This window comes from Hippoglossus stenolepis, chromosome 2 (genome assembly GCF_022539355.2).
Source record: "Hippoglossus stenolepis isolate QCI-W04-F060 chromosome 2, HSTE1.2, whole genome shotgun sequence".
NCBI classification, from domain to species: Eukaryota; Metazoa; Chordata; class Actinopteri; order Pleuronectiformes; family Pleuronectidae; genus Hippoglossus; species Hippoglossus stenolepis.
This window is the reverse complement of record NC_061484.1, coordinates 6,625,403-6,686,271: the sequence shown is the minus strand read 5'-3', so window position 1 is coordinate 6,686,271 and position 60,869 is coordinate 6,625,403. Positions and strand designations below refer to the sequence as shown.

Below are 60,869 nucleotides of genomic sequence, written 5' to 3'. Positions count from 1 at the left end.
GTCTGAATATGGCTATAATGGCACAATCCAAATAAAGCCTATACAAAAAATTGCAATTAAGATGTACATGAATTTTACATCATGAATTGTGTGTTTAACTATATTTGTATTTATTTTATTGATTATTCTGTTTTCATGGTTGGAATTTAGCTGGTCACAGGACTGCAAGTCCATTGCCCACTCCCTCCTTCCCCCTACACAGTGCAGTAATGAGACTGAAGTCACAAAAATCCCCAGCCAGCCAATCAGAAAAATCTATCCCCCAGATGCCTGGTGCTGTACACAAGTGTGACATAAGTGGGAGCTTATGAGCACAGGAAAAAAAATCAATTTCCATTATTGAGACTTTTTCTAAAGCTCACACAGCATGAGGTATATAGGCTCTCAGGAGGCCATCGCAGCATTTCATTTGTGACAATCACCCAAAAGGACCTCACAACGAGAAATGTCCTCAAAGAAAAGGTTGTTTCTCAATATCTGGTCCTCACAAGTATATCAAAACCAAAACACACACACACCGTGGGGGCTCAGCAGTGATGACATGTTCAGATTTGTCAAATGTAATGTCAGGCTTCACTACGTGCAGACAGACAACTGTTGGTGACTGGAATTGCACTACTCACTAGCACAACATGCAACCACACACAAACACACACACAAGCCTTCCATTTGCCAGCAGACAGGGAGCTGACAGATGGAAATGTTGAAGTATTGTACCAGAAATGATCGTACGCAACCAGAGTAGGGATGGGACTCTTAATACCAACGTTTCGAAGCTGTGTCAAGATTTCCAAGGCTCTTATTTTGAAACATGAGACAAGAAGGATTTGTGTTAAGCTCACGATCGTACAAATACAATATTTATGTAAAAGCTCTGCACACAAATTACAGCACAAAATCAATAAAATGTGACAGTATACGTTAGAACTGTTTGAGAACAACTCACTAATGACAAGGATTCATTCTGAAGTACTGTAGCTCTGGAGCATTAACACAGGCCAAGAGAACAGACCATTCTAAACAGGCAGGTTTAGAACAGTTTAGAACAGTCGCAGCACAAGTTCCTTTAAATCTGATTCGAGGCAATCATGAAAATATCTGACTGTACGGCTAAGAAACCCTGAAAGTTACTGCAGTGGTGTAACTTTTAATGAAACAACCTGCGTAACCTGGACAGTAAAATGTGATCGCAAAAATGCAAATCCTCTGTAATCACACATTTTCTCTTCAGCTCCAATCACTGTTATCAGCATCATTACAACAAAATGACACGTTGCTCTAGTGAGAGCACAAGGCTGACCCACTGTTATTCTGTGCTTCTCATTACAATCGTTTTGATCAGTTGCCAAGTATTCTGTCCTCATTGTCCCACAGCTGGTGTCAACAACTGTGTGTGTTTTATATCTAAATTATTTTTTAATCTCTGCTTTTCCTTTTCTGTCCTGTTTAAAAAAGGTAACAATAAACCAGAATTTTCCATTGGACCCATCTGTTTCAGACATGAAACGTGTCCTCTTCCCCCTGACTTAATCCACTGAGATGAAAGTGTGTGTGCGGGATGCTAAAACATCGTTAATCTGGTTTCAGAGTGACTGGGGCATATAATCTCATTTACTCCTTCAATCCTTTTCCTTCCTCTTCATTGGGACTTTTATCCTTATAACAGCACAGTGCAGTGCATTCAGTTATTCATAGAGCATAATCTTGACTCTTAAAAGGATTGATTTGGGAGGAATGAGGTTAATTAAGGAGGTTAGGGGACAGTAGATGCTGCTGTTACAAGAGTTGCAGAAAAATCATGCATGTGTGAAGTTGTTTGCCCTTCATTGTGTACGCACTAGTTGGAGCAGATTGCACAAAATTCAAAGTGAAATTAAATGAACTGGATGACCGGGCTTTGCAACTGAAATAAGGACATTTTAGAGCATGAATTTACTTTCATGCTGAAGCAAGTTAAAACTGTTTTCATTCCATTATGAAATCTGTGTGAAGATTAATAAATCGAATTGTTTCACCTGATCTGACACGTCCGGATGAAGTGTACGTAAAAGCCCCCTGCGGAGCCCAACAACTCATCACCATTTACAGCTTTAGGGAGGTGGTTGTACACCATGCACTTCTCATCAGTTGTAGTGATGGATGTTCTGGTGGATGTATCATTTACATCACCGCTTGCTCATTCAATAATTTACATTCCCCTCTTTTTTTCGAACTGGGCTGCTCCCTCCAGGTTGGTGTTAAAAAATAATGTTTATATAAGCCCACCCCTGCTTGCTATGTGACAGAGGCAAAGATGGAGTGGGTCTGCACCCTGCCCCACTGCTGCAGGAGGGTGTATTTAATGTGTTTGAAGGGCCATAATTTATCTGTTAGCACTGCGTGCCCTAAGTGACACAAATATGCCGCTGATGGGTGAAGGGGCTGTGGCGCCAGCATTTCATCATTTGATGATCATCACTCCTTCTGTCTCAACTCATTCCTCTTAGCTAGCTAATGTAGTGGAAAAAAACTGGAGGTGTGGTGGAAAACTATTTTGTAGTTGAAAAGTAACTTTTTGCAGACCTGTCTGAGACTTTTATGACCTGAACTGTTTGTGACCTGAAACCTTTATGACCTTTCTATTACTTATCGACTGTCCAAGAACTAAATTTCTGTCAGCTTTATCTTCAAATGAAACGTATGCAAATCAATTTCTCAAACTGCGCCTACAGAACCAGTCTGAACTGGCTCAGACAGACAGCCTTAGTTCTCCTATATAAGATCCTTGCATTTGACTGTTCTCCATCTTCACTCTGAGATCCCTGTGACTCTCTGTGTTGATCCTTTCTACAGAAAGCCCCTATTCAAATACACAAATACATTCTGTGTTCCAGCCTCTTGTATTTTCAGATTTCCATCACACAAATTTTTTTTCCTTTGAACATTGTCAACATTTACTGTATGTGTGTCTCTGTGTGTGTGTCTATCTATCTCTGTTCATCGATCTACTGTATCTGTCTTTTCTCTCCCTGTGCCTGTGTGTGTTCTGTAAATTTAAATTCATCCGATGACTTACCGCAGAGTGTAAATGGAGCTCTCCAATGTATATGGTGATTAAACTGAATGTCTCATCCTCAGACATCTGGATATACAGCACTGCTCTCACCAAGTGTCAGCAGGATAAGAATTTATTGCTGCATACAACTGATACTCAAGTGTTGGAAGGAAGAGTGTATCAATATGGGGATAACTCAACAAGATGTTTATTACACTGTAGAGGAAAATTAAGGAAGAGAACTTTCAGCGCAAGTCATGTCTGTGAAAATCTCCATCATCATTTCAGAAAGATGCAACATTAGCTTCACATTAACTAACTAAATTAAAGGTTGTATATAGCAGTGAATGTTCGTTTTTGTCCTTGAATTTCAATTTAATCATCCAACTGGCACAGGAGAGCAGAGGCTTTTGATATCCAGTAATCGCTGGGTCGTTTGGAGGGAAGCATTACCGTCACCACAAAATTAGTAGAGTGACCTGCAAGAAGACAGAAAATTAAGGGTGAGGAACAAATCTTAAACAAAATAACATTTCAAATCTATTACATTGATTTGTTTTCAAAGACCTTCTCTGTACACACACCCAAAAAAGTCCCAACAATACTCCGAGGGCCTGATCTACTAAGATCCCAAATAAAGAGTGAAAAGCGAGCACCGTTAGTAGATCAGTTTGCATGTTTTAAGCGGGTGAAATCAAGTTTGCACACATTTTTAAACCTTTAGTAGATCAGGCCCCAACACATCTATACTCTCAAAAAAGAAACAAGTCACTGTTTGCTCAGTCAATATGAAACATTTCAGATAAATGATCTTAAATTGTAAAACTTCCAAATCTAGACAAAACCAGTATGTTTAGATGGTGAATGTACCGGTGGTGGACAGTGTCCCGGCTCTGGCGGAGGTCTTGTACAGAGGAGCTTGGTACAGGTCAGGATCAGGCTCGTAGTTCTGCTGTGGCTCGAAGTGCACCACCGGCAGCACGCCGTTCATCACTCGAGGCAACGCATCCTCTATCACCATGTTGTCATCGTCCCAGCGGCTGGAATCCATGTACATGCCGTGCACGAGCACACCATTCTCTGGCTCTGGTAACTGTTGTGTCCACAAATGAGATGAAGCAGTGGTGAGTCAAAGGATCGTAAGAGAAAGGACAACACATACTGAATCATTGGGTAAAGACAATGAACCTTTGTGGGTATACATGAGTCAACCAGTTTTATTTCACAGTGTGATGAGGCAAAAACGATGAGAGGAAAAAAAATCTGTGTGAAATACTTGATCACGGATTATGAACAAGAGGAATTGTAAATTCTGCAGTGAGAATTCAGCTGAACTGTTTGATTACAAATACACCAGGAAATAATTTTGCAATGACACACCAATTTTGTGTTTACTTAATGTCAGCCTGCATTGTTTATATTACTTCTCCTGCTGTTTTCCATAAGAATTGTGGTAGGTATGTAGCTATGAACTGTCTAATGTCTTGAGGTTCCATTCCAGTGGACAAAAAAAGATTTTCTAATTTATATTGTTGAAACAACTGATACCAACAACAGCTTAAGGTGAGAGATGAGCATCTTAAAGCATCACATTGTAAAAATCAACCTCTCTCTCTTCACGTACCTCCTCATCCATAGCCAGGCGAGCATTGCTGGGTAGAGTTTCCAGAGCCTCGCAGACTTCTGCCTGGTCCCTGTACACTGGCACCATGTTAAAGCAGAAGCTGAGCTCATCAATGGGCAACTTGTAGAACCTTGCATGATTCTGCAGAACCCCTAGAGTGCAGATGGCAGAGGAGGACAAAAGCAACGGATCTTTTCACATTCTTTAGGAATAATCTTACAAATTAAAAACAGTGGCAACAAAGGACAAGCAGTTCAGAGCTAATCACAATTTTCTCATGTATAATTGAGAGAACGGTTACCATAATTCCAGTATATATCATGTGAGTTTTGTATTGTGCTTTAGCTCTTGTGAATTCAAAACATGGACGATATTTTGGTGCTGCAGTGTTTTACCAGTGAGAAAGCCTTGAGGGAAGAAGAATCCTGAGATCCAGAAAGATTTGGGCTGACCATGTGTGATCCATGCCTAGCGGGGGAGGAGACAAGAGAAAAAGACAGTGAGAAATGTAAAGGTATGTTTCTTTAAATAGCTAAACTCTTTTAATTTGTTAGTTTGGGTGTTAAACAAGCCATGGTGCATTACAGCCAGCACCGTCACTGACGGGACCTGAAAGTGACTCAGACTTGTGCTGGCAGAGTGAGACACATTGTCTCTTCTGAGGTAGTGAACATGTGCAGTCTGACTCAGTGGCTACGCATCGTCACCTCATAAACTAATTCGACGCTCCCCCTGTTAGTCCCCTTTGTGTGTCTGTGTGTGAGAGAGAGTGAGTTTTAGTGATTTTGCAACACAGATGTTCCAAACCAGTCTTACGGAAGAACAGTTTAAGTCAGGGTAGATGAACAAAACGCTGAAAGAGGGAAGTAAGGGAGGGAGAAGGAAAAAGAGACTGGGTGCATGTTGATGTATTATTAGTGTTTTAAAAAAAGTTAGTTAAAACATTTTAACTGACATACACATAATCCAACACACACAAAAATAATATTTACCCCCATGTTTTACTCATCTCTGATGAAGTTATTTTAATAAATTTTAATTATTTGAAACTACCTATTTGGCCAACACAGTGTGAGCAAGTGGATTATCCACCCAGACCCTGACACAAAGAAACAAGTGAATAACCTGGATGAAGGAAGTCCTGAGGGCCAGGTCCCTGACCCAGGACGCCAGGGTTTTGAGAGAAGGGTAGGAAGAGTCCGCCCAGTGGCTGGGGACCTGGTTGCTCAGGAAGCTTGTGTAGATACGATCCATTTCTTCTGACATCACCACCAGACCTGCTATGGCCTTCTGCAGCGTGACAAGAGACACCTGGGCAACACAAGCAGAATCACACATGAGAATAATGCAGTGGAAAGAGCGAAACAGCGATGTTTGTTTTAGATAAATAAAACATAATTTTTATTGGTTCAAAAGTAACTAATACCAACAGCTGCCAGGGTATAAGCTTTGATCAAAGCTGTTTCCAGGCAGCACGGCTATAATTCAATGATCCATACAATTCAAACGTGTCTGTGTCATGTGTGTCACCCTGAGCAGTCTCAGCAGGCGGTTGAATCGGTCTACTTCCTGCCCCAACACAGTTGTGAGGGAGTTAAGGCGGCCATTTTCGTCTCGTACAAACAGAGCTTCCACTGCTTCATCCATGTCCAGTTTCTCTGCACACACACACACACAGAGGATGGAAAACGCAGCATAAGAGATTAAGGTTATGATGATACACATTCTCAACAATGACCAAAATGCACATGGGTGTTTATTTGTGTGTTTGTGTGTTTTTACCAGGAAGCTTGGCCAGTATAGCTTCAGCCAGCTCACAGACTATCTCATCACTACTTTTGGCTCCATGCAGAGATGACGAGCGAGGATTAACATCCAGTATGGTGTTGATTAGACCCATGGTTTCTTTGCGCTGCAGGGACAAAGACACAGACAAACACATTTACACACACATATTATGGAATTGTTTTTTTTTTTACATTGTACCGTTTCACTCTCATTGTCTCCAAACAGAAATGCTTCTATTACTGGCAGTAAACTGTGCGAGGAGCTCCAGATTCAATCATAAATACGAGACGATTTACTCATTATTTCTACAAAACACACAAACAAATGATAAAAACCAAAGTAGATTAGTTTACAATATGATTCTGGAATGACCGTCACACCACCAGTAAGTTTAGTACTGTTCCTCACCTGGAAGGCCAAGTTGGCGTTCATATGCATTCCAAAGACTTCAGGATCATCCAGGATGGGAAGACCCTCAATATACTTCTTATAGTGCTCCAGTCCCTCTGTCTCTGGGGCGTAGTAAATACCTTAACACACAGAAATCCAAAGGTAAAAAGTAAAGTATGTGATCACTAAAACACATGGACTCACACACATTGTATTGAATTCCATTATATTGTATAAAATATGTACATATTGCGTAAAGCTTGGCATTGGAAACTACCTGAGGTTGAGTAGGTGTAGCCATGTTCCACAGTTTGAGGGGAAAAGAAGCCTCGCAGGACGGTCCTGAGGCAGCGCTGGTCCCAGGCATCAGTCACTCTGCCCCCGTACGTGATCTCACCTGCGGACACAGACACAAACGCCACATGACGTCAACAAGCCGCATCATCTTTGCTGTGTAACTTTAAGAGGTAAACAAAGACTGTGCCTAGAGACGGTCCCTTGGCCCATCTTTGTTTGTTCTTTTCATAAGCAGCTCATTCTTATGTTGTGTTCCCCTTTGTGTGGCAGGTATCTAGAAGGCGGAGTCCTGTTGATGGCCTTGGCAAGTCATTTTGTTTTGATGCATCCAACATCTTTCTCATTCTACACACACTCTCACCACTGACTTTACTGATGAACACATCCCTTAGTAGAGTATCTTCAGTTCATGCTAATGTTAATTATTTTATGTTATTTTTAAATAAACAACTCCCCATCTTCCTTCATCCTGTTTCCCACACCACACAATTCATTATTTAAAAATCAATTCAGATTCAGCGACACTTGGTCGAAAGCAAACATTTGGAAGAAGACATGAAATGTTTATGAAATCTGAATATGGATAAATGACTTGTAAGTTCACAATGTCAGGAGGCAGCAAACCTGAAAATAAAATCTAAAAAAGAATGAAGACTAAAGTGGTAACATTTGCAGTCTCACTGAATTAAGTAATTGATCTGTGACCCTTACAAATATGGTGGTAACAGTAATATCTGCCTTTAGACTGTGGAGTCTTTATCTTGTGTTTGACTTTTCCTCAAATTCCAAGTGTATATTAGCTACATTTGGTATATTATAGGTATTTTTTCTTTTTTGTATTTGCCTTCATTCTTTCTGTACTGATTTTTTGTCTTTATTCATACCCTGTTCTTATTTTAACCGACAGTATGTTTCCGAGAGATAAACAAGCTTTGGTAAAAAACTGTCATCCCCAGGGCAATGGCAAATATTATTGCTGTGCTTTATATTCTATTGACTCTCATTAAAATATTATTAACAATATTGAATATTGTAACATAACAATTTTGTTTTAGACTTAATTTGAAATGATATGATGTGACTTAGCATAATTAACTACTCAATGGTTCACAAAGCAAAAGCTGCTTTCAGACATGCACTGATATCCAGAGAATCTCCACAAGGACTGTATGTGACAACGCAAATGGCCGAGTGAGATACTCTGGACTTTCTTAATATTATTATAACTTCACAAAATGTCTGAATGAGCCGATATAAGAAAACAGTTGGAGATAATAATAATATTTCAAATAATTATATTTCAAATATCTCAGGATGAAAAAGCGGTGCCATTCACATAGAACACACAGACGAAGATGTCAAGAGAGCTTTTGGTGATAAGAGCCGACGTCCGTGTTGATGTGCTGTAAACAAAATCCCATGACCTTAAATAATGCGTTTACGTCTGCCTCTGCTCGATGCACCACCCAACAACCGAACGCTCTGGATATTTCTGTGTCTGAGTGGAGAATGTCCTGCTGCCTTTTTCATATGTGAAAGATTAACTCCAGAAAAAGTCTGGACCCAAATGTGCAGACATTCTCAGGAGTTCATGTGTGACAAATTTTTTTTATGTTGACTTTTTTATGTAAACAAGACACAGTTTATATTATGTTTGGGGAGTAAAATAGTCACATAGTCCAGAGGGCTCTACAGCGGTACTGGACAGACCACAAGGGAAATATTAGGCTGACAAACCAGACTAGGGTGGTTAAAGGACAGTTGTAACACTAAAATAACAGTGTGACTGCAGTCACACATTGTCATGGACCAACGGCTGGTTTAACATTTCAGATGTGTTGCCTCCAGCTCCCTGGCACATTCCTGTCATAATGTCCGGCACATTCATGTAAACACGAGTGTACGTATTAGGTAATGACACGAAGAAAGAGATGAGGAAATGAACTGAGATAATACAAACACATAGCATATATTACTAAAGAGGGCAGATCATTTTTTTTAATTGTATTTAACATTTAAGAATTCAACCCCTAAAATCTGCATTTATGTAAGATAAAAGGGAAAGGGAAGTGAATACTCTTAGAAAACTGCAGGTGAAAATATGGCAGAGCCTTTTTTTGACACCAGAAGAGAGGAAACTGCTCCTTCTAAAAAGAGGAAGGGCAATATCATGCTTGGTTTGTGCCCAAATACAGTACTTCCCCTGGTAGAGTGCGTGTAGCTCACCAGGACTGTTCCAATTAAGGATTAAACTAATAACACAGTGGTGTGATAACAACAATCAGAGCTATCAATTTAATATGGCACATTGTCATTTAGAGGTGTAATTGAAAACCAGATCATTGGGAAACAAATTAACTTTAGAGATATGATGAGTATTGATAATGAAAGGAGGCCCTCATCTTCTTCATAATAACTTTGAACACAGCGTTCGTCTCTGGTATTTGCAGATCGTGTGGTCTCTCTTGCAAATGCTGGTGGTCACTAACATCAACATCAACTGGTGGTAGGCATTTTAATTAGTCCTATGGGACAGCTTTTGACTTTGCTGCCTGTGACAGTAGGTGTTTGGTTTAAAAAGGCATAGGGGTAATGATGTCTGATCTACTGAGCGGGCCACATGGCTTTCATAGTACTGCCATACAAGCCAGTAGCCAGTCAGATTTACCTTTAGCCTCAGCGTGCCCTCAAATTTGGCCTGTATCATTGATTACACTTGATGATGCTATGGTGCACAACTGAAGTTATGTCCCTAACATCCGCTGGTGGCCACTAACACCTGCTAACATCTACTGGCAGTTGGTAACTTACTTTGTGCAGAACACCTTCAAACATACAAGGGATGTTAACCATCTTGTCCTATTTTCTAAATAATACTACCTATTAGCCCCCCATCTTTGTTTTTGGGTTAATGGTTTGTAATAGTTGTTGTGTTCTCGTTTACACAGATATTTTGTAAAACAAGGGTTCGGAGAATTTTTCTTTAATGGAGGGGGAAAATATCCCTTCGAAAAATATCGTCTGTAGTGTCGACAAGGCCTATAAGCACTGAATTAAATCACTTCTTTATGAAGGCTATGTTTAGTTTTATTGAAACTCTTTTAGAAAGAGGTTAATCTAACTATTTTGGATTTTGGGTGGACACCTCCAGGTACCTTGACAAAATATTCCGTATTACATGACGTCAGTAGCACAACGGTTCAATTTCTTTATCTGCTGTGTGTTTTGGGAACATCTGTTATTTTCATTTTATTTCCACAAAGCCACAGTTGAGAGGAACAGGGCAGCCAAAGTCCACAGCTGCAGAACGGAGTGAAATCGTGTTAGAGAACTGTCCTGCTATGTGAAATCAGCAAATATTTGGCTTTACCCCGTTTCACTTGGTGCTGAATATGTGTGTGTTGTTGATAAAACCACAGTGTGCTGTTTGTGCAACACACTGGCAAACATGGTGATAAAAAGAGACATTCACACTTCCTGTCCTGGTTAACGCCAAACCATCTCAAGTTTCATGTACTGTTTTGCATATTGCACTTTGTGATGTTGTATTTCCAAGGCACGCACGCACGCACGCACGCACACACACACACACACACACACACACACACACACACACACACACACACACACACACACACACACACACACACACACACACACACCTGAGCGTAAGCTTTCTTACCGGTGATGTAGATGAGAGCATCCCATGGGATGGTGCCATCTTTGCAGTAGAGGTTGAGGTTGAGAAGAGCACACTCCCTGTCGCTGTCATTAAACTCATAGCGGATGTTCCAGCCCAGAGGGCCAAACTTCTTTCTCTCCTAAGACACACAGACGAGACACATGAACAAGCAGAAACAATGCAAACAAATAAAACAATGTGGAACAAGAAAGTGAAATATATCTATGCGCACAAAGCAGAAATGATCAAGTATGGGCTAGGCTGTTTGTGACCTGGATGATTGCATGGAAAAAGCAGATCCCAAAGACAATCTTCCTCCACTGTCGTCCCAGAACGTGGTCCTCAAAGGAATTGCTGGAGATCTCTGTGAAGGCCCGTCGCATGTTGGCTCGCAGGCCTTTGGGAGGCTCATTGGTCACCTGGAAACAAGAAAACACAAACACACAGGGTTAATGATGCTATTGAAAGGTGAGTCCTGCTCAGACTGACAAAAATCCTGGGATAAGGCTTTTCCTACATGATGTCTGTATCGTTTTCCCACATAGAAACATGTGTATTATTCTCAAGTGTTTTCTTGCCAAATCTGAACTCTGGAAAGTCAACTGTCATGTTAAGTCGAACAAAACCTGATCCCTGCGGATCTGCAAACACAAGTCAAATCACACTCTACATCAATTATATTATAATGTGCTAATTAGTGAGAGCTCTGTTCAGCAATAAATGAATATTTCATTGATATTATCAACGGTTACATGACTCATATGCTGTGTCCCAATTCAGGGGCCCCCTCCTTTAGAGAATGCATTTGAATACTGATTATGTCACAGTGGAGCAACTAGGCTGTCCTATTTGAAGGTTCCTCCAAATGCGGCCGACAAAGGTGTCCTTTCGTCTCTGAGCAACAAAGGTTTCAACGGTTGGGTCCTTCACAGGTCAATCTGTCCCAGGATTCATTACACTTAGGTGAAGAATTGCTTTTTAAAGAGATAAGGCCAGTAAAGAGACCAAAACATCAGATTTTTGTACTTTTAAGAGTAAGTATCAGGATTCATCTCCAAACATCTAATGGTACACATCTTAACAAACCAAAGGGCATTACAAATTTTTTGTCCCGTTCAATGCAGATCGGTTGCCAGGCGGCGGGGGTAAGGGCCATAAAAGTTGGTGACGCAAATCATGGAAATACTCCCTAGACCATATCGTCTCATTTCAGTTTGACCTTCGTGGTCTCCGTGTCCCACAAAGGAAAGCGTGTGGACCTTGTCGGTACTGATGACATCAGTTGTCAAATTTATAACAGCTTCACTCGACAGTTGTGTGATGGCCATGAAGCTGCTTTTATTTTTGTCGCCAGTAAAAGTCATGTACTATATAACAGAGTTGGATAATGCAAGGTGTACAAAGGATTTGATTCATCCACAGATTATTGTAATACATCTTCCACAGTCATCATTGCTCATTCTAACTGTGGACAAAGAGCATAGATGTTTAGGTACTGCAATACAACAGTGCTGATGTACTAACGTTTAGAGTATTCCTGTATATGAAGTAATACATATCATTAAATCTTTAAATGTAATTACAGCAGCACTGTGTGTGGATTGCTAAAGGAAATATAGGATTTTAGGAGCTGATGCTTCCATGAGAATGATTTGTGATTGTATTTCTTAGACAAAATACAGTGTAAGAATCTGCAGTTTGTCACGGATGATGTACAATTTACACAGAATCACATCCCCACCTTAACCATTTAAGTCACTGTTTCGAGTACAGTACTGAAGAGATGCATGCTACAAGAAAAAATATCAAAAACCAAATAATTTAAAGATAACTAAATTACATTTGGGGTCAAGAGGTTTTAATTTACAGAACGCATGTAATTGATGAATGCAATGAATAAACCTAAAGTAAAAAGCACTTGTTGACGGCTGAATTGGTGTTTGTACTATCACTGTGATATGTTAGCCCTAGCCCTCTTTAGGATAAATTCTGCCTTTTGTTCAACTAATTACAAAGCACGCAAAATGTCACATAAAGCACCAATGTAAGGAATGTAAACTGCATCAATGTTACCTTTGTATTTGCCTTCCACTATCAGTCTCCCTCATCCACCGAGACATTATTTTGTCTTTCTAATTATTGAGCTTTCTTTGACCTATTATCTTTAGAATAGTGTTGAGCTATTAAAAGCCTATTGTATGTGTGCAAAATCAACTTAAAGGTTCCCACATGACTGTTATAGTCACTGTGAATATGTATAATATATATGCATGTGAATAACCCTTGATGACGATAATAAAAAAGAGTCACATACAACAGAAGACTGGACTGCCCATCGAGATCTCACATCAGAAGTGAATCATTCAGGAATTATAGACACATCGAGACAACAGCAGCACTTTACTTCTAATGGTGCTGCGCCACCACTATTTGTTGCTGCATTGACTAATGAGTTTTTGTGCAGCTTTAATGTGCTGTTAAAGATACTACATCAGCAGAGAGGTTCTACATAGCTTTTGTGTGTGTGTGTGTGTGTGTGTGTGTGTGTGTGTGTGTGTGTGTGTGTGTGTGTGTGTGTGTGTGTGTGTGTGTGTGTGTGTGTGTGTGTGTGTGTGTGTGTGTGAGAGTGTTTTTACCTTGACGGAGTTCTGAAGCACGGTAACAGGAAACACTTTGGTGGGCATGGAACTGAGAAACAAACGGAAATCCTCGTGTATCACCGTATCTGCACAGGAACAGACAGGAATATTATTCAGAGCCAGACATGATGGTTCTCTCTAAAAGCAGACATTTAAGTAATTTTTCCTTGATACAAATGCTGTGAAAAACCATAGATAACAACCATAGAAACACCGGTTATTGAGTCATTTGTGCCCCCTCAATTTTATCATATTTTTTCCCTGTCGAAGGGAGCTGGGCTCTCAGCCACCAAACATTATTGTCGCGCAGGACAAATTACAGAGGTAAACTAGGCTCGGATTTGGCAAATCCTAAAATGACATTCAAAAGCACACAACTCTCTCCGATTGCTTCTTTTTTATACCTTGCAAAGTTGCACATGCCTCACATCCGACAGTTATTTGTCAACCTGTCAAGCATGGAACTTAACTGGAGCCAACGGCTTTTCTTGTAAATTGATAATCTCAAAACTCAAATGCACATCATGAACAGTCAACTATAATGGCATATTTTAGGGCAGTATTTAATAATATCAAATATAAGTCATAAATATTACTTTGTATAGGGTATCACTGGTGTGATCATGATTTAGCTTCATTAACATGTATCCTTTAAATTGCTACTTGGATCTTGTAACCCAACTATTTTGGGGCTCCGGGGTAATTTAGTTTCTCGTTTCATTTCATATTTAAAAATTCAGGATTAGAACTGTGTTTACCCCTGCTTAATGACATATTTTCAGAGATTAATCTTAATTTGCCAGCTTCCATGTGCATGGAAGTTGCAAAACTACAATGGATTGATCTTTTAAGCCATTCTTTTCAGGGGCAACAGTACGAAATATAATGAATAATGAGACATTTTTGAAACTGTCACGATGGTCAGCCCTTATGTGTTCATGCATGCATGTAAGTGTTTCTATGCTAATGTTACCACACCGGGCTCAGTGAAGGTCTTGATGAGCTCCTCCATGGCTAACAACCAGGACACAGCCAGATGGCAGTTCTGCAGAAAGACCCACTTGCCACTTTTCAGGGCCTCATGGATCATCTTCTCAGCTATAGGCCCCTGGCCCTGACCCAATGAGATGGATTCAACTCTGATGGACAGGGAAATAACAGCAATTACCGATACAGAACTAATACATGTGATCATGTTAATGATTATTAGGGCTTGGAAAAGACATACCATCACGATACTTAGCCGACCATTTTGATTAACATTTTAAGTATCTGATTAAAAATATTGCGATTTAATGTTAACATTTATTGCGCTAACTAATACCAAAAAAAAAAAATGTAGTCAGATCTTCAAAAACAATTAGTCTGATACAGAAGTCTTCCACCTGTTAATTAAATAAAGTTAATTATGAAAAAGTTAAATCAAGTTCTGTTATAATAAATTTAATCCAAGTGGAACTCTTTTATTTTCGAGCACCAGGCTCATCTCGTAAGCTTCCACACAGTAGCTGGCAGTCAGCTGTTGACAGTTATCAGAGTGTTGCACCATAACATAAGTCAGGAATTGGTGTGGCGTTCAAAAAAAGAAAAGAAGAGGATTGTGATCCTTGAATCATTTTTTGTCCTACCCCTCATCATTGTGTGTTATGATGATCAGTTTAAATAATCTTTTACACCTTTACTTTTAATAAATCAAGTGTGCTTTAGTCAAGTTAAAAGTGTGAGAGACAAATCTGTTCTAATTAAGCTAATTTGATTTGGCTCTTAATACAATATTACTTCTGTACAGACAACATCCTTTAAAATGTATCCATAGTTCCACTTCAGCTACCTTCCATTTATAACAATTTGTTTTACCTGTCGAGACATCCTCTCTCTTTTGCAAAACGTTGGAAGGCGCCCATAGGGTCAGATCCTGTGCTAAGAATGAAGACCAGTGGGGTGGAGGAGGACAAGTCGTTGTAAAGATTAGCCAGGTCAAGTGGAGGGTTTTCCACAAACTGCTTCCCCAGGCTGACAATCACAAACTCTGTTGCAGCGAACACCACCTGGGAAAAAGAGAAAGGAAGAATTGTGTGATAAAGAGAGTGTGACATAAGAAATGGTAAAAAAGAAAGCATCGCTGTCCGACATCAATCAAGTGAAAAAGGATTAGAGATAAAAAAAAAAGCAAATCTGAGACAGTTTACTCCAGGGGAGTGGCGAACACTGACATTATGGGGACATAAATAGAAATCAAACGTAATAGATAAACAAGTTGTTTTTATCAAAAAGTGGGCAGAACCTGACTGCAGACACCGGAAGGCTTCATTTCCAGATCCAGTTTCTGACATGTCTAGTTTTCTGTGTGAGAACAAAACCCTGGAGAATGTTTTGGCAGCGTCTTGCTAAGGGCTGTAGACCAGCATTATTGGAAATTTGTGCAATTAGCAAAATCTTTGCTGAGTTTAAAAATAAAAGTAACATTGAAAAAAAAACCTTGATGAATACTGTGTCTTTCTATCGGCTCACCTCCTCTTCCATGAGGCTCTTGATAAGGATCAGCTTCTGGAAGGCTCCCAACCTCTCGTTCCAGTAACCTCTGATGCCTCCCTCCTTCTTCACCTCTTTGGACTCCCCAAGCGGAGGCAACTCTGACACGTAGTCTCCCCAGGTCTTTGGATTAATAGATGCTTCAAAACGTCCTAAAAGGGAGGCGACTTCCATTTAATGCCACACAAATCTTTATGGGTGAATTTTGTAGACCTTAATAGTAGTGTACGAACAGATTTGTACACTTTCTGATGACGGAATGGTAGAAGAAGAATAAGAAGAGTGAAGCTGTATCTGCGTCAATCAATCTTGTTCTTGTATTTAGCATAAACCCCATGCAGTACATATATTGTGTTGCATTACCCATCTGGATGTGGATATGGGTTCGGGTGATTTCCTTGGAGATGTCCTTGAAGCAAGGCAGTGTGTCGTCCAGCTCGCAACATGTCTGCCAGTCAAAATCAGTAAGCCATGGCACATCTGGCCGCTCCGCATCGTCCTGTAAGATGGGGAAATATAAAAGGACCCAATTACAACAATAAAGGAGGGAGATGGGGACAAGTTGGAGGACAGACCTTGAGGAGAGAGGCAGTCAAGAAGAATTAAGGGACATCAATACAATTGTAAAGAGAATAAGATCGAAAAAGGTAGACATATGAGAGGTGGTGGCATGGACATGCAAAAACTAATTTGAAAAGCACTAAAAACTCGCAATAGAAGTTTATGCGATGGATGTCATGAAGCTGTGATGCAAAAGACAGGAGACAGAAACACAGAGGTGAAGGAAAAAGAAGGAAGGACGGCCTCAGCATGAGGATAATGGCGGCTGACAGGCAGCACCTCCAGCCTAAGTAATGCCATATAAATGAGACAAAATGGTGGGTGAAAAAAAGCAACACACCCCTGGATGGCATTGACTGATCTGTCCTGTGGTCTCAAAACCATCTGAACCAAAAATAAATCTCAAAGGTCTTTTTATTCATAGCTCCTCTAACATTTCCCCTTATGTATTGCCCAAACCGATGGGGCCTTGGCGGCACACTCTGCCCCATTGGGGGTTGAAAGAGAGATGTAGTATAGAGAGAGAGACGGAAAAGAGAGACAGAAGGCAAATACACAAACCGGCTTCCAAAAGTATTCAAATTCCTTTGCTGTATGTGTGTTTTGTTTAGTTTTTTGAGAACTTTTTGCAAATTTAATTTGTGAATCTTTCCTTTATGAAATTTATTACAAAACCAAAAATGACATAATTTGAGTATTAAGACCCTTTGCTGCGGCTCTCAGATGCAACTAACATGTCCTTCAGGGTGGTCCCTTTGAGCTGAGTGCCTGTACGGCTCATAAGTGCGAACGAAACAAACACATAGCTGGATGTAGAATGTTGCATTTTCAAAAAGAAACATTCAGAGGTTCTGTCTGCCAAGTTTGTGAGATTAGTCATGAAAAAGACCAGTCTCCAGCACTATTAAAGCTGAAAACAGGCAGCTGAACTAGGTGAGCTGCAAAGACAACTGCCCTTCGATACAATTAACGCTCTTCTGTGGAGAATGTGTGTCCAGAAAGCAGCTTTCACAAGACCACATTCTGACGGACACAATGTTATGTCGGCAAGTTTTGTGGTGAGGAGCTAACAAGCTGAGAAACTGAAACTTCATTAAGAAGGAGAATCTCTGAAGGAGCCTTTGTTGCTCCCGGGGAGCTGCTAGAACCAGACGAAGAGTCAGTTTGTTTTCGAGAATAGCTGCAGAGTGGATTACTGATATGGCACAAGGTATTGCAAAAAACACTTTGGGACAAGACAAGACATTTTCAGCTTTTCTTTCTGGCCCATAATGAAACAACTGACTTAACAAATACTGACATTTTAGTGCCTGGGATTACTGCCACGTTTGATGCGAGGGAGGAATTGTTGCTTTTGAATGCCATGCTCGCTGTGATAAGTGCAACTGGAAAGGGGTAAACGCTGCATTTTCCTACTCTGCAAGAACAAATTGCTATGACATCTGAATATGCTTGTGAGCTCATGCGACTCCTTCAGACATTTGGTGAAAGGTTTCAGGACATGAAAAGTAAACTAAAGCAACAAAAAGGAGCTGAACATTCATTTTTATGAATTGTATGTACATCCTAAGGATTTTCTCCGTCTGAAGAGACATGCGCTGATGTGGAATTCTGCATTGAGCAGAATTATTAATTTTTTTCTCCAAAAATAACTGTTGCAAAGACTTTGTTCTACTCAAGACTGACTTTCCAAAATCTTGAAAACAAGCTGCAGTGCCATCATCCCTACCATTCAAGATCTGACGCCTCACCACAGACAAGCAGTTCCAGCTACAAATAAAGGGGTTAGTGTAATACATGAGTTCAATAATTTAGTATGGCCCTGAAAGGATGTTGTCAAAATTAAAATTGCCCAAGTACCCAACGATCATTCTAACAGAGCTTCAGAAGTCCTGCGGGAACGACCACCATCTCAGAAGCACTCTGTCAATCAGGCCCTTTTGTATGAGTGGCTAGAATGAAGCCACTTCAAAGTAAAAGGCGTTGAGCAGCCTGCTTCCAAACAGCATGCAAAGGACCCTGAAAGGTTGAGGAAAAAACTCTGGGGTCTGATGAGAGAAAAACTGAATGTTTTGAGCAGAACTCTGAACAGCAGGCACTGCTCACATGGTGAAGCATGATGGTGGTAGCAGTATGCAGTGGTGGGGCTTCTCACTGGCAGGGACAGGGACACCACAGAGAACTGAAGGAAGCATGAACCTGCTCCAAAGTGAAAGTAACCTGAGCCCGGCTGTGAGGCACCACATTTCAGCATGACAATGAACAGAAGCACGCAGCTAAGACAATGCTGTGTGTGGCTTCACTGACTGTCCTCGAGTCGCCCGGCTAAACACAGATATTCTCCATTTCTTATCTGTCATAAACAGACATTTTTATTTTGTCAACCTCTCCACAAAAAGACTTATATGTTCTTTTGTCTCTCTCCTACTGCCTGTGTTTTTCATCAGTCTCTAGTTCCTCAGCAATGAGCAAAGAGAGGGCTACAGCCTAACTGTGACAAAGGACTTTTTTCCCCCAACACAATCCTGACATGTGAGGGGGAGAGAATGAAGACATTGCCTACAGGCCAACCTGGGGGATTTCGGAAGGGAAAAATAAATTGTCACCTTGTTTATTTCCAGCTTAAAGGATCCAGACAAAAAACTGTGACAAATTTCACTATTTCATCTAATTATTTTAATAACTGGGAGCCAAAAAATATGTTTTTTTTCCATTTGGAACTCATGACAGTTAAATATGGGTCGTTATCTCTCTGCTCCTGCCGGCAATTAAGCCTCATGCCTTATGATTCGTTCTGGCGTCAGTGGTCAAATCTCCTTATTACAAGTCGGCCATTCTGGTACTGAATATTCAAACTCTGTCCCTGTCGTTCAAACCGCAGCTAAGTTTATCAGATATCACTTAGTAAAACCTGATGGATTTCCTATTATAAATTAGCAACAATACAGGCTAGAGTTATAATAATACTAAGATAATATTAACTATCATATTATCGTAATAAAATTTACTTCCCTTTGGTGTACTGGCACAATGTTTATCTAACAGCAGAAGGTGGGAAAATGTGGCAGCAAATTGGATTTTATGCTGCGTTCATCTGAGACAAGAATTGTCGCTGACACCACTTTGTCACTTGTAGCAGAAACTGGTAACTGTTATGATTTTAACTTCAACAGACTTCTTTTTCCAAACATGAAAATACTCCAGAGACTTAAGTTGATGTGATGCTTATTACTATTTCTGAATAGATGTATGTGATTAATAACTTCATCCACAACATCACAGTATAAACAAAGTGATTGATAAATTATCATGGATTATTTATCCATGAACACTACTCATTTCTCCTGTTAACATTCAACAGATGTTAACAATCTGTCAGCCTGAACCTTTTGATTTCACACCTCACCTTTTCCAAGGAAGCAGCTCCTCTTAGGAAGTGTTGCCATTCCCCATCAGAAATCTCCCCGCTCTCCCTCATGATCTCTACACACAGCATGAAGCTGTAGATGAGCTTGTGCTGCTCGAAGAGGCCACGGGACACATTGATGTAGGAGTTTAGCAAGATCTGGTCCAGCAGGATCTGCAGACGCTTCTCTAACTCACTGCTTTTCTTTGACGTCTCAATTGTGGAGTTAAATAGCTGGGAATAAAAAAAATAAAAGGTAAGTGAATGGGACAGCGAGGTATGCAGCATGAAGTCAATAATCATGTTACATGGATATTTGAAGCACCTTCATTGTGAACCTGAACAAAGCTTAAAAATGACTTACATGTACTGTATATTTGACTGTGGGTTGTGAAATAAACATTACAATACCTGTTTGAAGTACTTGAGCGAGAACTGGTACATTGGGTCTATCTCAGAGAGACTGGCCACGACAAAGTACAGGACGGAGCCTCTGGTGGCCACAGGTCGGTAGCGCTCCCTTTCCGAGTTGATCATCAACTCAGTAGCTTCTGCCTCCTCCAGACGGTGCTTTATGGCCTCAGATGTCACCTGATGTAGAGCGGAGACAGGGAGGAAAATACCATACACTTTGCTCTTTTTTTCTTTTTGGGTGGGTTGATAATCACAATGTTTCCACCCTGCTGACTTGAATGTCTCCGTGAGGTCTGCAATCTCAGGTTTATTGTCCATCTTGAGCTAATTAAACTTGCCTCACTTTTAACGCAGGCATGATCACCTGATTATGATTGGACCAAAATAGTCATGTCACAAATGCGGTTTGTTGTAATGTGTAATATTTACCAAAAGGCACCACTTGCTTTTACTTTTGATTGAATACTATATTTTGGGGATTTACATGTGAGTTTTGTTAGATTGTTAAAGTAATGAGAGCTCAATCGGCTGCATCTGCAGCAATGGTACGATACAAGGTGGTGGATGTCTGTAGGCTCATTTCAATCTCATTTAACAAGGAAAATTGCTAACAAGGTAGAAATCATAATTGTAGATGATGACAGATTAAGTCATATGAATCATCATCAATCGTAATAAATTCATTATTACTAACAGACCAAGACGGGCGTCCAAGTTTCCTTTGCCTACTTCCAGATTTACCTTTGACTCCTGCAGAGTCTCAACAAGCTCCTCATTATCCAGTATGTTCCCCTCTGAGGTGAAGAGAAGCTTCAGGATGCGGTCTTCGATGTCTTTCAGCTGATTGCGGTCAGCGTTGATTTGCACAATCAGCTCGTTCCTCTGTTCCTCAAGATGTGGACTTTCCAGTCGTACCACATCACTGAGGAGAGGAAGAGGGGTTGGGAAGAGAAAATGTGGGGGGGAGGGAGAAAATAAATTTAATATAAATATCAGTTTACATGATTTAAGTACATTTGCAGGGTGCAAATATACCCTCACTGAGGTTTATATAGTATTAATATAGTGATGGTTTGGATGTGATGCAATATCTGTTTTCCACGTGTGTCTTTGTACCTGAGCAGCTGGTCTTCCAAGCCAGACTTGGTCACAGTGAAGTTGATGATTGTAACTTTGATACACACCTGAAATGTAACAGAAATCCGCAGAGATATTAGTTCAACACTAAACAAGATGCCTTTACAGTTTGAATGGCAATCATTCATTTATACAGCTACAAATCAGCATCTGCAATAAACACTTAATCGTTCTCAAACACCTTTAACTACCATGTGGGATTTAAATGCCATGTCACTTTGAACACTTTGTGCATTTGACAGTTGATATTCAACATAAAGGCTTGACAGATAAATGCTAAATGCATTTATGTTGTCTGTTGTTGCTTTCATGCACCTCTGGTTTGAATTAACATTGAAGCATAAGCTCATATTCGCAGGGTGCTGCCCTCCTGGGCTGTGTAGAATACAAGGTAACAACACAGTGGGAAATCTAGGTGGGGACTACATTCTTTGACAATGTCTGATGCTATTCAGTGAGACAAACATATAAGTGTACTCGCCAACACCGTGCTACCCTGGCAGAGGGGTATTAATGTTCTTGTGTGCATGTGTACTTTTTCTCAAAGCTCCATAGTGACCAGATATTGATTGATCAATTTTCTTATACCAGATGAACCCAATCTGCAGATGTAAAGGAGATTGTTTGCTGTTCTTACCTCTGGTAGGTAGTGCGGGTTGGACATCTTGGTGGTCATATAGAACCTGAAGTTTTTGTCATAGTCAATATCTGAGTCTCCAAGTCGGATCAATGTCCGTCCACCAGCCACGAATGTTTGCTTCAGCAGGATGGGCTCCAGAGCTGGATCCACTGTTTCCTTTATCTACCATAGTACAGGAATACAATGATATACACAACTATTAACTCATAAAGGTCATTTGAACTACAGCTAAATCAATAAACCTGTAATTTACCATAAAAAACACTTTTTTATGATTAAGCATATTTATCCATGGCTTGGATAGAGTGTTCCTACCTCCTCTAATAGTACAGGCATGCCCATGCGAATGGCGTTCTCCAAGGTACGTAGAAAGTTTGGGTCCGTTAACTTGATCACCTGTAGACCATGCTTGGCTTCCTTGGAGCGGATCCATCTGTTGGCCTGAGTTTGAAAGAAATAACCTTTATCTAATGTGATGAAATCATTTCCTCTCTGTATATTTTGTGCATTATATATATGAAAGGGAACAATGAAGAGAGTAACTGGGATTAAAGAGAAAAACTAGAACACGGCAGGAGAAAACATACAGTTGTCAGGACAAAGAGTCCTAAAATATGAAGCTGTGACAATATTCCTATCCTGTACATGTTTGTGGGTCTGAATGAGCTCAGCTGGTTGGAGTCATGTAATGTGGGGAAGCTGCACATTGTGTGTGTGTTTCCTGGGGACAGTGGCCTGTCTGTGTCTTGGTCTGATCGTGTCTGACAGGAAGGCCTATTTTGAGAGGTTTCTGCTCTTCACACTGACACAGCAACTTTATAACAGTGTGCTTAAATCTAATTGTTTTTAAATGTTTAAAAATGCCCCTAAAATGACACAATAGGTAAATTAACATTTGAAATGTTAAAAAAAATGAAGTCATTAACAACCAATCACTCTTGGTCCTAGTTTCCCTCTCACCTGATCCTGAGGGTCGATCATAAGAGGCCAGCGGCGGCCCTCGGTCACCAAGATCCCGTTCTCTGTTGAGACGGTGTCCCGAGGTAGGCCTTCTGTGTTCCACTGGCGGATGACAAACGGGTCGCCCAAGATGTTGATCAGGCTGAAGTTGGAACTGATAGGGATGTTCAGCTTCTGGCACTGTTTTATCCACTGCTCAATTAGCTGGGGAAAGGGAGCACATGCATGTATTCTTAAGTTGCTATTATTTATTTTTGTCATGCTTGAAATGTGATCACTTTAGTTCTGTGTTTTAATATCTTACATACAAGTTCAGTGCACAGTCAATGCTGTAATGAGAATTGCATCTCACAAAAAGAACATTCAAGAGGCATGAGCCCAGTTTGATCTTCCTGGGGTAAACTGTATTTAGTGAGGTGTGGGATTGGATCCACTACTCTGTACCACGGTAGCCCTAAAAGCTCTCAGCCAACGGTACCTACCAGCTGTCTGTAGTGAGAAGTGAATGCTCCATAGTACGCGACACAGGCAGCTGCGATGAAGACGTTTCCCACGACGTTGATGATCTCTTGCTCAAACAGAGTGACACTTTCATCCCAGCGCACCTGCTCATCACCCAGAGCTGAAGTTAGCTTCCCTGCCCTCGTCAACCGAGCCTGTGTCAGAGCCATGTTGTTCACTTTGTGGAAGGGGTCACAGAGACAGAAAGACTCATTACAAATAGGTTAATGCTGCCAGCCTTTGTTTTTCAATTTCACAGGTAATAAAACCCCCTTGGACAAAGACAGAGATAGTTGTCTTCCTGGTGATATCCTCCATCTTAAGAGATTTCCCCACAACAAGGATCATTTTTTTTTTATTTAAATCAGATTTTAAAGTAGAAACACATAAAGGGTGCAGCACTAACCCAGTTCCTCCTTCTCGTTCACGCTGCTGTCAAACTGCTCCTGTAGGACCTTGATCTGCTTCTCCACCTCCTGAAGCTTTTCTTGCTTCTCCATCAGGGTCGCCATGGTCATATCCAGCTCTTTCTAAATGGGTTTGGATAGAGAGAGAAGAAGATGGAGGGAAAAACCATGAATCACACATTTGGACAATTTTCTTTCTTTTTTCTCTTCTTTTTTTCTTTATCTTTGCAGGATAAGAGACAAGACATTGACAGAACAACACAAGGAGGTCAAGCACATTAAATACAGGCCAGTTACCAGAATGGAATTGGAATGTCAAAGTAGAGTGTGTGTTTGTGTTGTTTTCTATGACAGAAAAAGTGACGGAGAGCATAAGGAGGGAGGCAGAATACATAATGTAAAAACAATAAGAATAAAAATATTCTTATTGTTCCATAACTTGTGAGCAGAGTCCTTCTGGCAGAACCAACTGTGTTATTATATTTATTTATTTTGTTAATCTTGTTTTGCGTCATTTTCCCTTTGGACTATTTTTCATTCCCATCGTTGAGTCTAACGTATGTGGGCCAATCTTGGGTGGGACTTACAGAACACAAAATGGATTGGTCTGCAGTGGGTGAATGCCTTGATTGTAATATATTACACAAAGAGATAAGCAGCAGTGACATTTTGTATATATACATATATGTGTGTGTGTGGTATGTGATATTACAGATTATGATACTGCACTCTTACTGACCTGAGCCATGGCCAGTTTTTCTCTCTTGGGGCCGACTTCTTTCAGCACTCTGCTGTAAAGGTTCATGGCTCTGACCCACATGCACATGGATTTGCAGGCCCTGGACACCTTCTCCACCTAACAGCAGCAAAACAATCAGGACTCACACCAAGCAACATAAACTGAAACAAACTGTATCATGTTTAATAATTTAAAGCCAGTTTATGAAATCACAACACTTGCATAAAGCTAATATCAGATTGTGGAACTCCAATTTCCTCCAAATCCTTCTATCAGTATTTTTTGAAAAGAAATCCAAACAGACCTTCTCAGGTACGAAATCAGCGTTGTTGATGTATTTTTGCAGTTTCTGCAGGATCTGAGGCTTGATATTGTCCTTGTCATAGTCGGCGAGACGTTTGAGGAAATTGGGATCTCCCAGGACTTGCTTGGCACTGAGCCAGTCTGGTCTGTAAGGCAAAGGGCATGAAAGTGAGGTGGAGTGAAAAAAGGAAATTGAGGTAATACCGTACTACATATGGGAACAAAATGATAAATTAAATGCAGAAAACAACACAAGTCATGATTTCGCAAAGATTAAGATACCTGTAATGTTTACAAATCACATGACACACTTCAACAGTAAGACAAATACATATCTAAGAACATAGAGTAACAAAAGACAAGAAAAGATTCTTATTATTGTAACTGTTCATATTATCAGCAGTCAGTGAAATATCTACACAGCATCAGTGTGATGTGAGAGAACAGGTGGTGAACGTGTAAAGTAGATGGGAGATTGGACATGGTTGGATTTAGTGCAACATATTAATGACTGAGGACACGTTAGGGTTGACACAGGGACAAGTTCCCAGACAGTCCTGTAGTCACCCTGAATGCTGACTAAAAAGATATGGGATTAAAACATAGGCCCAAATCTCACACAGTTTGCAGAAACACTACAAAACAACAACAATGATGATGATTCTTTTTGAAAAGACTGAAATATGTTGATAATTATTCAGAACATTTCAGCGTAATCATTATCAACCTCCTGCATCAAAGATGTAATAATGTAGCAGGGATTATTGGGATTATGATGATGAGAGATCATGGTAAATGAATTGAGAGAAGGATTCCTGGTAAGTATCCCACATAAAAAAGACACTATCTGCAGATGACCATTAACCATTGGTGTTAAATTAAGTGTTAATTACTTTTGCTGAACAAATGGAACACATCATATTTAGACTATATATTATATTTCATTAAAACCTTAAATGTCTGGTTTGTTCTCCTGCTCCTCTAAATTCCTCAGGATTATTTCCTTCTGAATAGAATAAAATAGGATGTCACATAACTAGGTGAGGTTTTAGAGAAGGGAACTTCTGGTATAAGAAAGGCGGAGATATACGACTCTTATCAAAAGTCTTTGATGAAGAAAGGTTTTGTGTTTTTAGAGACAGAGAGAGGCAAACTGACTTGGAGTTGAGCAGGATGCAGACAGCCTCCATGACAGTCATGACAAGGTCTGGGGGTTTGGAGAAAACTTTGATCTCAGAGATGTCAGCCTTGTCGAGGGAATTCAGAGCCTGAGTGGCGCCCTCCAGGGCTGGCAGCGCTTCATCCACGTCCCTCTGGGCATCATCGGCTATGGCCTGCGTGTCTTCAGCTTTGACCTTGGCTAAAGCCTCATCTTCTGTCACTACTTTACGCACCTGTGGTGAAGATAGTTTTTGTATTATACACATCATGCTTTGTCAGCATATTATAGCATCTTAAATTTCAAATATTAAAAATAATACAGCCTTATTTTTGTCTCTCTGACAAACACAGACCTCGTCAGCGCTCTCCTGGTCAACAGCCAGTCTCTCCATGAGGGCATCAACATCAATGGACTTTTGTTTCAGGATCGGCTCCAGAGCCGAAAGTTCCACTTTCATTTCGTCCACCAGCTCATTGGTCTCCAGCAGTTTGGTCAGACCGTTCTTCACCCGATCCCTGGCCTATTCCCAAACAGCCCCAAAAATATATTACTTACTTACTTTATTATGATTATGGCCACAGAGAAGATTACTGATAATAAATTCCAACAACAACTGAATCTTATCACTGAAAATTACTCATGCATTTAAATGGTTAAACATACGAGCACTAGCTGCTGTCTCTTCTCATTGAGCATGCCCAGGTAGAGGTTGATGAGCTCCAGGTAGGAAGTGGGTGTGGTGTAGTATCTGCGTCTCAGCTCGGAGTAGAAGCGCTCAGCCATGTCTGTGACACTAACATGGATCTCCACACACATGGCTGAAAAACTCTGCTTCAGCTCATCACTGCCAAAGTCCACCTCTTTGAAGAAGGCCTGAGAGACAGAGAGCAGCGCCTCACGAGGCCACTGAGCACAAGATGGTACAAGAGGAACGAGAACAAGGAGAGATGAGGTTTGCAGCAAGAGCATGAAATGTGGCATTTGCTTTATCTCTTATTTGAACAGTGACTTCACAGAGCAGCAATAAAAGACATTAAAAATGCAATAATAGAGAAATTCAATAAGATGTGAATTACAAGCTTCTGCAGCAGAGTTAAAATAAAATTACTCTAGATATGTTAAAGTAGGGCATAAATATAACTACGTGAGTCAAAAGTGATAAATTACTGTACGATCCCAAAAGAGGTGACGAGAATAGTAGATAAGGGAGATGATAGAAAAATGCAAGACAGTAAATGGACTGTATTAATATTGTTCTTTTCCAGTCTTATCAACAACTCAAACTTTGTACTTTACAGTACAAGTCGCATTCACCCATTCACATTCATACAGCGCTTGACAGCGCCTGTGTCTGCTATATGCAGCACTTTTCTATCACACACCATTCACAGACAGTCGGCACAGCCGTCAGAGGCAATTTGGGGTTTGGTGTCTTGCCCAAGGGCACTTTGGAAGACTGAAATTGCCAGGGATCGAACAACCGACCTTCTGGCGATTGGAGGAGGAGATAATACGTATATTTTGTCATTAGATAATTCTAATTGAGTCAAAATTAATCTTTGCATTCAGGTATAAGGAAATTCCCTCACGGTATTCCTGAGATATCATATTCTCAGGAGCGGGACTGACGGACGGAAGGTATAAAATGAATAGGGTGGAAAGTAATGCCAGTGCAGAGGAAATTATATTATATCCAGGACCAGCTGCACAGTGGGAATGTTACACAGACTGAAAGAAGAAGGGTGTTATAGACTGGTTCAAGACCAGGAAAGTAATTTTTCCTACCATTCACATGGGTGATTTGTGCTTGTGCGTGTTTATGATGGTGCCTAAATTCTATTTCTTTTGATCCATAATATTTAGATAACACTCGCCGTAGTTTCACAACAAAATCAGAGTAGAATACATGAACAGACACGGACAGAAAAATAAAAGCTGTCTTTGCATACCTGCACAAACCAGTCAATAGTGCAGCAGTTCACCAGTGAAGGAAACATGCGACAGCGGGACCTGAAGGAATCGCCCACGGGACTCATGCACAGCACAATGTGCAGCTTCTCCCGCACACGAGAGATGAAATACTGGAACACCTGAGGGAATGATCACACACACATGCAGAGAAGATTCTATAATTTTGAGTTTTGGTCTCGGCAGGCAGAAAACATTAAAGGCTCATGTTTTCTTACAGCTCACCTGAGAGCCCTCGCTCTGAGTCTATAGCTCTGTTAAAAGCACAGTGCATGTGTGTTGTTTCTTTGAGCAACTGACAGTGGACAGTGTTTGTTTTACTTCTCATTTTGTTGCTACCTGTGTGTGAGTGTATGTGTGTATGTGTGTGTTTGCATGTGTTGAACATGCAAGAGGTCTCAATGGCAGACATCAATTTCGACGACTGTCCAATTCAATCATTTACTAAGCTCTGAATTAATCTATTTGTTTGCACATCTTGCAATTTCATACTGAACAATAGCTTTTAGAGCCTGAATGACATGTGCTTCCTACAGTACTGTGCGTGTTTATGCATACCTCATCCCTGTTCTCCTCATTAACTCCAGCATCTTTGGCTTTCGGGCGGGTGGCAGCCAGCACTTGTTCCAGCTCATCTTTCTCAAACAAGTTGGGCACCTCGCCCGAGTTCAGCATGTTGTTGATATCCTCCAAAAACTCCTCTACCACAATCTACAATAGGTAAGAGAAAGTGGACAGCAGTGGTTGTATTGAGATTTACAAAAGAACAAATAGATAAACGTGCCCTCTATAAACATCAACCTTCCCTCCATACCTGAGTGTCTGTAAATAGGAACACCATATCTTTGCCCTCCACACCGGCCATTTTGCAGAGCCTCCTCAAGTCTTCATGGAAGCTGTCATAGTTGTAGCCTCGACTCAACTCAATTTGAAAGCAGCTGTACCCACATATATGGGCCGCTAACCGAGTGAGTGACTGCTTGCCTGTACCTCCCACTCCTACGAGCAGAGCATTGCCTCTCTCCTGGCGAATCATACGGGCAATCCTAGAGGATGAGAGGCCAAATAACAAAAAACACTCTTATAACACTGGTTATAAATATATATATATATATTTATATATATATATAAATCACTGGGGTTCCACGCCATGTGAAACATGTATTCTTGTCTTTAAGCAAAAGACAGTATTACTCTGCTCAAATGCTAGTTAACTACGATTATTATTCATTTGTATGGAGTTACTTTCCTTGATAAAACACTATTCATAATCATAATGCAGAAAGTTGGTGTGAATAAATTAATTAAAGCCAGTCGGCGATGTGTTATTGTTTTGTTTTTTTTTACCAAGGGAGATGGTGTGTGTGGGTGTGTGTATGTGTTAAAAAAATAACGCAGCAATGGATGGACAGATTTTCGCCAAATTTTGCATACAAATTATTTGGGTATCTCCATATGAGTATTTTGGAGCTGATCCGTCGGTTGTGGGGGTTTGGATGTAAAAACCCTTGCAGTAAAGAACGCTTGTTGCGCTTGTGTCTACCTACTTAATGATGAATCCTGTCTGCCTGCTGAGGGCAGTGAAATGTTTTTGGATATCTTTTCTCTGGATATCTTTAGGGCTCTCACCTGCACTCACAAATTCTCTTTCTGCATACGCAGTTCTCTCTCTCTTAGGGTGTGGTGGGAATGGCCAAATTGGCAGGTTATTACGTTTTTTTTGGTCATTTTGGTTTAATGGAGTTTGCATCTCCCCTCATCCCCCCTCATCCCCCCAAAATCACCTATTGATGAAAGCTCATTTAAACATTTAGGAGGCTACTTATCATCATCAGCGTGTGGGGCATTTTATACAGTGGAGATAAAAACTATCAAAATACAAGTATCCTACATGTTAAATTCTTGGCCCAGGTTTTTCCAGATATCATCCAGTGGCAGTAACGTCTTTGGTTTAACTTTCATCTCACAGTTTGTAAAATTCATCAACCAACTAAGTCACTTTGCAAAACAATTTGGAACTTAATGGTTTGTTCGCAAGCATCTACACACCTGGAGACATGCTCGATGGCATCCTGGAAGAAAACCAGCTTGGTCTCCTTGGAGAAGGTCATGTTGTAATCATCGAGGTAGTCCTTGAGGACAGTCTGGATCTTATTCATGTCCGTCAGATCCTCATACAGACGGTCCTCTTTTTCTGCACCCACCTAAGATGGATTTTGAGAAAGAAGGCAGAAGGAATAAATAAAGGTCTTGAGGTATTTCAGTGTAAACACAGAAATCAAATGTTCTCTGAACCTATCATGTGAATATTATGAGAAGATCTGACCTTGATGAAGTCTCCGAATATGATGGGCTGAGTCACAAAGTACGAGGGCTCCAAACTGATACTGAAATATTTGACTGGCAGAATGAGAGACAGGGTCAAAAAAGAGGGATAATCTTCAATCAGTAATGATGCAAAAAAAGGTGGACTGGACCTAGAGTGACATTTATCAGTTCAACATGTGCAGGACACAGATTGTGTATGTTTAGCGAGGGTTCTTACTGGCCATCTCAGAGACGATGGTGTTGAAATAGGTCTTATCTTGGTTGTTAATGAGTCGATCGTGGAACACCCGCTGACACTCGTGGCAGAAAAGACGGAAGATCTGGTTGTTATCTCTCACTTGACTCGGCTCACACTGCAATATGCCTGAGGAGGAAGAGAGAGAAATAAGTGTTTTATTTTGAATTCAAATAAATAAAAATACTACTTAAGCACAAAAGAATGGAAAGAAGAGCTCAAGAGATAAAAAAAAAACACAGAAGGAAAAACAGAAGCAGAGAAACGTGGGATATTGCTGAAACTGTGAAAAAAAACCATAGAGCCACAAGATGCATAAAATAACAAAGGAAAGAAAACATAGTGATGATGCAACATTAGATGTGTGGGAACATCAGTGTTTCTGAAAAAGCAAGTTTTTGCTCTGCACAATTTTTAGATAATAGTTAGGAACACATATGAATGCAAATGTGGTGTGATATGAACAATATGATAAGATGGAAAGACTGGGCGCTGGTTGATTAACCCTTACCAACAGCACTGTGTGTATTGCTAAGGGGCACTGTGTGTTTGAGAAATGCACTCTGTGTTAAACAAGCAGTGTGCAGAAAACAGTGGTAGAAGACACTTCAGTTCATCTCCGTGCTCTGATGATGCCTGCTGGCTAAAAGAAGTGAGGGGGAGAGGGAAAATAGGCAGAAGGGGTGATGGGGTAGATAATGTGAGAGCATGAGGCTGAGACAGAGCTTATAAATATAACAAATGTGGCATAAAGAGATAAATTGGAGCTGTGTTGCATGCTGTGGAGGTACAAAGATTCAAACTCTTTCAGCAAATCCAGAACTGAGTGTGTGTTGTTGTGCAAGACCCTAGTTTACACCCAAAATCTCAACTTTTCAAAATAAAAGCTCTGTTATTCAGCTCAACATGAAGCATCACAGCAACAGAACATTGTGCTTTTACTTTGGAGATGACTTGCTCGAGAGAAAGCGATTCTATGAATGTTGCAGTCGTGACAGAGATCAGCACCGGCAACACTCGTGAATGTCTGAGTCACTCTGATATGGTGAAATAAAAATATTGACTTTATCAAAATGATCAGACGGCCATTTTGACCTGCGGCATTACCCAGTTACCAACCACTGCTGTAGTTTATCCCAGGACGTAGAAGAAGACATGTTTAACTAGGACCACATACTGACTGTCACACCCCGCCCCCACTGACTTCTGTAGAGCACTGGTCGCCTGTTTATTTAATTCATTAAATCTTTTAAAGGTACCGCGTGTTAAAATGGGACCAAACCCAGCCCCGCACTTCCTCTGGCTATTTACAATACACATTCCCAGTGTGAATCGGATAAGATGATTGGTTCCCAAGATATGAGTTCCACATACAGAGAGACATTTGTGGAATTTCTATATAGATGTAGGTTTTCTTTTATCTGTCTCAAATTAACATTTACCTCTTCATCCAACAACAACTCAACAGATTGTAAATATCTATGACTGTTCTGTGTGACGTCCTGCGTGTGTCCATTGACTTCCATGTGAGCCAATGCCACTAACAGTAGGCCTGCGCTCATCTCACCTTGCACACACTTGGAGAGGTCTCTGAGATTGAAGACATAGTGGGACTTGGCTGGTGTCGGGAGCAGATCCACACTTAAACGGTTGTAAATCTCCAACGCTGCATCTACTATCTGCCCAGCACAGTCCTTCACCGCTTGGGCAAACTCGGTGAGGAAACCGCTCAGGATGGCCTGCAGGGAGGTTCAGAGGAGTTTGTAACAGGCATGAAAGATGGAGTAAAATGTGATTAAAGAAAACTGAAAGAAATGAGTGAAAGGGAGAATGTCTGTTAAATGTGTATCCTGACTTTGAAGATCTGCTTGAGGCTGTGCTCTGAGGGTGTGGGCAAACACAGGATAGTGAAATGGCGGATGAATCTGGGGGTCACGGGGTTGCGGCCCCCTCCTGGAGGAGCACAGGCCGCTGCAATGGTCATCTCCTGAAGGGAAAGGGCCGAGGGAGAGTAGAAGGGCAGGATATTAAAAAGGAGATTGAGTGAAAGTGAAAGTGAAAGCACATCACGCTCCAGCTGTATTTGTCTTTGGCTGCACAGATTTTGGTTTTTAATCCAGACTTGACATCAAATCCTCACATTGATATATGGTATGTCAATAAAGCATGTGAGTGTGAGGTAAAGGTGAACCGAAAAACAAGTATACTAAATAAATGAGTAAGTTGGTTGCTTTGATTTTGTTTCCAGGTGAAAGTCACAAACACTCCTCCTCCCTGAAAAATCTCATAACCATGAATGTGGTTGTATGTGACGTTTTCTGTTTGTGGTGCAATGTATCATCGCACGGGATTAATCACATACATACAGGTATGGTTTCTCCTGAAGCTATAGCTTGCGTTTAACCCATCACAAGGACACACACGCACACATTCATATTCATATTCACACACTCCACATTATAAGACATCATATCAGTCGCATGTACAATAGTTCCTGTGTCTATGTGTAGTTGTATAGAAAGTCAATTATTGCAAAGCAAACTTTCTATTATTGCAGAATCTGGGTCCACAGCTACAAACACACAGGCCCACAAGATGAATGGGTTTCCCACAGAAATGGACAGTCTTCATTAAAACTACAACTAGAAGACAAATTAAGTTGGTGCTGACTTTGTAAAAACAAAAACTAAGGAACTACAGTGCATTTACACTTTTTCCCTGAACAGAAAACCAATCTTAAACAAATCCTAAAGATTAAAAAAGGCACTCCATTGTTTAGAAAAAACACACAGTTGTGTGCAGTTTTTCACTGAGGTAGATTAGAACATCAATATCAATTTTAGCTCTATGAGTGAGCCCCAGCGTCTGGATTGACACATTTAGAAACAGACAGTGAAGGTTACAAGAAATTAGCAAACAGATTTCTGGTCCTATAGTCTGGTCCTATGACAGCTGGATCCTGGCATGCAGCACCTCTGAAGTTCTGTCAATTTTGTTGATTAACAGCTAATTTTTAGCAAGCAAGACTACTTAATAAAATGTTGGAATGTTCCTTTATATATAAACGGCCTCTTATAGACATCTTTTCTAAATTCCTACTGATGGCAGCTTTGACTAGTCTGACTATTCATAAAAGCGACAAAAGCATCTACAGAAAACTGAACCAGCTCAATGCACATGAATACCTGTGCACAGCGGCACTACTTCAGGATCACATTAGACCTGGAGTATCTGACCCGAGTGCCTTGCCTTCCCTTCCCACCCCCCTGCTAGCCTGCGCACACTAATCAGAAAGTTATCAGGACCCGTCTAGTACTTGAAGTTTACTTTGTGTTTGTTTGATTTGCTGTAGAATTTGAGGCACACATTTCCCACGAACACCTCCCACATATTATCACACAACGCGGTGTTCCTTTTATCTTCATTGTTGCAGAAGACACAACACTCCATTTATCCAGTGACACATACATGTTAATTCGCAAGGTTATTATAAAGATCAGCTCTACATCTAAAAATATCAGAGGAGCAGAAATTAGTAGAAATTTGTTTCAAAGTAGTGGCGCTGCCAAGGGGGATCCAGATGGGGACACCGTAATTCAGAAAAGGCTATAATGAGAGTTCTTTAAGGCTTAGGTGCAGCAAACAAGCTTAAACTGAATGACTGTTCAACCGATATGGAGTGGGGCCAGGGCTGTCCTGCCACCACTGCTAAAATAAATTCCTAGAGGAAACACACAGCAAATTTATAGTTTCATAGAAAATGTGCTTCTTTTATGTATCTCATATTAATTTGTACCTGGATCTCCTTCCAGAAGAACTTGGTTCTGTCATAGAAGCCAGAAAAGTCTTGGAACTGACGCAGGAGCTCTATAGGCGGCTGAGAGCCGTAACTGTCCAGCTTTGGCATATTCAGGTCATCCACAAAGACCACTAACTTCTTGTTGCCAGGAGCTCCTACAGGGATGGAGACGGGCGAGGAGACAGGCAGAAAGGGGTTAACAGAGACAACTACAGGGACAACTGTAAGAACTGATGAATGGATGGCTACTGTATATGAACAAAGGAACTTCGGCGTGACTGGTTACATATATTCACATGCTTCATCATACATTACAGCATGTGAATGAACTATTGGGTGGTAATGCAGCTGAGAGCCAAACATTTTGCAATTGGTATAGATGTAAACATTTACTTTTTATGTCAAGTGAGAAAAGCAGCCTGTTGAAATATTTAACAGGTGACAATTTGCTGTCACATGTTGTGATCATCATTTCAGGTGAGAGCACAACGGTCACGGCAGGATCAGAAAACATGCACTACGCCAGTGTGTATACTGTGTACGACATGCCAGTGTGTATACTGTGTACGACATGCCAGTGTGTATACTGTGTACGACATGCCAGTGTGTATACTGTGTACGACATGCCAGTGTGTATACTGTGTACGACATGCCAGAGTGTATACTGTGTACGACGTGTGAGTATAATGACTTAAATATCTGATTTGAGACAGAGACATTTTGTTTAGGGGAACCTCCAAGATGTCCTACCCATTATGTTTTTCCTCTTTTTCTCCAGTTTGGACTCAATGATCTCCTGCGTGCAAGCGGAGGAGGTCTGAGCGGAGAAGCTGATGAAGACAGGAAGGTATCCGGACTTTTCTTGCATACTGTTGAGGAGGCCGCGAGCCACCACGGACTGAAACAAATAGACACACACAAGTTCTTTAATAACATTGCCACCAAATTGCTTTTGATCTTAGCTTTTGCGGTCTACACTGTCTTCAATTTTAACACCAAAAGATTCACTTTCAAAATAAAACAAAAATATCAAAGCAGTCAAATATCACTGGGGTGTCTAAATTGTATTTACTTTTCCAACAAACATACTACATTGATTGTATTAAAGTTTATCTGAATGGCTGCAGTTAATATCTGTCTACTTTTATGATTTAAGTGTGTATGGGATTTTAATAAGCATGGTGTTTCATTTCCTTCCTCAAAATCTCAACCAAGGATTTATTTCAGGTGGGTGGAGACGATTTATTATTCAATATTTCCATTAGGAATTTTTCTCTTTCCCAATTGACTCTTTATTGTTAATTTCAACCCTGCCGCCTATAATGATCTTTCTCTATGCAACCAAGATGTCCCTTTAGTATCTTTGAAAGGACATACGTGGGCAAATTATTATCACCATTGCCTTGTAGCCAAATAATCTTGTTAAATTATTTGCATCAATTATATCACTCAGTTTCTATCTAAAGATATGTACACCACACTGTTGTGACTGTCCAGGAATCCTCACCTTCCCCACTCCAGTGCTGCCAGTGAAGAGCACAGAACGTCGCACAGACAGCAGTTTCTCCATTAGGTATCCGTAGCGGACAGTGTCTGTGGTGGGAACCAGCATCTCGAAAAAGGGCTGCTCCTTGTTGTATTCGAACACAGGGATTATCGTCTCCCATGACTCCAAGCGCTTGTTGTCAAAGTTCATGTACACGCTCCACAGGGTACCTTTCTTCGGGAGCTACACAGCACATATGAATGCACATTAATTAAAACACATACAAACACTTTAGGTAGTGTCAACATTAGACTGTATGCAAGTTGTTCTTTAAAAATCCTTGGACATCCAGAATAGAAGAAAACACATTTTCCTTTGTTTTCCTTTGATATGCAGTGCGTTGGAAGATTGTCTGTGACACAAGACGTTAAATATGAACGGTTTCCCAGTGTGTGTGTGTGTGTGTGTGTGTGTGTGTGTGTGTGTGTGTGTGTGTGTGTGTGTGTGTGTGTGTGCACATGCATGCGTGCCTGAGTAGATTGTATCCCCTCAAGCTTCACAGCTGTGATCCGGATGCATTGGGCTTTATCTTATGGTAAAGGCACAAAACTGTACACATAAACCATTTTCTGACGTTGCAAACAGCGACATCAGCCCCTTACGCACAGGCAGATAAATAGATTTTGAAGTATGTGAAATGTTCCAGATGATATTCTGCCTTCATGAACAAGGGTTCATGAAGGCAGAATGGTTGTTTACTTCACTTCAAACAATTAGATTTCCATATCCTGTTGGGCTGAAGGACTCATAATATCAGTCTCCAGTTTCCTCTTGTTTCGTTTACATTCCTGCACCTCATTCTTTACACATTTAAAATTACTTCTTCAATTCTTACAACCCATGATTCATAATTCTCTTGAGTTGGAAAGGTAGAATAATAATACTTTATGGACTGTTATAAGCTTGAATCAACGCCCATCCTTTTATGTGATTTATCTTTGCCATGTGGTCTTTGTAATCCACTGAAGTTATTACTAAAATGTACAATATGGATGCTCTTTCTTAATGTCTTCATTCACACGAGTGAATGACACGATCAAGAAGAATTCCCTTTCAGATTGGCTGTGCTCCAGCTAGATACAGCCAGTGTCAAAAGCACTTTGGTGTAATATATAATAGGAGCTAACCTTCGGGCCTTTTTACATATTTCATGCATATACCAGCAAACTCAGTGAAAAATGGATGTGACTCTCAGAAATGGGAATGAGGGATAAAATATAAAATTGTGACATTCTGGGCCTGATCTACTAAGATCCCAAATAAAAAGTGCGAGATTGCGTGAATCTTTCAAACGTATTAAATATAGATACAGTCAAAACCACCGCAATTATTTTCAGGCTTTGTAAATCACAGTGCGTGTGCTAAATTAAAGTATTTGCATCTACTCCTCCCAATATTTTGCGCACTCGGGTAGAAACACCCAATATTGCATATTCATTAAGGCAAGCGTACTTAATTGAAAGCGCGTGCTATTCTTCACGCAATCCTCAGTGCGCACAGTAAGTACATCAGCTTACAGGTTTTTTTGCGGGTGAAATCAAGTTTGCACACGTTTTTACACGCGCAACCCAGTAGATCAGGCCCTCTGTGCATTTATATGTGTAATGAAAGTGTGTGGTGTCTGCAAATGATCCAATATGTGCAAAGAAAGCTTGCCATTCAGTTAATGTGTAACTGTGGGTGTGTGCAATAAATTACCTTTGCTATGCTGTTGTCTGCAAACTGCTCTCTGACAAAGGTGTCCAACGAGTCCCAGTGAGAACCGTTCAGGTTGCCACCGACTGACCACAGGTAGCAAAATATGAAGGTCTGACATAATACGTTCTTCAAGGTCTTGGAATCCTAACACCATCATAAACACAAAAGAGAAGAAGGAAGAAGCTCACTCATTAAGTTATGACATTAGAAAAATAAAGTATCCACAACCTACAGTGTGCTTTTGGATGATGTAAATGTTTCTGTGGGATCCAATTATCTGCAGGGTATTAGACCCTGTTCAGACCTGGTATTAGCATCTGTCCTGAGTGATTAAATCACAAGTGGTCAGCATTGCAATAAGTACAAATGAGTCCTAAATGCATCCGATCACTCAGAGCAGATTCAAAGGTGGTCTTGCATGTCTGTGGCTAAATTATTTTTGCTGTATGACCGCAAATGCTTCCTGGGCCACATACTGTACGAAAGAGCACTAACATCCTCACACCCACTACAGCTTAAACATATCTTTATGCTTCTCAGTGACCATACATTGATTTTTCTTTGCACAGATGAACTACGATCTCTATTAATAGACCTGTGTGGCATCAACTCAAGTGGAAATTACCATATTGAGGTCGGGCCTTCCTTTGCCCAGCAGCAGAGTGTCGAGCAGGAAGCACAGAGTGGTGACTTTACTGATGTCCACCTGGCGAATCACCTCAGTGCAATGCTTCAGAACAAACCGGAGACCACTCTCAACATACTGCTCAAAGAGCTCCAGCAGGTATTCGCGCACTGCGTCCGGCAACTGAAGCAAGGAGTGATGGAAGAAAAGAGATGACTTTGAGCAAAGGAAAGAGGAAACCTTTATCTACACAACCAATAAAAAAAACTTGGACAGGAACACAAGAGTTTGGTTTAAAGAACTGTTGTGGGGAGAGGAAAACTGAGAATACACTAAATCTGGGGTAATGCTCTTCCCGGGAGAGACAGACTCCCCTAGTTAAATTTGCTAAGTGGAAATCAATACATAATTGATTAAAAATGCTAATGATCAAACTCTAATGAACCTAAATGTTTTTAAAGTGTAATCAAAAGTATCCCCGACAAAGCAATAATTACCTTTCCCCAACAAATGCAAAGGAAATTACACAAAAACTAAGACAACTTGAACTGAAAAAAGAAAGTTCCTTCCCAAAAACAAAATGGTGCTGGTTAAAAACGTATGGAGTAATGGAGAGGGTACATTAGTCAATTGTATGAGAGAGAAAATAGGAGACAGCAGAAACAAGGAGGACAGCTAAGGCAACAGACAACTTAAAGATAGATAGACACTGAGACAGGGAGTGACACACGATGAGTGAGAGAGAGAGAAAGTTAAAAGTTGACAGGAGAGATGACCCACTCTCACTGACCCTGAAAGACTCAGGGCTAATGTTGCATGCTATAAACTTTAATGTGATGTGCCGTCATTAAAGTTAATGCTGATGTTAAGGTTCTACTGCTTGTACTGTTGGAAAAAAAGGGACTTAACCATTTCACATAGCAGCGCACACAGAGAGTCAGGAACAGTCAGCCACAGTTTAACAGAAAGAGAACACAAGAGCAATGATGTGGACGGACGAAACATTCGTAGTTAGTGATATAAAGTGTGTTTATGTGTGTTTGATGCCCACAACCTGGACTGTGATAAAGAGTGAAGAACTGTGCCCTGAGAAACAAGTCTATTAACACTACCCGATAAACACGTGATGCTAACTTTAGATTTCAAGCACAAATCCTCTATTACAACGAGCCTGCTTTTAGCCAACTCTGTAAACAGTTTACTTTAAAAAAAACCTTGAGAAATATCAGAGATATATTATATACAACCTTGGCTCCAAGTCCACTGATCCATGTCTGGACATAGGGCATCCACTTGAGCTCATCAGGATCAATATATACCATCCCACAGCGACTGACTGTGGCTGGAGACGCCACCGCTAAGTCCTGGACCTGAAAAACAAATCATCACATACATCACTTTTATGGACATACCAGGTAATACAGGTACAAGGAAATGGAAACTACTACTTCTGGAATTATGTATTTATTTGGGTATATACACTGTGAATAGGAATTTGAAATCTTGCTTGTGCATTGACCACACAAACACACAATGATCTAACCTCGAACAGCATATGTATGGATTCGCTCAGTTTGATTCTCTCGCTGTTGGCCAAACACAGCATCTTGTTGTCGTCCAGCACTGTGTTCATGTTCTCGATCCACAGGGCGTCGACTGGCCCGTCGCAGATCACCCACTTGTGCTCATCGCTGTAGTCGTTGACTGCGTTGCGGACACTCAGCGCCATCAGTCCGTCACGCCACTCCAGTGTCAAGGTGTTCACCTGAGGAGTAGACGTACATAATTAATGTATGTAGAGAGAGGTGAAGAAGCTGTTGTGTTATATATCATCTCATATCTTGAGTACCTCTCCATAGAGCTCTCCCATAGTGACAGATTTAGGGTTGAGGACATAGGTCTTGACAGGCTGATAGAAAGGGTTGTTTTCCTTGTGCACTGTGCGATGGAGGGTCTCCAGTGTGTCAGCCAGGATGGTGTAGACGGTGGTCTTACCTCCACCAGTTGGCCCGACCAACATCACACCATGACGCACTATCATGGTCTCATAGAGTTGAATCACCTGGTCACAAGAACAAATAGAAAAAAGATGAAAAATCTGACGTGTGAAAGATGTTTTACACAACACATCCAGGGTATCTGACAAACTATCCAAATATTGTTAGGTTATTAAAAGGAAACATAGCCATACAAACAAAATTCCATTCACATCTTTTGTGTTGCTGTGGTGGCAGTAATCAGACAGATATCAAAACCGTGTCAAGTAAAAGTAAAATATCAATATCTGCATGGATAGAAGTCTACAGAGACCGCAAGTTAGTGAAAAACATTTGTATAATGTGGGTGTATGAACCTTTTAAATGATGAGGCTGAAAATATTGTATATTTTCTATATTTTCTTATTGTCAAAAAAATCCAATGAAAACAACAATGAATTTGATGTGAACATGTTTGTTTACCTACAGCTGTTAGAAGCACATCATTGAGTGTGTCACACATTTCTTTATTATAATAATATATGGACCACAAAAATGTGACATTTCTTCAGTTATGTGTATGTGACTAATTGAACAGTTCTGTTTTTCTTATTTGTAGGTCTATTTATTTATTTTATCTTTATTTTAACAACACTGGCAACATTGATAATTAAACATTGATAATTAAAATATATTTCTTTGCTTACTTTTATTGAATAAGATTGGACTTTCAAACACTTATATATTTGAGTTGCTGTTTTGCATGTTCTATGGTGCAATATATACTGTCTTTGCAAAGTTTTTGGACATTTCTTCGGAGAAAGAAATGTATTAGTAGGTATATTTAGGGGACTAATGTTATGTTATTATTGAATATATTGAATTTAAGGGGACTGTTGGGCCTTGGCAGAAGTTTGCACTATACCGACTGCCATTCTAATCTTTTCATGGGATTTATTGACACCAAGTAAATGAGAAATAACTCCAGTCTTCATTCAAAGTGTTGAACAAAATTAAACAAATCATTAAAAAAAAAAAAAGGTGAAAATAATAATAATTGCTTTTCCATTTGTACTCTACCTTATTGGTCATGCTAGCGAGTGGCTGCAGGTTTCGCTTAACCAGAGACTCCAGGATGGTGGAATGCAGAACACCATAGTCATGCTCAGGGATGCTCACACCAGGAAACAGGTCTGACAGGATACCACTGCAGGGGTGTGTAGGGTGGCATAATACACATGCACAATAAGAATAAATGTTTTCACATGTAACAACAAAAAGAACAAAAAGCCTGGAATTTTTTTTTTTGTATTTGTGCATTTGGATAGTTAGAAGGAAGAATTCAGGGTTACCCAAAGAGCACAGTATCATCAGTGAGGAATTTTGGAAGGTTGGCGTCCCTCAGGGCTCTGATGAGAACCACATCTTCACTCAGGTGGGGGTTTTCTCTCTTTAGAGATAGAACACACACACACACACACACACACACACACACACACACACACACACACACACACACACACACACACACACACACACACACACACACACACACACACACACACACACACACACACATAGTTACTTACAGCTTTTATGTTGGTCTTACGGAAAAAACAAAAGCATATTTGTGTCATGCATGTTTGCGAATAATAATTTACAATTTAAAAAACTATGCTGGAAATTTTAGTAACATCAGTGTGCTTTTTGTCCTTATGCTTGTTTTATATGGGTCATTTGTCTGTTTAGTTATTCATTTATTTATTCTTTGTATATATACCTCATTCCTCAGTTTACTTGGTCATACAGCAGGATATTCCCCAGTTCTCACTTTACATATCGTTCAGTGCAGCATTATTATTAATGACATTAAAAAACAGGTAAAAAAGGACTGGACGTAAGAGGTGGCCACACAACCAGCTCTCCAAGTAGTTAGTGCATTTCAATGAATTAAACAATTAATATACGGCAACATTATTGTTAAAATGGGCAAATTAATTAGTGTCAAATAAACTAATGACAAATTCCAACGTAATAAAGATAAGAAGTGGTCATCGTGAGCTGGATTTTGAATACAGCAGCAAGCAGGCTCCACTCAGTTATAATAAAGAGGGAACCAAACCATCAGAGACATTAAGGCAGGTGATAATGAATGTGTGTTTAGTATGGAACTAGCAGACTCAGAGGAGTAATATCGAGGCAAAGACACACAATGTATCACAAGCCAATTACAACAGTTCCCTGAGCTTCAGCTAACAACCACCAGGCAAAAGTCTGACTTTCACTACGTACGGTCAGGAGCATTCATTTAAATCTACTTATGCGCCCACGCACACCAGGAACCACTGTGCTTATGCTGTCTCCAAATTCATCTACTTAATCTTGCTCCTCATCTCTTCATGTGTCTCATCTCTTCGTGATGTGGATTTGACAAAGTGAGGGAATTTCACTCAGATGACACGTGGGGAAATTTGTACTCAAGTGAGAAAGATACTTTTTTCTTTTATCCAATGTAGTAACATCAAAAAAATAATAGGATCATCTGAAAAGTCATATGTTTCTAATATTTGCTCTGTGCCATCATTATCAAGCTTTTACTTTTACATTCAACTGAATATTTCCTGCATCGATGACACCAAACATTGCCGTCTTAATCACTGAGGGTAAACCTTTTCCATGTAACACTGCATCTTTCACAGCAAAACATTGATGCTAAATATAGAGAATGTGTTGTGTGCATCTGTGGTCCTGTTGGGACTTTCCTGAAAAGGTGAGTGCCTGCATGTCCCTACAACTGAATGCACATGTGTGTCAGTGAATGCATGAGTGTGATGCACTGACCCCGCCATGACCAGGACAGACTTGACTGCTCTCATGCCAAAGTCGTAGTGGTCCTGCTGAGACAGCTGCTCAGAGCACAGCTTGTACATCTGGGTCATCTTCCTAGCGAGGGTCTTACTGGATTCAAATCCCTCAGAGTACAAAATAACCTGGAGGGGGGGTCAAAAGCGAGGGAATACAAACTGTTGCATAGAGAGGAAAATACGGCAAGCAAGCATATGTGACAATGCAAGTGCAGGGAGTCTCTTACCTCAGCAATAAGTGCGTAGTTTGGCACCATCATGGCTATGGGTCTGAAGAGAGCTTTAAGGTTGTCAGGGAGCTCCGTTCTTCCAGCGTAGCCTGGGTTCATGGTGATGAACGCGGCGCATGTGTTCACAAGTTTGATCTCGCGGCCCTCAAATCGGAATCTTGGCAGCTGAATAACATGCAGAGTTGGGTGAGATGACTTTAATGTCTTAAATATTTGCAAAGGGAAGTATGTGTGGCAGTGACCTGTATGTTACCTGTGCTACTCTACTTTGCTATCCAAGCTATGGAAAATACAGTAGATGACTGGCTACATTTTCAAATGGGCTCAAATGGGCTTCTGCTAGGCAAAGTGAATGACACGTTTTGTTTTTTATTTAAAAGATGTCCTCCACACATCAGTATAGAAGTGATAGGAGCCCATCATCACATTAAACCAGTGGAATCAGGTGTCAAAGGGTCGACTGACTGGAGATCAGTGAGGCTTAAAGCTTAGTGTTACTTTACCCGTTAGGACGGCAGAGCAACGTCCTTAATTCTTCTCTGTGTATGGTTTGTAAATTGTCTCATAAGCGATGCCTTGTAAACACTGTTAAGGGTCTGTTATGATGGTGTGTTTATGAGGGGATACCTTAGCAGCTTTAGCATTTCGTATGGTTATGAGCTGCTGAGCGATCACAGACAACACTTCGATGTCGATTCGGTTAAATTCGTCGAAACAGCACCAGGCTCCTGACTGAGCGAGTCCACTGAAGAAGCGGCCCATCATCTGGAAGACACAATTACGATTGGTTAAAAAGTGACAGCAATTTGAATTCCAATGCAATTCCTGAATAAAAAAACATCCTGAATGTGTCTTATGCTTTTAATATTAGTATCAGTTCATTCCATTATACCTGCATTACATTGTGTTACCTGCACCGTGTCTGTGAGTAACATGAAAAGCACTTCACTGCACAAAAGCGCTGGTTCAAAGGTTCTAACATCTCATGGACAGTGGTATTATATGTTACAATTAAATGCTGCTCACGCTGACACTGGAGCCAGACCCGAACAAAGCATTAACACATAAAACCAGAGAAGACTGTGTTGCTAAACCCTTTAAATCAAAGCCCCATCCAGCTCTGATATACTTCAGGTGTCTTCTGGCAACAACTAACTACGGCAGACAGAAGAGAATTGCTTTCCAGCTGTCGTGTCACTGGGTCCTTTCAGCTGAACTGGTTCTAGCCTTATTGCACTGCAAGGACACAGCACTATTTATCATTACAAATTCTCAAGGTCAAAGGACCAATCTGAAGTTTTGGGGATTGTAAAATACAGACATACTGATTTTAGTTAAATGTCAGCTGATCATAATAAATAGAAGGTGAAGGAAGTGCACAAACAGACAAAGTGAATCACACACGTATCATAAGAGATGAGAGCTATCTCAGGAGAAATATAAGGATCCAATCCTGTGTTGTTAATATTAAAGTTTCAATTCGTTTAGATATGATTCATACTTCTACTGAAATGTTTATACAATAAATACAGACAAAACATTTAAGGATGTGACCAGCCATATGACACTTGACATTAGCGTCAACCAACACACATTTAACGTATGTTCTTAAAATTAATAAATTACAGTAAAATGACCTAAAGAGAATAAAGGGAGAGGATTAAATCTGGATTAAGATTATGCTTCAACAGCACACAAGTATGTCTGATCAGTGATTTCACACACAAAGGATAGAAGTCTTGACTGCTTTAGCAATAGTGCCATCTAAAGGCTTAACATAGTCGGTACAGTCGAAGTGGGCGAGAGCCTTCTCAAGCAATTTCAAACAGAGCAAACAAGTGTAGTGGCAAAAAGCTGCAGTAAACCAAAGACTGCTGAACATGTGGAGTAGGTAAAGAGTTGAGGGGAACAAATGATTGAATACTGAGCAGGAAAATAATCTAAGAGAGCATACAAGAAACACAAAGACCTTATAGTCAAGCCCATCAGAGCAGTTGAAGACAACACACTGTATGGCCAGTGCCTTGGCCAGGTCCTTGGTGGTCTCTGTTTTGCCTGTCCCTGCTGGCCCGGCTGGAGCACCTCCTAAATCCAACTGGAGAGCCCCCATCAGACAAAGGTAGCAACGGTCCTGAACAGTAGAGAGGTACGGAAGAGAGGGGGATTTTGGGATGTGACAACACAACTGAAGAATTAAACAAGACAACATATACTCAGATGGTCTTCTCTGTTTCTGTTCTATACTCGCACAATTGACAAACACGTCTGTGGCTTCATGTGAAATCTAAATTGACTCACACAGTGTTTATTAGATTCAGAGTGGAAGCTTGTCTAACTGATTATAAAATGTGTCTTTCCAGTTTGCTTGCATAGCTTTAATGTGATATATTGTGTTACCGTGAGTGGTGTGATGACCAGCCGTGGACAGGCTCCCAGGTATTCGTAGCCATAAAGGTACGTGGACAGAGCCATTTTGGCTACACAGTTGTCCACATCCAGGTCCCAGTAGTATCGTAGCTGTCTCTGCCATTCAAAGTTAGACCTGGTGTCCACCTGAAACAGAAAGCTGAAGTTACTGTAAGGTGGTGAGTTGTAGAAATCTCACGCAGAGATCTGAGTCAGCTCCTGCTCCTATAAAACCAAGTCAAGAACAGACAAGGACAAAATATCTGCTTGATGGTGTTTGTGTGGATTTCCACAACTGCACTAATACTTCACAACTGTACCTTATGCAGGACCAGATCTGTGACAATGTCTCTAGCATGGACATCGATGGTGATGAGGGCAGTGATGATATTTCGGTGCAAAGTAGGGAGCTGTTGTCGTACCAACGCCGCCAGGGAAATTAGCCTCTGGAATACAAGCAAACGTTGCACACAATCACATAAGATCTTTGAGGTAAAAAGTAAAAAATAGTTGGGCATGAATAAAGTGTAGATTTATTTTGTCACACCAAATCTGAAACCAAATAATAAGGACTAAAAGCAAGCTGAAGAGTTATTAGTGGTTATTAGGGTTACGTCAATGTTGGTGAGCTCAAATTCCTGTAGGGCAGCAAAGTGGTCGTGATCTCCCTCCAGGCAGCCATCCATATCCCTGCACCACATCAACTGTGAGATGGTCAGCACCACCTGGTGGACACAAACATATACACACAAACTAATATTAAATGCCTCCATTAAAAGACAATAAATGAGATAGTTATGGCTCCGGTGAGTGAATAATCATAGAATCAAAACACTTCTAAATGTAAGGGAAAAAATATACAAACTAATACAAAATATATTAATATAAAATGATACAGAGGATTAAAAGTAAAAGTGTCATTTACTGGCAATAATATGTAATGATGTTTTGACATTTCCACATGTTAAGAGATGTTGTACTACACACAATAGCACATAAGGCTGAGATGGAAAGATTGAAAAGGACCAGCTCTTACGTGTGTGTTTTTGTGTGTGTGTGTGTGTGTGTGTGTGTTGTGTGTGTTGTACCTGCGATGGATGTCCAGCCACCACCCACTCCTCCCTAGACTTCGTCTGGTAGTCTGCAATGGCGGCCTTGCTGAGGTTACGCAGTGAGGAGAACATCGCCTCTTCCACCTTGCAAAGCCACTCCTCCACATTGCCTTGTGCCTTCAGACCTTTAGTCAGACCCACCTACACGTACACACATAGGAGGACGATTACAGTAATGGCCATGACTACATGTGTTTTGTCCTTTTTTTAATTGAGGGTTCACTGTTAATCAGTTCTCACAGCAATTATTTGCCCTTTGAATCTGCCTCTGTGTATGGAAGGTGCTTTATAAATAACATTGCCTTGTCTTGCCTTGAATTTGTGATCATTGGACAGCTGCGGTCAGTTAGCTGCGATTAAACTTTCTGGCAAACCAAAATATTCAGTGTTTTCTAAAATGAAAACCCCACATTATTTAATCTGTATAATTTTAAATCAGAATTTGGCATGTCCATTTTTTTCTTGAATTACTGCTCGTACAGGTTTTACAGGCTCGTACAAAATGTAAGAATCTACTTTATTCTAGCTCTCCTTCAGGGTTGTTAAGTGGCTGACAAGGTTAAATTGTGTGGTAGTTTTGTATGGAGAGAAATGGAGTGCAAGAGAGTATTTTTTCCTTCAAACGTACTCTCTCTTATTCTCAGCGAGGACAAGAGAACAGTGGGAATTAAATACAATCGGTGAGTGTGACGAGAAAAAATGTGTTAAGGTTACTCGAACAGACCTTCTCTCCTTCAGGAGAGATCATATACAGGATCACTTTGCTGTATATGGTCTCCTGTTCTCCAGCATCCGGTGCTGCTCCTTTAGCATCAGGGTCTTTAGGCAGCAAAGCAAACTCCAGACGGGTAATGGCATCAAAACACTTCCTAAGGTGTGGCTGCACAGCCTGAGGATTTCTTGTCTGGGCCAAGATCTTTAGCAGCTCATCATTAGATAAGAAGCAGAACCTGCAGGGGACAGATAAAGACAGATTATCAGAGCAGGCAACACTACACACACAGGGCCATAGTAGTTAGCACTCAGTGCTCAGTGGGAGGAGATGTTCAGTAAAAACGGTCAAGGGGGGAAATGCAAAGCAACATGGTATGTAAATTATATTCTTACATTTCAAATGTAAGATGTAAAGTGTGACAATCAACAAAGCATGTGCGTACCTGGGAAAGATGACTCTCTTTGACTCAAGGTAGTCTTCCAGACACTTCTGTATCTCATCTAGGAGAGCATTGTTGTGTTGAAAGGTCTCCAGCAGATCTGTATAGGATAAAATGACTTGTTTGTATGTTGTGTGACAATGTGTTTACCTGAGTGAGTGCATGTGTGATTGTGAGTATCTGTTATGTCCACGTAAGGTATTTTTCCACTCACGCTGCCCCATCACCTACCAGGCTGTATGGCTGCTCTCAGTGCATTGGGCATCTTTTTGACCCTCCCCATGATCTCCTTCCAGGTCTTGTCCACCTTAAGAAACATCTTGGATTCCGCAGGCAGCTGCCTCTTGATATCTGGAGCTAAGAAAATACTCTCCAGGTAGAGCCAGTTCCTTTGGCATGTTAGCCACTCATCCTGTAACAATCAGCAGAGGGGCCATTGGGAAAATGTGAGCCCAGGGAGAATTAAAGAGGCAAACAAGATTAATAATGTAATTAAACCACAGTCTTAAATGTGACACTGTTACTCAGTCTTTACATGACCTGAAATAAAGGAATCAATAAACATTAACAAAGAACAATTACTTTTGCAGCCAGTAGGGAGAGCTACTGTGCTACATTTAAAGCTATGTCAGAACAATCACTTGCAGCCAGATGTAAGATCACTCTATGCAATGGTATCAACAGTGCAGTGGTATGGGATCTGTTCTAAGCCGTCACCAGTGTTTGGTTGAGGAGAGTCAGCTGCTCCAGCAGTTTGTCCACCCTGACCTTGATGGGCGCTACGTAGCGAGAAGATGCTACCGTGCCCACATTAATAAGGCTGTCGTCCAGGAGTACCTACACAGCAAACAAACGTGGTGAACACAAATAAACACACAATCTGATGTACTGTAAGAGTGTGCATGTTTGTGCTGCATGTTGCTACCTGGATATCATCTGTGCCTCCTAAGATAAACATGTCTTGGGCTTCGCCATGAGATAGAACAGTGAACTCTGTGGTCCTCCACATGTCCTCCACCTGCAAGGCCCATCCAAAGGGCAGAGGTTAAACAACATGGACTCCCTGTATTGGATTCTACAAGTAACCTTTATGCATGTGTGTGTCTCATGTGTATCCTCGAACAGACGTGATTTCCATAGTGGCGACCCAGTGACACTGGACTCATGGTGAGAGGGGATTTGTCACAAGGGAAAAGTCTGGACTCCAGCAACCATAGAACTGAATATCCATGTCTACTGTTTTCATGTTTAATTCCCATTACACACAGTGGCGTACACATTACTCATCACTGTATATTTGTATATATAATAGAATTTAAATACTGCAAAGTTACATTGAAAACTGACTATGAAGCTAGTGGGAAAGAAAGGGCTATAGTTGAGGGCAGATCACAAGAATCGATTTGAGTTGTCTATGATTAATGCCAGCCGTCACTACATAAATCAAGCCGTGTCGCAAACGTGTATAAAAAGTAGGTGCGACATCCACAGAAATCTATGTATTTGCAGAGGTCATCGTTGAATCATCATGGGAGTCATCAAATTGGCATGTGTGGGCATAAAGATTACCAGCTCATATTCAAATAACAGGTCTTGGAGGTAACTTCTGCTGCAGTGTCTTAAAACTAAATGGGTATATAATATATTCATAGGAAGTCGACACACCTTTGTAATAATGGTCTCCACCGATGCCTCTCCTGAAGCCTGTCCTGACATCTGAAAGTCAAGGGCTGTGTTAGTCTTGTTTATCAACGTTTAAGTATAAAGGTATTCAGTAAAACTGGCTTGTGTATTGAAGGTGAGTAGCATCATGGCAGAGTGAATCTCCATTTGCACGGTACCTCTTGTATCTCTGTGCCATAGGAGAATATGTTGAGCTCCTCCAAAGCGGCCACAGGGAGCTCTGCCACATTCAGGGAGGTGTCCATAATAGACTCCAGTTTGGTCCAGTGTTCTGGCTTCATACATGGGTTACGCAGATCAGTGATCACAGGCAGCTGATGAAAAACACAGGGGGATAATTTCAGATAGAGTCAAAGCAGTCGTGTAGAACGGTCTGGCTAGATCACAACTACTTGCTCTCAGTCAATATTTCAACGTGTTGTCATGTTGTCATTGATGTCAGCCACTACGAAGCACTTTGTCCAACGCACCCTTTGCTTCATAACTTCCACCTTGTCCTTCAGACTCAGCACTACGTTGTTGCGTGGCAGACCCTTCTCCAGCTGGATGACGTATTTGCCGTATTTGGTTATCTGGGAGTTGAACTGCTCTAAGTCCAGTTGCTCAAGTGTGCCCTATTGAGGAAAAAACATGAAGGAACAGCTGAGCTTTAAAGAGAGAAAAAGATGCATACATGTGTCTAATATACCATATGCCTGTCCAGGCTAACACATGCAATTCAGTCTTTTTACGTGCACCTCACCTGCTGCCACACATCCTGGAGAGAGTCCCATTCCTCGAGAGAGTCCCACAGCAGCTGCTTCAGCCTTAAATCTGCAGTTAGCTCCTCCAAGGTGTCAAACTTGGTCACCTCCATCTGCATGTAGAGAAGGAAAACTGGTTTGGATTAGTGGGCTCGTTATTTGGAAATTCTGTAACACATATATTTTGTGACTTGCTGTGTTTAAAGGAGAATGATTTTACAGATTGAATCTGAAGAATTATAGCACCTTGAATTTCTTCTGGTAGGATGTGTAGGTAGAAGCCTGGGCCTGCATCTCATCCATAGAAAGATGGATCTTTCCCAGCAGCAGATGCACTCTGGAGGAATCTGCATTGATGTCCAAGATTTGTGGATCCTGCACATGAGAAAGCACACAGCAAACAATTAAAGATGGAGTGATAAGTTAGCCATAAGTGAGAAGAAAAAACGCCGTATAGTCCCAAACTTTGTGTTTGTAAGTGTGTAAATAGGTAACAAAGGTTGTCCATGTACCTGTGACTTCAGCTTGGTTTCCATGACCTCCCGGTTCAGCTGCTTTATGGCCTTGCATAGAGAAGTGCACAACTTGTCCATGCTGGCATCCCTATCTAGCACTGCCTCATCAATGAGCATGCGCAGAAAGTTAATAGAAGATGGCAAGGTGGCGAAAACAATCATGTCCTCGGGTGGCGTGGGAACCGAGTACATGTTAATCAGATTGTACATCTTACACACAGTCTCCTGCTCCTCGTCTAGCTCTGTAATCTGGTAAGAGGAAGGAAAGGAAAGGGGAAGAGTCAAATAGAAAAAGTAGAGGAGGTGGTTGGGAAAATTGACAGAAATGTGCAATATGAACAAAAGATTTTTTACAATTTGATGTATGTACAGTATGACTGTTATTGGCCACGGAAAGTTTACAGTCACAAGGTGGGGCCATTTGTGCAGAGCAATGTTGAAAGAAAATACGATTATCAAACATGATATTTAAGTCTTACCCTCTCCTGTATCTCATCCAGGAATATGAGTGAGCTGGCTAACTCAGCGGTATTAGTGGGACTAAACTCGAGTTTAAACTGGGCGTCAAATGCCTCACTGATGATGGCATCTAGTTTCCTCTTAGCCAGCTTGGTGAGCATCTCATTGAAGACCTGGAGGATGGATTCAGAACGAAGCAATTGTTCATATGTGTATTTATCATTTTTTCTGTAGTGTTTATTGAATATTTGATAGTACTTATTCCATTAGATCACTGGACCTCACTTTTACATATACATTTCAGTGATGTTTAATTAACACTGAAAGGCCTCACTGCCCTTTTGTTTGAATCACTTGTTCGTCATGATCAAATAATTAAACTCACTGACAATACGTCTCAATAAAATAGGACTATACGTGTCTGTGCAGCGTCTGTGTGCATCTGTATACTCGTCCTCACCTCCAGACAGCGCAGGGGGGAAGACACAAGCTTCTGTTTGAGCTTTGTTTTGTCCACCAGCAGTAAACCCAGAGGTTTCTTCTGCTGGATGTCTTCGGTCTCTCTACACTCACTGTGGTATAACTTCAGTGCGTTTTCAAAGAAGGACAAACCTGTGAAATTAAGACAACAGTCATCAGTCTAACAAAGCCACACGTGTTACTCTGCTTGCTCTGCCCATTAACTACAAGTCATGTGTGTTCACTCAATGTTTGTCTTGCAGGTTTTCCCTTTTTTGTCTCCCATTATGTTTCCCCAACTCCAAGACCTTTTTATCTGTCTAACCTGCTGTGCAGCAATGCTGTAGATGTCTCTTACCCCCTTTGTCAAACCCCCAACCATTGTAATAATACAAATTTTAGTGATTATATATGATTCCATATAGACATATGCATATACCTAGAGCTACACTTGTAAGCACAACTAAAAGATGTAATTTATGGTCCACAACCAAAGTGAATTATCTATGTTATAGTGATAAAGTAAGGATTGATTTTGTGACTGCTGCTTGTGAATGCATACCTTCCCACAAAAGTTGAATTAACCAACAAAGAGATTTTTTTTAAAACAGGCTGCTCTCAGTTGCATTACATGGTTATAATGAAATATCATCATATTTCTGACAAAAAGAAAATTCTTCTGCGAGCTGGTTTCATTTCGACAAATCTACAGTGGGTAACTTGTTAAGTGGTTGCAAGTGTCCAAAATATGCTTTTGCTCGCCAGTAACAAAGGCATATTTCATGCTAAGGAACAAAGAAAAACACAGCACTGTTCTCAACTGAAGTGCTCTTTGTGTTGTGAGTGGGAGATGTGTTACAAAAATAATGTCTATGTTGATGTATGCTGTGCATCACCCTGTTCCTGTTGCTGTATCGCATCCAGATCCAGACTCTCGTTCTCCTTATAGAACAGTCGGAAACGCTCAAACTCTTGCGAGTACACTTTTGCTGCATCAAAGGCAGCCTGCAGTGATTCCTAAGAGAAAGAAAACAAACAAATAAGGTCCACACACAAACAGTACTGTATAGACAAAGTACAATGTGCATTGATGGAGCACAAGGAAAAGGGAAAGTTTACCATGATTTTTCGGATGATGCTTTGAAGGTAGCTGTCAGTTTCCATGATGAATTCCAAACTGGGGCCATCTTCATATTTGTTTTCCAGTATCTGTAAGTTAACAAACACACAGACACAGAGATGAGATTACACACTAATTACTATGGGTTTCTTCCTCTTTATTCAAGAGCATGGTCTTTCAGTTTAAGAGCAGGACTTATTGATTTCAGGCTCAGATTTTGTGATGCTTTCAATCCAAATCCTTTGGACTGTGGACAAATTAAATTGTCCCACCCCTTGTTGTGGTTACTTTTGCTGATGGTACTGTTCCCCAAAAATACGGGGGGGCAGGGCAGCGTCTATTTTGTTGTTATAGTTGTTAGCAACAATGTTCCCATAACATAATAGATTTTGCTGCTCCATGTTGACCAGGGATCTACTGGACTCAAGCACACCGACACTAGCCAGTGCAATAATAAAGCCATGGAGGGCAGGAGTGCATGGACCTGATGGAAGTAACCAGCTCTACAGGACTTTTAGAGAAGTAAAAGTATTACATCCAAAATGAGGGTGGGACCATTTCATTTGTCAACATTACACTTGGCAGATGGAGCGCAGGAAATCTGAGTGCAAGCTCAAAATTTGAGCACAAGCAGAGCAAATCTTAGCCAAAGCAGGAGCTACTTAAATGTGAGCACAGGATTTTGAGTGAAAGCATAATAAAATGCGATTGTGAAATCCATAAGACCACACTTTTGTAGAAAGATGGAAAAAAATATGAATGAATGTGTAAAATCATTGAAAAACACTGAAACACTGAAATATTTTCATATATAAACATTAAAATACAAACTTAGTTATGCTTACCTCAAACTCTCCAGGCTGTGTCACTGAATCAAAATCAGGATCTGCTGCAAATGTATTAACTGACAGCACTGTCTTCTGAAACTCCCCAATGACCTCTGCAATAGTCTCCTGTGAAATAAAAGAACAGGGAACAACACATTCACAATCTGTTTGGGAGTAGCCGTATATGGGAGTTCATCAATAAATGAAAGTATAATTGTTCATGATAATTTGGGAAACACACCTGAAAGTTCTCTTCACTGGGTTTGAAGGTCAAAGCGTTTGTGTCCAACATCAACTCAGAGATGAACAAAGGTTGGACATGAGGGGTTTCTGACTCAGCAGACTATTAAAGACACACACACACACACACACACACACACACACACACACACACACACACACACACACACACACACACACACACACACACACACACACACACACACACACACACACACACACACACACATCAAGACCAAACTGAGAAATGCTCTGTGTCTGCTTAAAGTGATGGTTTAACTGGTGAAAATACTGAAACAGCACCCTACCTTCCCATCCATCTCTTGATCCACAGGGTCAGTGGTGGTCTCAGAGTGCTGACTCGAGTTCTGAATGATGGCGTTGCCGGGTGTTAGATCTACCTGCTCCTGGAGCACAGCCAGAAGTTTGGCCACTGCATTCACCACCAAGGAGTGCAAGGTCTTGACGACCAAATAGTCAACAAGACGGATGAAGCTGAGTATGTGAGAGAGAGCTGTTATTCCAAACAGCTGTTTAATTCAAGTGCCTCAATCTGTCAGGTTAGTTAAGAAGAATGGTAAGTGGAATTTGGTCGTCATTAATTCCATGAAACCTGTTTTCCACCAACAACATGTCAAAACATCTTTCATCATTTTGAAAAAGGAGAAGGGGGTATGCCTTGTACATAAATAGAGAAAGAGAGTAAACAGTGTAAAAGGGAAGTAAATTCATTAAATAACGCACCAGACAAGGCGGCCGGAGAGAAACGTCTTGTTGATTCCCATAAGCAGTTTCTTGTCTATTTGATCATTTGTGTCAAAAAGAGAATTGTATCAAACATTCAATACTGAAGTAAGTCTATGTACATTGAATCACGTTCATATGTGTACACTGTATACACGCACTTGGGTCATCGGAATTGGATTGAGGTTCCAACGAGCAGTTGAGACAGGCACTAAGTGTCACCTCCTTAACCAGGACTTCAAACTTCGCCAAGTCATTCAAAATCTGACGGGAAGAAATAAATGAAGTCAACGAGTTTCTGAGGACACATGCAAACAAAATGCACTTATATATGACAAATATTTAAGCCAAGTGCTGTATGAATGTAGTATTGCACCTTTTGCAGTTGTTCGAGCTGCGTGTCCTGGAACTCCTGCAGTGTGTAAGTGTGTTTTTTCTCCATGTGGCACAAGCTTGTGTCGCTGATTTGGTAACACATTTTCCTGATGTCTATCAGTGCAGGACTTAAAGACTGTAAGAGATATACACATGTTAACAGGTTAAACATCATATCCACACTTCTTATGTTCATTCCAAGATAGTTTCTCGAAGTGACCATATTTATAGTGAATGAATGAATGATTTGAAAGTGTACCTATGCATTTAGACAAGAAAAAAACAACAAAAAATTACAATTTAAAAGAATAGTTCACCCATTAATAACCCATTGATAATTCACTCATTATCTACTCACCCCTATACCAATGGAGGGGTTGGTGAAGTGTTTGAGTGCACGAAACACTGCTGGAGTTTCAGGGGTAAACAGTGTAGCAGCCAGATAGCAGCCGAATCCAATACAACTGAAGATATTAGGGGCTTATCTTCAGACGTAAACAAATCAGTAACATGCCTCCATACTGCCCCTGTGTTGTCATCCAAGTATCTACAAGCCCCGGCAATCATATTCGACTCAAAACAAGGTCATTTCCATCGTGTTTTAAAGCCTAAATGTCCACCAGAAGTGGCTAAGCTAGCAGACGTTAGCAGTTCTGATGCACCTCGCCGCAAGATATCAGCGGACATTTAGGCTTTGTAACACGATGTTGACGTTGTTTCGAGTCGAATATGAATTTCGGGGCTTGTGGACACTTGGATGACACCACACGAGCAGTATGGAGGAAGATAAATCCCTAATATCTTCAGTTGTGTTAGATTCAGCTGCTACACTGTTTACCCCTGAAACTCCAGCAGTGTTTTGTGGACTCAAACACTCCACACTAATTTTATCATGCTGATTTTCCCTAACCTGAGACAACTTTTGGATACTGATGGTTAATAATACATTTTTTGATTTACATAATTGGGACAGTTTTGAAGTCAACCAGATCCTTAAATTTTAGGGTTTTAAGTTGATACAGCGTGAGTTTGTTGTTTCTCTATATCCAGTACATGGTGTTCCTTATTCAAGATCATTAAGACAGTTTTTGACCAAATGTAGACCTTGGTTTATGCATCCAGTGACATACCGGATTGACAAAGAACAGGCGGTTTTGCAGGGACTCCCGGGCCAAATGAAACTTCTTGGCGCGGACTTTTGAGCGCCAGACATAGAAAGGTTTCCATTTTTCGAAGAGGGCAAAGAAACGGATGGAGCTCATCTTGCAGTGGTAGTTGTACTCCTCTTCCCAGCGGTCGACGGTCACATGTTCATACTCATCTCCGTGCACGACTACCACACCATCTTCATCCATCATCAAGAAGTCATCTTTGCTGTACTCATAAAGTTTGACTTCGCCAGGAACCACATGTTTACCAGCCTTAATGGAAAAGGGTCGTTTGGGGAGACTGGGTGTTGATGCCACATCCTGTGACGCCTGAGAAGGAGCAGTTGAGAGGCACAAGGAAAGATGAATTCAGCTCATTTTAGGGAAATTATCTCCACATTCTTTATGCCTTTAACAAAATTCAACCATTTTCATGAAAAGCTTGATTTTCTGAAAAACATTTTGATTAATTACACATTAAAGCTTGATTACAAATTACATTACAAAAAATGCTATCGTTTAACAGGTTTTAGCGCTGATTTTGATTTATGAAATAAATTCAGAGCAGATATACTTTTCAGGGACATGTGCATCCTATACTATTGGCATTTTTAAGCAATGCTGATTTTCTTCTTGTGCCTGCATGCCACTGACCTTTGAAGTGGACGGCAGAGGAGGTAGGTGGACAGGCGACTGTCTCTGGGGCCTTTGTGGCTGCCCTATTTGTTTAGGTGAAGGTGCCCAGCCCGGAAAATGCATCCGCTTTAGGTTGTCTAAGTGTTTGCGACTGGGTTTTATTCGTTTCACACGTCTCTTCAGCACAGCCTACATTGAGGAGAGGAAACTGACATTAACAAAAGATTCATACCTGTATACTTTAAAATCTGAGTCTGAGACAAGGTTAATATATGTTAATAATATGGGAGGTACCAAATTTTGAGTGGATGATATCTCATTGAGTTACATCTTTGTTTGACAAGTCATACCTCTGGGTCTTTAATATGGAGTGGGGGCTTTGGGAAGACGGAGGAGCGGCTCAGTTCAGGGAGCTTGTGAGACGGCCCAGGGACGTCTGTGTCAAAAGGAATTTAAGTACATTAACACTTAATTTAAAGAGTTGACTTACCAAGAGTTTTTGATTATATACTATTTGTGTCATGTAAGACTTGATTAGCACATTGCCATAAAAGCAAAAAGGCTCTGTATTAGCAGGACCTACCACTGGACATATTTCCCTTGCTTGGACTTTGCAGGGAGTCTCTGGGAGAAGAAGAGGCCATGGTCGTCACAAGCTGTGGGACAGAGACAGAGGAGCAGTACACCACAGTGGAAATGACATGTTAATGTAGTTAATTAATGTTACTGAATATTCCCGTTATGTTGTTATGTTTTCGTTAACTACGTATGTTGTCTATTTTGTGATTTTTTTTCCACAAGATTATTTCATTTTATCTTTTAAAAATGTCCTTTAAAAAAGATCTTGGGTCTGAGACTAAGCTAAAGTGCAACAGTGGTAACATCAGAGTAAAGTCATTGGGTTTTAGCAAAAAGACAAAAGTACCGAACTAAAGTTGAGTTGTACTATTTTAAAGTCATACCCCTGGGTCTTTAACATGGAGTGGGGACCTTGGGAAGACAGTGGAGCCACTCAGTTTAGGGAGCTTGTGAGGCCGCTCAGGGTCTGTGTGTCAAACGGAATTTAAGTTCATTAATACATAATAATTATACATTTAAATTGTTTTCCACACATTGATGCAAACAATACATGCAGGTATTTGTGTTACCTAGCTTAACGTTAGCTAAGTTAACTGTCTAACGTTATTTTTAAACGGTGAAAGCAGCAAACTTCAGTAAGGGCAAACTCAAATCGTGGCAGCGGCAACAGAAACGCCACTGATATGTAAAGGCAGTTGCCTTTGATACCACACTGTGCTACGCTGCTTTAGCTGCCTTTGATGCAACACTGTTGAGAGGCAGCTGGAGGCACTGTTTGGAGGCTCCAGACAGTCTGTGGCTGTTTGTGATTTTATTCAATGAGATATATACTGGATTATGAAAGTTTATTAGATAGTTTGATAGCTCTCGGGGGGTTGGACTCAAAATTAATCAAGAAGAGTTCCACATCTATCAGATCCATATGCATGATCTTGTTGTCTGTGGATAGGTGGGAAATCAAAGACTGTATTCCCAGTATCAGTTACAGTGGGACTAGTAAACTGTGATAAACCAAAGGAGAAATGTACATTTTTATCCTTGCCTTAAATTCTACATAAGATGGTGAATAGCTCCATGACAGCAATGATGCACAGAGATGCCACTGCTCATGTAGCAATTTATTGACTACAACTGTACCAAAGTAGATGGAAATACCTCAAAGCAACAAAGTGTTTAGTAACGGTAGGACCAGGCACACTCTCCATTTACGGTTTTATTTACTATCATAAGTTGACTTTGGCCCAAATGTTTTCCTTATGACAGGATCTCATAGGGATTCTCCGAGAACTCTTCGTTAAATACACTTACATCCATAAGAACATTCAAATTGGACTTAATGTTACTCCTTCAACTTCAAAATATTTTTTATGAGTGACTAACTTCTATGGTGTAAAAGCATCAGTGCATATACTAGACAAATGACAAACGAAGCTGTACAAAAAGAACAGCTACCGACCTACTACTTTTTAACCAAGTTTTATTCTCATGTCTTCAGTATTTATATGAATTCAGTTAACTGACAATGACTCCATGAACAGCACTATTGATACAGGCTGGCTTATCCTGTTAAAATAAAGTGAAATGTACTGATATTAAAGCAAACTGTTATTTATACGTTCCTGGCTAACCAGTCATTCCAAGTAGATCTCCACCAAGGTTACCAAGTACAACTTGACAAATATGTATTTTCTTGCTTTTGATGACAGACATTCAAAATGTGTAAAAACATTTTATGTTTACATCTAACTCATCATAGGAATCTTTCCTGGCTAAACACACTGGTAAAGAGAAGGCTACACTCTATCAAAGCCCTCGAACAACGTGCGATTATTCAAGAACTATAAATCCGTGAAATAAAAACACCGTGAGAATCCCAAGACTTTGCCGAACCTACAGATATATTTTATGGTTAGAGTCAAAAAATGTGACCGTGGGAGCGAGTTATAAAAAGTGTGGCTCCTTCCAGAAATTTCCTCTCAAAATGAACATTAGACCCAATGGGGAAGAGACAGCTATTGGTATTGCTACAGCTACAGGTATTGTAGTAAGGACTGGGTTGTAAGTGACTTTAATATAAAAAAATCTTTGAAGTTCACAAAGCACGAACATTAATTGGCTAATGATACACTTATAACAGCTTCTCACTCATTTCAGACAGAGGAGTAAAGTCATAGCAAAACTGAGTCTTTTTATGGAACTCATTAAAAAGAAAGAAGGGTTCCAATTTCAGTCATTAAGCATCATGTTCCATTGACTATAGGCTACATACATATTCATATGGAAATACCAGAATGTACAGATGGTAATGCAGTGAAGTATCCACTTGTCACTTGTCGCACATTGTGACAGTGCAAAGTAATAATGATGTCCTCAAAAGTTTTTTGACAGCCGAACATGTAATACAGCCTACACGTATCCAACAGTAATATCACTTAATTTTTAAATGCAGTTAAAAAAACACAATTACTCAGCAATATGAGGACACAATACTTGGCCCCATAAAATGCTTAATAAATCTTATTAAAGTTTAACTAAACCCCTTAAACATTTTTTCAGATGAAAACCAATATATCTGGATATTTAGTAGAGAAAATATTTATGAATTCGGCCGTATTAAAATACAATACATACGAGCACAGTAAGTAGAAAAGAATAAAAGATGTGAAGGGATGACACCATAACTGTAGGCAGCGTCTCAACCAATCCATGGCCCGGAACAATAACAAGTAAGTTCACAACTAGTCCAAATCTCCCTGAGAGTCACAAACAGCGGTAGTTGCTCTCAGTGTATAAACAGTATATACAGTCTATGGTGGCAGCAAAGGCCGCTGCCTCCAAACAAAGGTGGGAGCTGCCGCGGCAGGTGCCCTAATGCAGCCTGGCAGCAGTGGGATTTCAAGTTTCAGTTTAATGACACAAAACAAAAGGCAAAGCATCAACAGCATTGAAGCAGAATCGGTACAAATATGACAAAGAAATCAGCCACATATAAGAGCGTGTTTCACAAAACAAGTGGAGAAATACAGATCAATTAGTCTTGGTGCTCAGAACAGTAACACGCTGATAAACATTAACATAAACTACGTATGAATCTCAGGGAGTAAGTCACAAACAGCGGTAGTTTCCCCCAAACAGCCGTGGCAACTGTGGCAGCTGCCTCAAATCGCGGCAGCTGCCTTTACAT

The 60,869-nt window shown here is 40.6% G+C and overlaps 1 protein-coding gene across 1 annotated transcript; it reads right to left on the bottom strand.

The window, feature by feature from the left end:
* Positions 1 to 2,962: 2,962 nt before the first annotated feature.
* On the bottom strand, positions 2,963 to 57,750 carry dnah6 (dynein, axonemal, heavy chain 6). Its single transcript, XM_047342191.1, has 81 exons — positions 57,690 to 57,750; positions 57,457 to 57,542; positions 57,125 to 57,295; positions 56,453 to 56,791; positions 55,324 to 55,458; positions 55,109 to 55,211; positions 54,948 to 55,002; positions 54,512 to 54,698; positions 54,205 to 54,297; positions 53,982 to 54,089; positions 53,136 to 53,225; positions 52,913 to 53,033; positions 52,018 to 52,169; positions 51,578 to 51,730; positions 51,096 to 51,347; positions 50,830 to 50,958; positions 50,583 to 50,696; positions 50,311 to 50,454; positions 49,999 to 50,154; positions 49,823 to 49,873; positions 49,083 to 49,175; positions 48,875 to 48,994; positions 48,389 to 48,569; positions 48,161 to 48,257; positions 47,728 to 47,953; positions 46,980 to 47,144; positions 46,506 to 46,616; positions 46,212 to 46,337; positions 45,883 to 46,038; positions 45,455 to 45,616; positions 44,113 to 44,250; positions 43,483 to 43,650; positions 43,233 to 43,381; positions 41,744 to 41,851; positions 41,472 to 41,598; positions 40,265 to 40,477; positions 39,959 to 40,180; positions 39,663 to 39,785; positions 38,416 to 38,598; positions 37,791 to 37,934; positions 36,054 to 36,275; positions 35,297 to 35,444; positions 34,544 to 34,701; positions 32,603 to 32,734; positions 32,315 to 32,486; positions 30,730 to 30,876; positions 30,511 to 30,584; positions 30,234 to 30,388; positions 28,999 to 29,230; positions 28,743 to 28,895; positions 28,166 to 28,306; positions 26,880 to 27,122; positions 26,569 to 26,736; positions 26,213 to 26,448; positions 25,056 to 25,200; positions 24,748 to 24,868; positions 24,012 to 24,131; positions 23,587 to 23,783; positions 23,105 to 23,308; positions 22,460 to 22,585; positions 22,142 to 22,306; positions 21,484 to 21,551; positions 21,109 to 21,289; positions 20,365 to 20,544; positions 19,954 to 20,187; positions 16,350 to 16,485; positions 15,966 to 16,138; positions 15,312 to 15,502; positions 14,433 to 14,593; positions 13,452 to 13,540; positions 11,088 to 11,234; positions 10,816 to 10,954; positions 7,114 to 7,233; positions 6,855 to 6,976; positions 6,441 to 6,570; positions 6,189 to 6,316; positions 5,784 to 5,969; positions 5,054 to 5,126; positions 4,659 to 4,810; positions 3,905 to 4,127; positions 2,963 to 3,513 (listed from the first exon to the last, which is right to left on the bottom strand). The coding sequence occupies exons 1-81, from the start codon at positions 57,748 to 57,750 to the stop codon at positions 3,410 to 3,412; spliced, it is 12,108 nt and encodes a 4,035-aa protein (XP_047198147.1). The 3' UTR covers positions 2,963 to 3,409.
* Between the last annotated feature and the right edge of the window lie 3,119 nt (positions 57,751 to 60,869).

Excerpts from the sequence above, each read along its gene's own strand:
- dnah6 (XM_047342191.1), bottom strand. The coding sequence starts at position 57,750 with ATGGCCTCTTCTTCTCCCAGAGACTCCCTGCAAAGTCCAAGCAAGGGA. Across the intron at positions 36,276-37,790 it reads CAGACAACAGCATAGCAAAG|CTCCCGAAGAAAGGTACCCT; the intron begins GTAATTTATTGC and ends TGTGCTGTGTAG. Across the intron at positions 23,309-23,586 it reads CTTCTCACTACAGACAGCTG|CTAATTGAGCAGTGGATAAA; the intron begins GTAGGTACCGTT and ends CCCTTTCCCCAG.